Source organism: Phoenix dactylifera, chromosome 16 (genome assembly GCF_051530095.1).
Source record: "Phoenix dactylifera cultivar Ajwa chromosome 16, Ajwa_hap1_PhDact_Kaust_v1.1, whole genome shotgun sequence".
Classification (NCBI taxonomy): Eukaryota; Viridiplantae; Streptophyta; class Magnoliopsida; order Arecales; family Arecaceae; genus Phoenix; species Phoenix dactylifera.
This window is the reverse complement of record NC_143205.1, coordinates 16,683,985-16,755,051: the sequence shown is the minus strand read 5'-3', so window position 1 is coordinate 16,755,051 and position 71,067 is coordinate 16,683,985. Positions and strand designations below refer to the sequence as shown.

The 71,067-nt window shown below is 38.1% G+C and overlaps 5 protein-coding genes and 1 long non-coding RNA gene across 9 annotated transcripts; 2 read left to right on the top strand and 4 right to left on the bottom strand.

Annotated features, from left to right (window-relative positions):
• Positions 1–2,169: 2,169 nt before the first annotated feature.
• On the top strand, positions 2,170–3,417 carry LOC103720469 (MYB31 transcription factor31-like). Its single transcript, XM_008810183.5, has 2 exons — positions 2,170–2,681; positions 2,786–3,417. The coding sequence occupies exons 1-2, from the start codon at positions 2,419–2,421 to the stop codon at positions 3,243–3,245; spliced, it is 723 nt and encodes a 240-aa protein (XP_008808405.1). The 5' UTR covers positions 2,170–2,418; the 3' UTR covers positions 3,246–3,417.
• A 14,314-nt stretch (positions 3,418–17,731) lies between these two features.
• LOC103720468 (proteasome subunit alpha type-7) lies at positions 17,732–26,953 on the bottom strand. 2 transcript variants are annotated; one of them, XM_008810181.6, is made up of 3 exons: positions 26,582–26,950; positions 26,073–26,487; positions 17,732–18,118 (listed from the first exon to the last, which is right to left on the bottom strand). In XM_008810181.6, exons 1-3 carry the CDS (start codon positions 26,752–26,754, stop codon positions 17,957–17,959), a joined length of 750 nt encoding a protein of 249 aa, XP_008808403.1. In that variant the 5' UTR covers positions 26,755–26,950; the 3' UTR covers positions 17,732–17,956. The 2 variants fall into 2 exon arrangements, with proteins under 2 accessions (XP_008808403.1, XP_088568642.1); XM_088712516.2 differs by lacking the exon at positions 17,732–18,118 and adding an exon at positions 18,158–20,126 and having other exon boundaries at positions 26,582–26,953.
• Positions 26,954–28,461: 1,508 nt separating this feature from the next.
• On the bottom strand, positions 28,462–49,905 carry LOC103720467 (histidine kinase 1-like). 2 transcript variants are annotated; one of them, XM_017846017.5, is made up of 13 exons: positions 49,766–49,905; positions 48,529–48,768; positions 47,666–48,436; positions 45,344–45,591; positions 42,506–42,665; positions 40,424–40,550; positions 39,063–39,152; positions 36,934–37,125; positions 36,781–36,850; positions 36,557–36,599; positions 33,984–34,124; positions 30,413–31,891; positions 28,464–29,485 (listed from the first exon to the last, which is right to left on the bottom strand). In XM_017846017.5, the coding sequence occupies exons 2-13, from the start codon at positions 48,598–48,600 to the stop codon at positions 29,270–29,272; spliced, it is 3,609 nt and encodes a 1,202-aa protein (XP_017701506.3). In that variant the 5' UTR covers positions 48,601–48,768; positions 49,766–49,905; the 3' UTR covers positions 28,464–29,269. The 2 variants fall into 2 exon arrangements, with proteins under 2 accessions (XP_089783838.1, XP_017701506.3); XM_089927712.1 differs by lacking the exon at positions 30,413–31,891 and having other exon boundaries at positions 28,462–29,485.
• Positions 35,308–50,134, top strand: LOC108511763 (uncharacterized). 2 transcript variants are annotated; one of them, XR_015973860.2, is made up of 3 exons: positions 35,345–35,919; positions 37,419–39,224; positions 49,733–50,134. It is a non-coding gene; the product is annotated as an uncharacterized LOC108511763 (long non-coding RNA). The 2 variants fall into 2 exon arrangements; XR_015973858.2 differs by lacking the exon at positions 49,733–50,134 and having other exon boundaries at positions 35,308–35,919; positions 37,419–48,410.
• Positions 50,135–53,196: 3,062 nt separating this feature from the next.
• On the bottom strand, positions 53,197–59,215 carry LOC103720477 (protein EARLY-RESPONSIVE TO DEHYDRATION 7, chloroplastic-like). Its single transcript, XM_026809756.4, has 4 exons — positions 58,110–59,215; positions 57,802–57,968; positions 54,991–55,075; positions 53,197–53,777 (listed from the first exon to the last, which is right to left on the bottom strand). The coding sequence occupies exons 1-4, from the start codon at positions 59,036–59,038 to the stop codon at positions 53,591–53,593; spliced, it is 1,368 nt and encodes a 455-aa protein (XP_026665557.3). The 5' UTR covers positions 59,039–59,215; the 3' UTR covers positions 53,197–53,590.
• A 4,820-nt stretch (positions 59,216–64,035) lies between these two features.
• Positions 64,036–67,905, bottom strand: LOC103720466 (leucine-rich repeat receptor-like kinase protein FLORAL ORGAN NUMBER1). The gene is made up of 2 exons (XM_008810179.5): positions 65,092–67,905; positions 64,036–64,577 (listed from the first exon to the last, which is right to left on the bottom strand). Exons 1-2 carry the CDS (start codon positions 67,697–67,699, stop codon positions 64,216–64,218), a joined length of 2,970 nt encoding a protein of 989 aa, XP_008808401.3. The 5' UTR covers positions 67,700–67,905; the 3' UTR covers positions 64,036–64,215.
• Positions 67,906–71,067: the final 3,162 nt, after the last annotated feature.

Genomic DNA, 71,067 nt, shown 5'->3' with positions numbered 1-71,067 from the left:
TGACGCAATTGCAGCTAAATTTTCCATGGCTTAAAAACCAATTTTGTCAGTGAGTTAGGTTAAGTAAGATTTATGTGGAAAGCCCAAGACTCGGTCCAAGCCTCGATCTAAACGAGTCAATGAGACGCTGTTGATCAAGTAATATAGTCCTGATCTTCTCAAACGACACTCCAGAGACAGACGGATTCTTAGAGCTGGTGTAAGTCTTGTCATGATCGACGACTTCTACGTGGACTTGACTCAACTGAGGAGATCAACGCGTGGAGCTCGCGGCTGTCGAATTTTGAACGCTTTCATGCACTCCCAAGCTTTAAGAAAGCGATTTACCAATACTGGTTTGCCCCATATACCACATTGGCAAGACCTTGTTTGAACCGATCTCAAGGCAGTGTAGGAAAGTTGTGTTCCTTTCAGTATATTGATGCAGGTAGAGAGCTAAAGAATTACATGAGGTCTGGCTTCATTAATTTGCCTCTCTTGGCATGGGAGAACCATGCATGAGAAATTGAGATTATTTGGGATTACATGTGGCAAGGGGAGCAAAATTAAGGAAGGTAGGAGAGTGGTGGTGTGGTGGATAATTAGGTCATGTGAGGTGGGGATGTTGTGGAGACCAAAAGGAAGGATAACAAGAAAAAAAAGCCCAACCAACCTCCTCCTCCTCCCATGACCCCCACTCGCTTGCTAGCCAACACCAAAAGGAAGGATGTGGGGGAAGGTGGAAGGTGAACCAAAGCCCATACCTCAACCACACCATCCCCCTAACCTCCTCCTTTTTCCACCTTCCCTTGCACATTCTAGAACTACATCCTTTACCTACAGCAGTAGAGTAGCTCTCATGGGTGTCCAAACTACTCAAGTCCTCTTTGGCCCAGCCTGCAATGTGCAAGAGACTTTGAGAGTCATGCTGAATTATGATAACTTTCGGCGATATTATCGAACATGATTGGAATCTCATAATTCACCATGCATTGAAGGCAAAAATGAAAATTGAGAATTGTTGAGCACTTGCTCGGATGGTACTATCATCAAACTGACGAGGATAGCGTGAATATAGGGTAAAGAAAAGATAATATTTAGCCCTTGTAATCTTTTTTTTAAAAAGATTATACCATTGCTGCAAAGACTCGTATGGTGTGAGTATACTTTAGTTTGCGAGTTAAAATATGACCCAAGGACAAAGCAGGTATATGGGTAGAAAGGTGAGGATGAGCCTCTCCTAATCTCAAAGAAAAAAAAATAATCAGGGGTCTAGGTTCATACAACTACATCTGATGAAGTAGTAAATTTTGCATCGGCTAAGTTTAATGACATTAGCCTATCTTGACACAAACTTGAAAGTTGAAACATGCATTTAGGCTAGTGGGCCAAGCTCAACCTGGAGATTCAGATTTTGGTCTAGGTCAAGTTTCAATCAAGTTAGTTCTACCTAATCGGCTCAAAACTTTAGAGAAAAATGGACTAGATCTCAAGTAGACTCCACCCTCGCGAAAACTTTAGAGTCACGGGGTTGGAGATGCAATCAAAAGGCTACCATTCTAAGGGAGAGAAACGAGGCTCCATATATATATATATAACAAACATTACTAAATATCAGATGAGCATGCATAAATGATCAAAAATTCTTTAAGGGTACCAGTTGATTGAATTGGTAAACTCTGTTAGTGATGATATGGTAGCTTTGGATTCAAGTCCTCCTTTCATCATAATTCGTAATCCCAATAAACTATATAAATAGTCATTATTTATTTTTTTGATTTTAAAAAATAATTAATCGGAGAATCGCAGTCACTCCACTTAACTTGTTTCACCTGCACCAGTAGAAAATTCTAACTCTAGGATTAATTATTAACCTACCTGCAGCTCTCAAACCACCAATTACTAAGTTGATATAAGAATTATTTGCTTGAAATGCTTAGGACAGCATGTGCCACCCACTCAGGTCCTCCCCCCATTTGGAGGAGAGCCACCACTTGAACCATAATTTTTATTTTCTCGAACCAATAAAATATAAGAAGCATATGAAATTATGGTGAAGAATAGTCAAGTGCAGAGCAAAAAAAAAAAAGAAAAAGAAGAAGAAAGAAAGTAGAGTGGGAATCAAGGCTTGGCATCCCCACTGCTTGCGAGCTCGCTTTACACCTACCTAAGGGTGGAGGCAACACTGATGTGGTTGTGGCTTGTTTAACTGGTGGCAGGTGATGATGTCATGACTTGGGAGGAGGAGGCCTACCAGCCACTCCCCTACTAACCTTTTTTTCTCACCAACTCGCTTCTAGAAAAACTCCCTCCCAAACGCCTGCCCCTTCCGGCCCTTTCAGCCGGAGTCAAACGCCTATAAATCCCCATCCCCGTTCCGAGGGGGGAGCTTACGCTGCACGCATAGAAGGGGAGAAAGAAAGCACACAGAAGAGAGTCATGGGGAGGTCTCCATGCTGCGAGAAAGCCCACACCAACAAGGGGGCATGGACTAAGGAGGAGGATGAGCGCCTCATCGCCCACATCCGTGTCCATGGCGAGGGCTGCTGGCGCTCGCTCCCCAAGGCGGCTGGCCTCCTCCGGTGCGGCAAGAGCTGCCGCCTCCGATGGATCAACTACCTCCGTCCTGACCTCAAGCGGGGGAACTTCACCGAAGAGGAAGACGAGCTCATCATTAAGCTCCATAGCCTCCTTGGTAACAAGTAAGTTCCTATATATATATATATATATAACAATTCATATAAAATTTAAATTAGAAATTCTCTCTCTGAGACCATGTCGTGAATGGTTTTATGAATTGGTGCAGATGGTCCTTGATAGCTGGAAGGCTGCCGGGGAGGACAGACAACGAGATAAAGAACCACTGGAATACGCATATCAAAAGGAAGCTTTTGAATAGAGGAGTAGACCCCGCAACCCACCGGCCGATCAACGAGCATGCTTCCAACGTGACCATCTCCTTCGAGAGGAGAGAGGAGAAGGGTAGTGCTGCGGTTCGACATGAGGAGAGGAGTAGTAGTGAGGAGTCATCGGCATGGCCGCGGGGGCGGCTGCAGCAGCAGCAGCTGAAGTGTCCAGACCTTAATTTAGAGCTTTGTATAGGCCCTCCCCTGCAACAAGAGTCATTGGAGCCTGTGAAGAGGGAGGGGACGACCCTTTGTTTCAGCTGCAGCTTGGGGTCGCAGAAGAGCAACGAGTGCAAGTGTAATGGCTTCCTTTGCCTCAGCACTGGAGTGCTCGATTACAGAAGCCTTCAGATGAATTAATAGAGCAAGGAGCACTTCAGAATTCTAAACTTTAGAGGTTAGGGGCCGGTATGAAGAGCTTGCATCTTTGAGGGACTCTTTAATTTTCTCTTCTTTCTATTATGTATAATTATTACAACATATAATACTAGATGCCTCTGATTATTCATAACAATTGCATGGATTCCTCTCATTTGTGTTTCTTCTTCTTCTTCCTTTTTTCCTTGACTCCTATGGCATCTTCTGTTCCTGATTCTTTGGTTTCTTTTTACGTTCTGTTCTACAGCCACCTATATTTCTTTTTCTTATTCTATGTGATTGCTTTGAGTGGCAGGACGGTACTGGCAAGCATAACAAAAGTGTAAAAAATGGAAAAACCATAGACATACGTTCGCTCGGGCAATGATATTTTTTGGGGCCAAGTTGGGTATTCTTATCGTATCCAAGTGCTGTGTCCCTGGCCCATCTCATTCAATGCATGTGGTCTGCGGATAAGAGGTGGGAGGAGGAGAAGCCGGACGGTGGGAAGGGTAGGTAGCCATTCTCAATAAAGAATGGTGAGGGAGACACCCAGGAGAGACCCTTAATCCATGATCTTCTTTTGGATCATATTGCACTTAGGTTTCTTAAACCCTGCATAAAGATAATAATTGTATATATACTAATAACAAATTAAGAAAGGTTGTTCTAAAGAACCAATTTAAGAAAGGTGGGGAAGACATGCTAGAGATAAGCCTCTCTCCATGTCACTCTTCTTTGAAGACATATATATATAAAAAACCCTCATATAATATAACAAGCAAGATCCAATTCGCTGTTCTTTTTTTTAGGCCAGATTATTGTATTCTGCCTTCTCCTGATGGTGATCTCCAAATGAACCCTTTTGAGGGAGGTGTTACAGTTTGCCCAATTCTCGTCGCCCTCAGACATGTTTTCTTTTTCTTTTAACTCATATCAGGATGTTTCATTAACAGTCCTTAATTCCTACCATGGTAGTTGATTTGTTCCACCATCTAATTCATATTGAAGAATAAATCACGCGACCGATCGATTAAATTGTCCAACACGTTAGCGTCTTTTAATGTTTTTTCAATGCAAGTTGTCATGCTTGGATCCGATTAGATCCGCATTGGTGCATGATTGGATAGGGTTTATTTCTAATTACCAAAAATGGTGTTTAATCGTGATTAAGTTATCGTGTCCAACTTAAAACTGAAATTAGTGGAATGGCTAGGCCGGCATGTGATAATTGAAGCCATAGTATTAAAATTTTAATTTAAACCATTTTTCGAAGGAAACATTCTGTTCGTTTGAGCATTTGGGCTATCAAATCATGCAGGAATTAATCACAAAACAAAGGTAGGTAGGTATCTATAAAAGGAAAAAATGATGAGGAAAAATGAGATTATTGTTTCGTTAAGCAGAATCGTCTGAATGGCACCAGGAACTTTCATGAAATCCGGTAGTGAGTTTTCAGCGCTTTCTGTCCTTCATAATAAATTTCTTTCATCGTTTCTTTCTGCTATATATATTTTAGGTGTTCTCGAGTGTTTAGTGTGTTACTCTCATGTAACTTGACCTTGTCTTCCAACTGTTTTGGAGAAACATTATTTTATCAACATCATCTTAAACCATTAATGATTCATATAAATATTTTTTTTCCTTTTTTTCTGAGATCTCTAACTTAACTGATCACTGCACACATCTTGATACAAGAAAAGCATGCTTAAGATCGTCTCAAACAGTCACTTGATGATTTTCTTTTTGTGATGAAGCCTCCCTTGATATGTGATTGATGAACTGTGGATGACTGAAGGCTGGCTTTTGAGACAAGGGAGAACCAAATTCCAAAGAGAGACGTCCAAATGAAGGAGTCCTTTTCCAACCTTCACCTACTTTTCACTTTTTCAACAGGTTAGGTAGGCTGAAGAAGCTTCCAAGTTCTATCTTCAAATATGTGACTCAAAGAGGAGGGCATTGATTACCATCTCATTGGTCCATCCTTTAGCTATCCATATACTTCACTCATAGTTTAATTGTTTTTTCTCCACCCCTTGCTTATATAAAATCATTGCTATCCACATCGAGCCTAAAAATAACTCCAGCCCCCACCAACAATGCATGCATGACGCTAGTGGCGGACCCCCCCCCCCCCCCCTTTTCCCTATGTTTTGTGGCCATGCTTGCCTTTCAAGCTAGGGCTCCGGTTGTTGTCTTTCGCACGAAGAAATGATTGATCTTCTTTTAAAATATCAACCGTTAGATCGCGCTATGCACAGCTCTCAAAGCACTCTGAACCTTTCTACATGACGCTTGAAGCTACTATTGTGTGATTTGATCGTGGTTTCGCATGATGAAAAGTAAATCTTTCTTTTGCATGAAAGATGCAATCCTTGTCCTTTAATTTGCTTGGATTTGTAGAATTCCTGCCTCCTGCGCCCGTTGACTAGAACCAAGACCCATGGTTACACTATGGCTGCAAGTGGGTCAAGAAGGATGCATGATCTAAAACAATAATAGAGCCTTATCTTTGTTGGTTCTGTTCATAGGAGGATCCAATTTGGACTGCATCTAATCCCCTTGATACATCTGCATGATGGACCAAGTTCATCAACTTCATATTCATTCCATACCAAACTTGACCCTTTAGTACACAATTTTACCCTGTACATTCTTTTTGTTTTTTTAGCAAAGCAGAGTTGTATTATAATTACTCAGGTCTAATTTTTTTGGAATACACCTCTAGGGATTGAATAAAAAACCTCTAGAGCAAGCCTTGTTTCATTTTGATTTGAGTAGACCTTGAGCCATTCAACAACTTGTTTAAGAGATCTAGTGGAAATTTGAAATCGTCCGAAACCTTTAGTTATATAATTTGGAATAATTGTCTTGATTATATTTTAATCTTACAATTAAAATATTTATTAAAATAATATAACTATTTCATTATAATCAAGATTTCGAGCTAATTCATGCCAAGCTTGAGTGAGAGAATCCTAGCTCTAGCTTGGCTCATTTTTTAATCGCGCCAGCAACTTGAGCTATTTTGCGAATAGTTTGCTCGCCCTAACTAAATCCCACCTTCCATATTTAAATTATTCTATGTGAAGTACCGAAGACAACATTCATGCATATGGCCTTAATTTATGCAATTCTAGAATTATGTACCGACCTAACCACTACTCATGCTACATCAAAAAATAGTGAGATAATATCATTTTAGGTTAGATCAAGGTGTTTTTTGCCGTTATAAATTGTCATATAGGTCCATGGAAGGCAGGGAGCTACCAACTCCCAATCCCCTGTCAGGGTCGGTGATGGGCAGCCTACCCCGGTTAGTCTTCGCCAACAAGTCGGCGCGTGTGACATAGTTTTAACCTTTTGCGGGGCCCATGCACACGTGCCTGCTTCCTCTTCACACGCGCGAGAACACACTCTCCTGCACTACTAAGAGAGCTTCCCTTTCCAAAGCCCGTAGGTGGTCTTCTTTTCTTCTCTAGCCCTAAAAGAAGTCATGGGGTACGCATGGGCGCACGCGTTGACCTGACCTCCTCTCCTGCCTCTCAACCTACCACCCACCTCTAATTTATGTTTATGCTTCTAGAAGTTCGGAGACTACTTCTTGACGCGTTCATTATAAGCTGAAAAGGTTGAAGTCAGTCTCTCTCTCTCTCTCTCTCTCTCTCTCTCTCTCTCTCTATATATATATATATATATATATATATATATATATATATATATATATATATATATATATATATATATATATATATATGCGCGCGCATAATACTTATTACCTGGTTCTTTGATGTCTAACGTTTAACATTTAGTCCCAAACGGAACTAGTGTTTTCTCCTCTATTTCTGTACACAGTTATATATATATATATATATATATATATATATATATAGAGAGAGAGAGAGAGAGAGTGTGTGTGTTTTGTATTAATGTCTTTCTAAATATTGAATTTTATTTGAATATACTTCTAAAATTAATATTTGCATGTATATCTTTGTAAAATACTTATTTTGCATTTCTATGCTCTTTTTTTATTCTTGTTTTTGCAGATGTACCGACACTATTTAACATCATTACAAAATAAACAGTTTCAAATTAAAATGACTAAAATATCCTTAATGGGTAGATATGCAAAAAAATATTTATAAGGCGATCAAAATGGAGGATAAAAAAGTAATTTTAAATTTTTTTATTTTTAATTAAAATAAATATAGTTTTTATTAACGATGTTAAAAAAACTGTTGTAGTAGGCGTATTTGTGTAAAAACAATATTTTATGAGGGTACAAAAATAAATATAAATTTGAAGAGGGTATTCACGCAAATTTGATTTTTTTTTTAAGGATATTCATGCAAAAAAAACTCATAAATATATATTCTTGCAAATAGATTGGGAATTAAATTTAAAATAACCATCAAAATTATGATTAGATATTATACTTATAATTGTAGCCGATTCAAGAGGTGGTCTCACCCATCTTTCTAAGAAATAGTAAGGCTCCACTGGCTTCATTTCATAGGAGTATTTGAATTCATGATTGGAAATAGCTGCAACGTGAACATGTAGAGCAGTCTCCTTAAAATTAGACATAATATCCGGTTTACATACAAAAACACTTTTATTTAATTCGTAGAATCATAAAAATGAAAATAAAGAATTTTGACAATCTGATTAGTTTGGTAGAGCAGTATTGTGAGTGTCATAATTAAAACTGTGAAACAAGGCGACAAACAATATTCTATGAATTGCCATCTCATGAAAGATGATATAATTACATTCCTGAATAATTAGGTCAACATGCTTGGACACATTAAGTCATGCAAATATACATTTTTTTTCCTTTTTTGGTCAATTGGTAATTCATTGATTTGTTCCGAGGTGGTTGATCGAGTTCGACGATAACCGCCGAGAGAAATCTTGAAAACTATGAACGTAAAATCTAAAAAATGTTCTTGAAAAGGATGTAATTAAGAATAATTTATTAAAAAATGCAAATCATGACGAAGAACCCTCATGGACAACTTTGAAAAAAATCAAATCTTTTTACCATTTCAGAGGTTATGTGCCAAGCGCCTTTAATTTCAAGGTCATTATCAACATCACTCTTTCATAAGAGCAATTCAGCTAGAGATTGCGGTTCAAAACTCCAAAAGAAAATATTTAAAAAATCACAAAGTTTTGAAAACGATTCAGATTTGGATAAATAAAAAAGAATGTCAAACTATAAAATATTTATTAATTTATTTATGCAAAAAAATCAGCAGCAGAATGGTAGTCGAGAGATCTCGTGAGTCATAGGCGTTACCTTAACGGCACTCTGGGTTTTAAATCGACATGATTTTAGACATAGAGAGTGGGATCTCACCCTTTCAACTGAAAGGTTGATCATTATTTTGTGGACCATTAGGATGGTGGAATTGTCGGTCTTGCATGGCCTATCTCTCAAGTTGGAAGGTCCGAATTCTGTGACCCAACTAGTTGGAAAAGTTGGAGAAGAGACAACCCAAAGTCATATTCATCAAAACATGTGCTATGGAAAATCCAGCCCCAACCGCACACACCCTCGCCCCAATCCAAGCTTGTGATGGTTATGTTTTTAGCTTTTAATTGGTCAAGAGCCTGCTGTACGTGTCCCCCAAAACCAATTTTTTCTATGAATTCATGAGGACATGATCAAGATTTAGCCTCCTAAAAACCATAATACACCCATTCATGAACCGGATCTCAAATCCGATTTATAATTTCGGAAGATGCAATTTGGTTGCACGGCGTCACCGTGATCCTTGCTCAGCACTAGGATAGGGTTTGAAGTTACTGTGGATAAGTCCTGACCAGCGTTGGTTATACCTATAGAACGACATGCTATCTAGAATAAATCAAATGTACTAGTTTAAGATCCAGAACAAACACCAATTAAATCAAGTAGCAGTAGCTGAAGAAAAATTTGAAAAAAGAAAAATAATGAGTCGACGCCCTTCATAAGCGGGCCTCATAAGTCATACCTCTTCAAGATATCTTACATCACCCAAAAAAAAATACCTCCTACTCTTCACGTCACTCTCTTCCTCTCTTTATAAAATCATACTCTGTCTCCTATTACAAGACAAAAACGTGTCCATCTGTCGTTAAAAGACAAAAATATAAGTTGTACTAAAAGAAAAAAAAAATCACTATTCCACTTTAACCTAACTTAATATTAACCCAAATCCTTAACTTATTAGAATTAATAACCAACTAAAAAGAAATCCTATCAAAATTAGGATTTGGCAATGAACGTCAACAATATCACCAAGTCTAGAATCAATTCTCCAAAAAATCTAGTTGTAATGCATAAATCCTTACAATCGTGGCATAAACTTCCCAGAGCAAGGGAAGCGGTGAATTGAGGCTTGCCTCAATATGCATATATCTCTATTCAACAATTGGAGATTTTGGGTTTGATTCTTCCGCTCGGAGATTCTTTTATTAATATTTTCAGTGAACTCATGTTTGTAACATATATGGAAAAGCTTCAGAGATTTCTTCCACCCAGAATACTTCTACTTTCTAGAAAGAATTGTGTGCTTATGCGCCAATAGTGCTCCCTAACATTAGATGGACTTTTGGTAATCGCAGAACAATTAGATCCTAAGTGATGGATGGATGGTGGATATTCCAATTTATTATTGGCCCGCGATGGTGAATTGGGATGCATTGAAGAATTTGAAGATCCGTGATCTCTACATTATTGGTGAAAGTACTTGGAACTCTTCTCTTATTAAATATTTATTTAGGAATCAGTTGAGTAGGTGGATTTTGTCTATTCCCATTCCTTTATTTAATTCACCTGATATAATGGTTTGAGGCACTAGCTGTAGTTCCAAAGTAAAATCCAAGAATTTGTATAAAATATAAAGGGAAGCTCCAATTGATAAGAAAGATCGCACTTACATTTGGAAGATTGGTGTACATCCCAGAGCGGCTTTTTTCAGCTCATGCTATAACTAAAATGGTCTTCATCAGGAGCCCCTTCTGCCAAGCTTCCTTAAAGTTAACTTGAATGATAGTGTGGTTGATGGAGGAACCAGAGATGGTGATGGTGCTAGTTTTGTGATTAAAGGGTCGGGATAGAAGTTTATAGCTATGGGTGAAGCGCAATTGTTAGATATCTCTATACTAGGTGCGGAACAACGGGAAGCATTAGAGGGTCTAAGATTTGCAAAATTAATATTGGCTGCCATGCATATTCTTTTGGAAAGTAATTTCTCGACTATGATTGGTTGGATTTAAAGGCAATTTCGCAATGCCAATTGTCATCCTTTGCTGATGGATATATGGAGATTAGCAGTACAATGTACCTCATTTAGTGCTACACATATCTACCATAAAATGAATAGGATGGCGAACTGAATGGCATCCTTTATCACGGATCATCCTAGTGATATAATTTGGATGGTGATTTTTTTTTTGTCTTCTCATGCAGTTTCATAATATTTTACTTTTAAATTATGTTGGATGAATCCACAAACAATCGGTTTTATCAAAAATAAATAAATAAAATGTGTCAGTGTCAACATGATACCACCAATTACATAAATATGAAACTTAGCACAGCGATTCATTACTCATTAGGGAAAGAATGGGTTGCACAATGGCAAGTTGAAGATTCTAATGCACTTCTGGGCAATTCCGCTGGACATGGCGAATCATGGAACGTACTAACGATCGTGATTTCTTGTACGATTTGAAAATTTTTGATGAGGAAATTTTGCGACAACTTCGAGCAGAGCCCAGTCAAAGGGACTCGTGCACAGCTGTCGGTGAGTGGGTCAAGGTCAAGTCACATCCAAGATTTAATAATTGAGAGATTATGGACGGTGTGATGCCACGAGTTCACCAGTAGATTTGTTGCCACCACACAACTACGGAAACATGTAGCGTCGTGTTTCCGAATCCTAGTCATTATATTTAGTTAGTGATTTTTTTTAATAATTTTTTATTATTTAATTAGAAATATTAGAATTACAATAAGACCAGAAACCTCATATTGGATAAAAGAAGAATAGATTTCTATAGTACAGAATATGATATATCCCACATCAGGAGTTTAAGAAAAAAATTCCTCTCATGCTGCTTATAAATATTTTTTTAGGACTCCTATCGTGTATAGTCATTCTTAAATTTATTGAGCAGTAAAAATTTTATTTTAAAATTTATTCCTTTCTGATTTTTCTTTCTTTTTTTTTTGGATTTTTAGGATTTATGAGTGCACGTGCGAGAGCTGTATTCTTCGAGATCTCTCTTCTCCTCTTCCATCAACTGTGTCTATTCAGAGCCAACCGATTCTAGAATTCATATCTATCACTGTTAGGATCCACCATCCTAAGTCGTACAAACGTAATGGAGTTTCTAGCTCGTCACTATCAGTTCCATGGACACTCTCCGTTCCTCTATTTTCAATTCACATTCACCACCTTCCGGTGTCATAGTTCTACAATTCTAACCAATGAGGACTTGGACACGTCGGCTAACAAAATTATTCCTTCAAAAGAAAGAGTTGAATGACTCTACATTTCACATCCAAGTGGATTACTGTCCTATTGGTGGGACTCCTACTACCAATAGATTGGACCGATTAGTTCAGTCTCTTGCTCAAAGTGACATATACCACAAAGTTCGCGGAATACAGCACGGGTTGTTGATCATCTAGCCCCACCAATTGCATGACCAGGTATGCAACTAACTGCAGATCTTTCAATATAGATTCGAATCCAAGCAGTGATGCACCATACATCTCATGGTCCCAGACATTAAACCCACCCTAAATTGGATGAACACTTTAGGTACCTAATTCTGTCGACAGAGTTTCCCTACCACCTCGTCCATTAATGGAAGTGGGGGAGGAATGGAGGTTTCGTTTTCTCATCGGACCTCATCCTTCCCCACTCACAATGAGAATAGAGAGGATAAAGAGACATTAAGCTAATCCTCAAGGCACCACTACGCAATAATAGTGAGCTTCCTTTAAAAAAAAAAAAAAACACAGAACTAGTGGGGACTCTTTTTGTGCTTACGTGCATGGTTTATGAAGGGAGCTTTGACCAGTCAAATAGATGCGGTTTTTCTTCCCAATCTCACATTACACTGGGCTTTGGAAAAGTCGCGAACAACTCAAAGAAAGGAATAGTTATCTACCCCCAAAAGCAAACACTTATCCCACGAGGCTCTGTCTTTTGTGGGCCCGCAACCAACTAGTCTTCTCCCCTCCTTTTCTGGCGGTGCGTGTCTCAATCTTTCGAACTTGGGATTTGATATGTAGACATTAGTTACAAAATATATTGTGGAATGCCGGCTTTCATCCGGTGTGATCACCTTCAAGGCACTGTTATTTTGGAAATAACTTAGCCTGAATACTATCCTCTTATTTAGTTTTATTCAAATTTAATATCAAGTAATTTTTAGTCGTCACATAAAACAACAACAACAATAATAATAATAATAATAAAAGTCTTTTGAATTTTTTTATTCTTTTTGACATTTACTCCTTTCTAATTGGATTAGAAGTATTTGGGATGAAGGAATATTTTTTTCACTGTGGAGGAGGAATAGTAGTAATAAATGAATAAGTTTATTCAATTATCCTGATGGAAAGTTTTGCAAGTGTTTTGAATATGACTTATCACAGGACGGAAAAGTTCTTTGTTTTGTGAAACAACTATTTGCATGTCTGATACAACAATAACTTCCTTATATCCCATTTATATTATTTTGACTATAGGAGAGGAGGATAAAGAATCAGAAATAATTTTTAAGTAGAGTTTCTTCTTATCCATTCACATAACTAAAGAATCAGAAATAATTTTCTTTATCTTAATCTGATTTCTTCTTATCCAAACAACTTGGACAGCGAAATTGCTTCTTGGCATCTCTCTAGTATATTTGGATAAGTATTACGCATGAAGGGAAACACGTAAGGACAGATTGGAACTCCAGCTAAGCCACTGATCGTCTACACAGCGGGATTTTCTACCATCCAAATTAACGATATCTTTATGAACATTTTAATACTATTTAGGTCCTTTAGATGAGATCTACATGGGGGAATGTGATAGGTTGGTGGGTACGCATAACGCTAACTTGGGTTGGAAGGAGATGGATGAGAACAAATGAATTGGAGGCGCGGACTGGAGCTTGACAAAAGCCACCTCTAAACTCTTGGCCTTATCAGTAACCCAAGGCCTTTTACAAATTTAGCAGTTAGGTGATGCATGCATGCACTGGAGCTTGACAAAAGCCACCTCTAAACTCTTGGTCTTATCAGTAACCCGAGGCCTTTTGCAAATTTAGCAGTAAGGTGATGCATGCATGCATCACCCACTTTTGGTGTCTAAGTTCAGTTGCTTCCCCTATCCATTCTCCCCTCCCCTTTACTATCATTTTCTTACACTGCCCTGCTGTGACAGGCGGAAAAAAAAAAACGAAACGAGAAAGAACAAAAAGAAAAGAATTAGAGCACACAATATTTATGTGATTATTTATTAATCTACATCTACGACCAAAAATGATGCAAAAGCTTTACTAAAAAAAGAAACCGGAGATTACATAGTAGAAGATTTTCTCTCAAATCCTAGCTCCCATACACCCAATCTCTAGAATACTCAACTCAACTACTCTCTTTTCTTTGGATTACAAGATATATATATATATATATATATATATATATATATATATATATATATATATATATATATATATATATAATAGAGTCAGTCGATTTAGACTCAAATTGATTTTCCTAAGTCGATCTAGATTTGAATTAGTTTTTCTAAGTCAATTTGGACTTGAACTGATGTTATAAGTCGATTTGGACTCAATTACCTGATGAATTATAGCTAACCAACTATAAGAATTACCTACGACAGCTATTTTCGATGATTCAGACTTGCTTAATCTAAACCTAAATTGTGGATATATTGAGAAGTAAAGTCTAATTTCCATTAGCTAGATTTGTGATCTCTACATGTGTGTGGTGTAGCACGCATGAGAAGCCTAACAGATGGATACAATCTCGATCTAGCATTTATCATAACCCAGGACCTCACTCAAAATGGCTAGCCAGAAGTTATTTTTTGGGTTCCTTAGTCCTGTATAAGTATCCAAAATCTTTCTAATGAATAACCAATATGGAACTAAACACACGCCTGTACAAGTCCTTACAAACTCTCCCCGTTTAAGGCCTACGCCCTCGTGAGACTAAGGGTCCAAATTCATTCAAATTTAATCACAAGTATTATGATCGACTTGTGGTCAGCTTTAATGAGCCCGTGCTATAGTGTCCCCTAGTCCACATGGGCTATAGGCCAGATCCGCTTTGATACCATTTGTCACAACTTAGGAACCTCACTCAAAATGGCTAGCTGGAAAGTTTTGGGTTCCTTAGTCCTGTATAAGTACCCAAGATCTTTCAGGTAAATACCGATGTGGGACGAAATACACGCTTGCATGGGTTTTCATAGCATTACTTTCGTTTCTTTTTTTAAGAGAGGAAAAATTGCAACGATGATGGATGCATCATTGAAAGAAAAACTGCTTACTTGATGGCCCACAGGAGGGGACAAGCAGTTGGAAGGATAGTCTTGGAGTTTGCTTTGTAATATAGTAGAGATATGCTTAGGGTGTTTGAATATTATGTGAATAATTTCACACTTGATTGAGCCAACCCATCTTTTGCACACGTGTATCATAACTGTTGCAGACGGTGCATGTTATGATGAGAATGATCATAACAGTGGAAGGTCGATCATAACTGTTCTGATCTTTGAGCCAATCCCAAGCTCACCTCAACAAATACATTGCAGGAAAAACTTACGGCAGAAGATTGCAATTTCTGGAAAATGACTTTGAATGACATCTAAAAAAATGAATTCGGCCTTGAAAAAAATTGCAACATTGTTTTCATTGATCAACAAAATTTCTACTCTTACGCACTAGTTGAATCGAGAGATTTGGAGAGAAAAGAGGAGAGAAAGTGAAAATCCATTATTGAGATAATTAGTCAAGGAAAGATGTGGGAGAAGAGGAGAATAGAAAGAGACTTGGCATGTATTATTTTTGAAATTTCTCTTGCCTTAAAAGTTTTTTTTTTTTTTCGCTGCTTAGATTTTTTGTCTTGAAAGTTGAGCTCTCTTCTGCCTCCTAGACATTCAAACAGGGGAGGAGAGAGTCACTTTCTCTTCTCTCACTTCTCTGCTCCATTACATGGTTGAAGAAAGTGCTAAAATCCATCATGCCTAAATGAGACATTTTCTATTTTTCATCTCTGTCCCTATCCGGTTCACCTCACCTTTTCCTCGCAAGAGTGCAATCATCTTTTCATTTTGGTTTTCCAATCATTTTCTTATAAAACAACCACAATGACTAAGAGACTTTCTTTAGAAGTGTTCGTCTAAATGGGCCTTAGGGCGCGTTTGGTTCGCCACTAAAATCGGAATTAAAATGAATTGAAATGGAAATCGAAAGAACATCATTCCCTGATGTATTCGATCTGTGACCGGAATTGGAATGAAATTTGAGTATTATAAAAGAGTAGAGATTAGAATTTGGAGGATTAGAGCATATTTTCATTCTCCTGGAATCAAAATTAGAATGGAACTTTTCCTAACTCAATAGCTAAAATAGGACTCACGCATTCCTGTTCTCATTCCAAAGTCGAAATTCTCCTAACAAAATATACCCTTAGTTCTAAATTTTGGCACTAAATGACCAACTCACATAAATTGTACTTAAAAAAAAGAATGGGGCTATATAGCTGAAGAAGCTTATCTTTTATCACCACGAGCAGTATTAAAATCCAAGCTTAAGTCTTTTTATTGACGTTCTCCAGCCCTGACTATAATTCTTCGAGTGTCAGCTTAACGACCTTTCTTGATTATTCGACAAAAAATTAAAATAAAATCTCCTATCCAATTCGATCATTCTCGATCCAGCACAAGAAAACCCTTCAAATTCTATTCTTTGACCTTAAAGATTATTTTTTAAAAAAAGACTGCATGAGGGCTCCAACTTGCACGCAGTTGCTGTATTAACCATTGATCATATTATAGTCTAACATTCCCTTTGAAGGGACTATTCCACTTCCACTTACGAAAGCTTCGGTTGAAACCTAGAATGGATTCATGGAAATAGCCTCAGATCTCCACCCTTTACCATCACAGGGGGAAAATATTTTTCAGAAAACGTAGAAAAGCACCTGTAGCTGAAAATCCTTATTCAGTCAAATCTTCAACACCTACTCCATGTTGTTCCAAAAGGGCACCTACTCCACGTGTTTCTATTAATATTTGATACAACCATTGCACACGCTACTCTGACGTAGGTGCAACAAGTAGAGTCAAAAAAAAAAAAAAGACGATGATAACTCTCACATTCAAGATGATTATTTTTTAGCAATTGATAAACCTAAAAAGAAAATATAAGTTGCGCCAAATTCCGCCGTTTTTGCCACACCAAACATCAGGTTCTAATACTGTGTGATCGCAAAGAAACACCACACAATATTTTAACAGGACTAAAGCACTCAATATGTTCCATAAAGCTAATTGAAACAGATAAAAAAGGATTCTGCCGCTAATAAATGAGAACCAATGGTTTAATAGTAAGGAGGCCACAAAGCAGCCTGCTCAAGCCTACCATACAAGAACTCATCATCAAAAAGGTATACGGTTATCCCAATTATTTCAGCATTGAACCAAACAAGCGGTTCCTAAGATTCCTTTGGACAGAATATATATTAACTGAGGTGTCACATCGGTCAATGGTTGGTAGAAAATTGCCCTTCAACTTCACAACCTTTCAATTATTTTTCTGTTGAGAGTGATTATTCGGATAGCTTGTCTAACTTTTCCCTGTAGATGATACCGATGCAGGGGCCAATGCAATCCTGCCAAAGAAGATAATTCAAAAGCGTCTGTGAGTTGCCTGAAGCATTCATCCAGCTCCATATTCATGCAACCTAACTCAAATGACAGCGATGCCAAGTGCCCGTCCAACCATGAGTAGAACCACATCTTTTTGAATTCAAGTTCCGACATGTTTTGACAGCAACCTACTTTGCGATCATAACCCACTGCCCATGCAACCAGACACGAGAAAGGAAGATGGAATCCTGGATCATGCCAAACCACATCAGGAAAACACAAAATAGACCGACTACCACGTTCTTAGCTGCAAGAGCTGATGCCCTGTACTGAAGAATCTAGATGGAAGGAAATAATATGACGTTTTCAAATATATCTTTAATACTAAGGTCACCAAACATCAGATGGTATGAGGCCGTATGCTTGACATGTTTAGCAGCTTTTAATTACGTACAGCTGCCACAGAAAATATCATCCCAACATTGTGTTTGTACCGTCTGATTCCCCCATGCCTCTTTATTTGTGCTCATTGCATCTTTTATCATCTTGATGAAGTAGCTGGGGCTTTAACTCTTTTTCTCGCAAAAACCAATATGGTGGGAAGCAAACCTGGCTAGATAATTAAGGGATGACCACACAATTAACAACTGATCAAGATGTCTGGAGGAATTGGCAGCATATTTTGGTACGCCATCCAGCTATGAGTTCACTATCTTACCCCAGCATCCAGCTCACAAATAAAAATAAAAGGTTCTGAAATATGAAGAACAAGCAATGAAAAACAAAAAAGTTCCTGGATTTCACGAAAAAAATCCAACATCAAGTTTCCTTAGAAGGGGCCTTCTTAGCAGCCTCAGCTGCAGCTTTCTCCGCCTCAATCTCAGCAACAATCGCATCAATTTCAGCTTCATCAAGTTGACGAAGACCCGTCTCTCTTGTCATCACAGCAATTTCTATGTTCTTTCCTCCACTCTCAACAACCTTGAAAAAAAAACAAAAACAAAGAGGTTGTATATTTGTTACCAAACGTCGCTAAAGATGAGAAATATAAAGGCAACATATAACTGACATGGAAAGTTACTTTAAAATATATGCTGCATATAATATTTTACACAATACTCTCAAGGAAGGAGTCAAAATTAGAGAATATAAAAGGTGCAACATGGGCAACGGTCATGTTAGGGAGCCTTAGGAGAATGCCTCGCATGGTTTTAATAAAGATGATATAACTGAAGCAAGATAGATGGTTATTTTAATTAGTAACATGAGGATTTAAAGAACAAAGCGGAAAAACTTATAAGGGAAGACATAGTTGCATGCCTACCAGCGCTCATTTTGATTAGAAAAAATGCATTAAGACATAATGATAATTTTATCATCGCAGCTCAGTACATTTAGTTAGCTTCAATGAGATTTTGATTATAGAAAAGGTGATGCACAAAATTGCACGATCATGGACCTGAAATATTCGATTAAACTATGCAAGCTCTCAATCATGCCATTATCATGTTATCATCTCTGAAATACTAAGTGTGATCACAAAAACAGTAACTGTTATCTGGCCAGGCCAGTCTTTGGCTGGATTCTTTTTTTCTTTCATAACATATATTCATAAAAGATCTCCAAACCATTAACAGCAAATAGTTTAGATCATGTCAGAATGAGTACGTTGTTATGGGTGCAAGCCACGGGCCAAAGACAATAATATGAAGATTCTTAAAGATTGATATGCATTTATCATAACGAGGGAAAATGGCTACTTTGAGGTTATGAGTGATGCAAGGCATATCACTCTGTACTGGCTGCAAATAAATTGATAACTGAATTCATTAGGGGATTTACTGATGCATGTTATACATGAAGACACAATGTTATATATCAGAAGGGAATGTGGAATAAAAAAAAAAGGATTAGGTCTTGGAGGCAACGGGTCAAAATCCAGTTGAAGTTTTCTGTTTTTCCCAAAAAAAAATTGCAAGTAAAACAAGAGACAAATCATAATGATATTTTAGTTCACAATGGAGAGGCACGTGGAAAAAGAAAGAGCGGATGAAACTTTGGAAACGCTTTCTGGTGTTGTGTGATCATATGTGCATGAGACAAGGAAAAAATTTTGCAAAATAATGTTGTATTAGTCCTTGCTAGGCACTGATAAGGGCCCATGCATTCAGAACGACCATCATGAATTTGAATCTTAAGTTGCTGGGAGTTGAAACACAATAAAAATACCAGAGAAATAAGTACATCCAAGGGCCTCGTTGTAACAGTACCAAAGGATAAAATGCAGGACTACGTGGGGTTGGCCTGCAAAGATGCAGGTGGCCCTTAAGAGCAAGAAAGATCAGGACATTTGATGAAAAAAAAATATCTTGCTGTCCTCTTAAGGGGAAGAAAAGGACAAAACACATTTTTCGGTGATTAAAAAGGATAAGGATAAAATTTTCTTTTTGGTTCATGAGAGGAATGAGTCTTAAGTAAATGAATCCAGGGTTGATCAGGTGACCACTGAAGGAAGAATATCAAGTGATTTGAAAAAAAAAATCAAAAAAAAAGAAGAAAATCAGACCTGTGGGAAGAAACTACGCAGGGATATGCATACCATGCAGAAAATAAGAACAGTACGAACAAGAAAGAAAGAAAGAAAGACCAAAAAAGGGAGAGCAATAGGAAATCATCAAGCTGTATTTAGTTATTGGATAGGAAAAGGAGGATGGCTCCGTAATCCTTAGTAGCTCTCCACAGTGCAGCTATTCATGGGTTAGGTCTGAATGCTGTATTTAGTTTGGTTGGAACTTTTTGTTCCTGCAACCACTGCAAGACAGCTTTGATGTTGAATGGTTAAAATGAGGGACTAGATAAGGAACAAGTGTTTAAATAAAGAAAGGGAAAAGGATCGTTCACTTGCCAAAGGTTCATCCGCTTCTTCACGAAGTGTTCCAAACAGCTAGCAACTTTTGCCAACAAATTCAATCTCATCAACAATGCTAGCCTAGAGCAAATGACAAAGTGATTGTTTGCTTCCAAACTTGAAGAAAGTGATGAAGAAAATAACACCCACAAGAACGGTAAAGTACATCATTGCACCATTCTTTCTCCATTACCATTGGCATGCTGGAAAAAAAAGTTGAAGAATGGCTGCATAGTAGTATCACATAATAAAGCCCAATGCAGCAACCAAAACTGTACCAATTTGATTAACTCAGGGAGCTGCACCAATGCTGCATTGAACACTATCAACAAACTCAAGTTGAAGATTAAGCCACATCAGCTCTTCACCAAAGGTACTAGCTAGAATTCCTTACCTTCAGTCATGAAGGAATCCTTCCTTGGATGATAGGATCAAAGGTCAATAATATCACTTTAATAGCTGAAACCTACAATCCATATAGTGTCCAGGCGATTTGGTTTCTGCTAAAGCATGTTGGTAGAAATTTTGATGCAGTTACCAGCAATATATATGCCTTGTCATTTTACTCTCGTTGGATACATCTTTTAAGGCAAATGGTGGAAGAGCATCTTCATTTCCAATGATAGAAACTAGGGACTCCTTACCATGATCAGAGCAATGACGAGAGATGTCAAGAACTCTAGTTATTCTTCCTTAATTTCATAGTTGAACTCCAAATTCACCAAAAGACAATATGACATGACATCCCAGAAAAAAGATCTTTTGGAGCATCATCAAATTCCTCCCCACTTAGAAGATATGTCCAATCAAAACTGACTACAAATAGTAAAGCAGAATATGGCTAGAAGATTGATGCAGCAACAACCTCTACCATAATGAAATTTCATGAAGATGTAGCAGTGATCGGAACCTGTTGGTCCAAACCAACTTGTGTTGGTGGTCAGGTCACAAGGCTGCAATTCCACCACAGTTCACCTTTGGAACAACCAGGCTAACATATTTAACAAAAGATATTTCTCAAACCCTCATCGTTCAATTTTAACAAACAAACCACTGTTTAAATGGAGGATGTTACAATCCTAATACGGTTTCAAACTTGAATAAAACCTAGTTCCAAACATATGTTATTTTTATTTTAAATAAAAAAAACATCCACACAGATGATGCAGATGGCCTAGTAATATCAACAACATGAAATTTTAAGTCGCATCCTGGACATGCGAGTTTGACAATTCTTGAAAACCTGGACCTTGAAGACCACTTGTAGGGCAATATAAAATGTCTTAAAACCCACTAGATCATGATCAGAAGATACATCACCAGGCAAAAAGAGGATCTCATCAATAGCATTGCCTGCGCAAGCCGTAATAACATGACCAATAAAGGGCAGCGTGGTCATGTCATGTAGGAACACGATGTAGAAATGAGACAAAATAGTGGCAATCTTCAAGCTCCCCAAGCATATAACAAAAGCTCACATGGCCATTAATTTCAAGTACCAGAGAGAAGGAACATAGGCCTGAAATGACCAAACTGCCCCTATAGGACAAATTATGGAAGAATTATATATTCTTTATAACAAAAGTCATCCTACATGCACTAAGGCCATAGAGGACTTTCAATATCAAGCTTACTGGTATTTTGGCAGCAAAGTAGATTTTGCATGTCATAATTGATCAAATACTCTTGTAGTTTACATTGGGACAAAAATTACATTTCCCCATTGCGCCTACCAAAAGCTTGACATACAACTTATCAACATAATGGTAACTCCATCTTTTATTGATGTAAACATGATGACAAGTAGCCAACATAGTGCTAACTTCATCTAATCAACTAATTTCATCCTTGATACGTTGTTTATCACTTGATCATGGGACAAACTTTTGGACCATGAAATGAAACATAAAAAGGGAATCTTTGCTTGGTTTGAAGGATTTGTAGACCATCATCAAACATCAAAGTACTTTCTCAAGAAAGCCTTAGTATATCAAAGGATTATAATCAATGATTTGAAAATGAAGTCAGTGATACCTTACAAGTCTCTTGTGAAGCCTTGTGTATCATGACTTCAAAAGACAAAAGGGATGCAGCCTAAAGGGGAGGGAACATACTTTCAAGAATCTGCAGAAGAAATATGATAATTACATCTTTTCAAGGATAACTTGTTATTAAAGTGTCTTAGCTTATATTACATTAATATTGGATATGAAAGTACATAAATATACATAAAAAGATTACAGAATTATATGGATCTTGGTTCCCCAGACATAAAAAATAAAGTCTCACTTTGGATAGAGAAAACCTTGCAAGAGAAAATTTCAAACAAACTGTCGACATCTTTGTTGTCAACTTCTCAGATCAAGTGTACAAATGAGGAGTGTGGAAGTGAATGTAACTTGAGCCAACCCCTTGCAGACATGCAAATTAAGCCTAGCCCATGCAACCTATTTTGGGCAATGTACAGTTAGGCCAAGCTAAGAATTTTAAGCCTAACTAAATTTCAAATTGGGCATAGGCCGATGAAAAGCTAAACTGACATAACCAGTTCAACCAAAACATAAATAAATATATATTAAATATACATAAATACAATAAATATTAAACATTTATTTATTTAATATCATTATACTAGATATCATAATGTTATCTGGCTAATACATAAAATAATATAATCCCTCATAAACCATCCTAATCTTACAAATTAACCTCCCTTTCTGCGTCCTATCCCACCACCACCACCACACCCCATTTAGCCCCATCTTTCTATGGCCCACTTTCACTTGTCTCACTCTCTACCCCCCTCCCCCAACCTATGATTGTGTCATTGCTGCCCCTACCTTCTCCCCTATCTCCATTTTTGCTCCAACCTCAAACCTACATGATTGACTTCTAATGATAGATCAAGTATGTAGGGGCCCCCCTCCCTCTCTCTTATGTTGCAGCTAGTACTCATCACTGCCATCAGTTGTCAACATTAACACTCATACTCCTCATCTACCTCCTCCTTTATTTTAAACTGTCAACACTAACATTCATACTCCTCATCTACTCCGTTTTCTCCCCGTCTCTGTATCTCTCAATGGTGACCATGGAAAGGACCAGCCTATTTTCCAAGTTGATTGGATCACGCCAAGTCGGTCTCCATCCTAAATATTAAAAGCACGCTAGGTTCAGGCCAGAGAATCTAGGCCCAACCAAGTCAATCCAAGCTCAGACCAACCAACAAATCCATTATACTGAGGTAGGCCTAGCCCAAATATATCTCGACCCAATCAATACTCATGTCCATGGTTTGCCGTACCGATCGGTATGGGCCAGTACATACCGGTACCAGATCGAACAGGTACAGTACAGCTATATTTTTTGGTTCCGACAATTTGCAACCCGTACCGGCCGGTATCGGGTCGATACCGTATCGACCTGCTCGTACCGACCTCAAATTTTTTTTGGCTTTTGGCCCGAACCAGCCGAACAGCACAGTACTGATTCGGTTCGGTATGATACCGTACCAGTGCCCACTGGTACGTCGGTATGGTCAGTACAGTGGACCTTGCTCATGTCTAATTGAGACTTCAGGTAGTACAACAACTGCCTGATATAGGAAAGGTGGTGGTGTACCGTACATGCTTTGTGCAATTTCACTTCAGCATAAAGTGGGACAATAGACTATGAGATTGATTTAGCTATTTTAGTTCAAGAAAAGCATGGGGCACATAGTCACCTCTAGAATGTGTCATGCATCGTGTAGTGGAGAGAAAAAAGAAAGTAGTTGGAAGGAGCAAAAACCCTACTTATATTCAAATCTAGTCCAATGCATAGGGTAGAGGGGTGCCTTTTTGTTGTTCAAATTATCAAAGAGACATCATAATTGATATGATGTAATTAGGATACCTAACAACTGAGTTTCTGTACATTCATTAAATAAATAATCATTATCAACCCAAAGTTTTCAAAGGCAATAGCAAGGTTTGCTGTACCGGTACCTACCGGCCCATACCGAACGTATCATACCATTTCAATACCGAATCGAGACTCGGTATGGAGGGTGTATTGGGTCTCGGTATGCCGAATTGATCCTTGTACCAAGCATATACCGATACTATACCAACATGGTACTAGTATGGGATTCGGTATCAAGATTGTGAATCTTGAACACAAAGCACACTAAGACGGCAAGTCTTTGAGAGACTAGACTGCAAACACAAGGCGCAATGCATGGCATGCATTTTGACCAAACATAAAATTCATTAAAACATGATGTCTCCATTTGACAAGATTTTAAGGAACTAAAGCAAAAATTTAGAAGGCAAATATGATGCATGGCATACAACCTTAAAAAAAGGCACGGTAACCTTCAATAAGCTTAAGGCAAAATCCCATCCTCTAATTTGTGGATAAAAGGTGTATTTCTATGTTACGAGCACCTAGTACAGTTTGGGCATAAGGATAGCTCATAGTGAGGTTACTAATTTGCCATAGATAATACATAGTCTTATTATCAAGGACCCAAAGGAACTACTTTGAATAGCAACGTTTTCAATTCACACACACCTCTCATTTTCACAACCATAACAATCAAGCCTTATCCCAACTATTTGGGATCTAAGTTATGGATGATTATATGTCAAGAATTCCTAATTAGGGCCACATATGATGTTTTTTTAAACTTTTTCTATATTCTTTCTCACAACTTCCATTTATCTTAACCTTAGACCTTCCCCTCCTCCAACATCTTCAGCATGAATTAAAGTACCTCGTCTATCTTGAGCCCTGTAAATTTTCATTAGTCATGCCTATCCATCTCACTTTGACTCTCCATCACTTCATATTAATTCACAGAACTCAAATAAGCCCTCCAATGTACTCATTTCTTAAACTATCCAAGAACTCCTAAATGAAGGCCACATATGATGTTATTTTAATTTTTTTCCATATTCTTTCCAGCAGCTTCCATTTATGTTAACCTTAGACCTTCCCCTCCTCCAACATCTTAAGCAAAAGTACCTCTTCAAATTGAAGCCCCATAAATTTTCATTGGTCATGCCCGTCCATCTAACTTAAAAGACTCTAACAAGTCCTCTAATATACTCATTTCGCAGCTCATCTTTTCTAGTTAACAATACCCCCATCTTAAAATTCTTATTGCCACCATGGTCTCAAATCCAAGTGGGGCGTCCCACAAGACACCAGGATGGCGTACCGTCCAAAGTGGCAAGATAGGATTGTCTTGCCATTGTCTCCGAATCCTAATTGGCACGTCTTAAGACATCTTCTATCCCAAATATCGGAACAGGGCAGGACAGCAATGCATTCCGTTCCATGGGCAAACTAAGATAACCCCATCCCACAGCATTTAAAACCTTGAGTACTTTTACACTCAACTTGTTTATCCTAAACCCTATTTTCTATTGATTTTTAAGCCATTATTCTCCAAAGCTTTCTTCCATATATCTAGTTTAGCATTTAATATACTCTAAATCACCTTTTTATTTTCAATGTTCCAAATTATAATTGACAGAATATATACTTAAATGAGGAGAAATAAGGGGCCACAAATTCAAATGTAGGAAAGCATTGATGAACACCACTTGGGTACAAAATATTTAGCATTAAACGGCAACATACAGAAAAGCAATACCAGATCAATAATCCTAGATTTTGGATGCAAATGTCTAAAATGATAGATCTCTCCGTAGGTAGCAAATAGAATTCAGTATAACTTGATGCTTTCTCATTATCGATCAAATAATTCAAAGTCATCGGGTGCCCTTAATCACCTATCAGTAATTCCAGAATATGGCTTCTATTCTTGGAGGGACGCAAGCCTAGAGCAATTAGGAACTTGAAAAGAGGAAGAAGTAGACCAAGAGAAAATCTGTACGTACCTTCCGTCAGGATAACAAAAGGTTTGAATTTATGATCTAATATTACTATGCAGAAATGTTTAAGGAATCCCAAGAGTGAATATTTGACCATTCAAAGCAAAAGAAGATCCAATAAACACAGCAAATGCCAATTCTTTACCTCAAGCAGTGCTCGTATTGCCAGCTTCACTGTCTCCTTCCCAGAAGTCTCCTTGTAATTCTTCTCCAAGAACTCCCTCATGGAGTTGGAGTTCCTCCCGGTGGCATTGGCCTTCCAGGCTGAGAAGGTACCCGAGGGATCCGTCTGGTAGAGCGCGGGCACCCCAGTGTAGGGATCGAAGCCGATGATGAGGGTCGAGAGGCCGAAGGGCCTTACACCGCCGCTCTGGGTGTACTTCTGCTGGAGCCCGGCGATGTAGCGGGTGATGTACTCGACGGTGACCGGGTCTTCCACCGTGAGGCGATGGCTCTGGCACTCGATGCGGGCCCGGTTGATGAGGATCCGGGCGTCGGCCTTGAGCCCCGCGCAGGCCAACGCGATGTGGTTGTCCAGGCTCACGATCTTCCTCACCGTTCTACATGAAGAAGAAGAAAAGTAGATCAAAACCAAAACCCTAACCCTAACTCCAACCCTAAGAGAAGAATGGGGTAAGAGAAGGGGGGAGGGACCTGGAGTCTTGGAGCTTGGGTGTGGCCTTCTTCTCCACGCCGAGAACAATGGTGTCGGTGCCGCGGACGCCGACGGCTGCGTTGCCCTTGCGGACTGCCTCGAGAGCGTATTCCACCTGGAAGAGGTGGCCGTCGGGGGAGAAGACCGTGATGGCGCGGTCATATCGGGCCATGGCGATGGCGATGCGTTCTCTTCTTCTTCTCCTCGCCTAGCGTTTCTTCGGGTACTTTCAAGAGAATTCTTTGATTCGGTTTCTCCTCTGTTGTCTCTGAGCTCCGATTGTGGCGGCGGCTGACGATGGAACGAAAAAGAGGAGGTGATAGTAGAGCAGGCTTGGGGAGGAAGGCAAAAGGGGTTGACCGGCGACGCGCACTGCAAGACCCTGTTACCCATGATACATACCGGAATGCTAAACCCGATATCTCATATCTCCGTAACGGCCGATATCCCATGGAAGCAGACCTCTCAAGCCGTTATTTGGTATTCTAAAAACAGTAACCTAAATTAAAAAAAAAAGGAAAAGGCAAAAAAAAAAAAAGAAGAAACCTAGATCAATTTAGTGGAGCTTCATTTTCTTTTTCTCAAATCTCAACCCTTAAATCAATATCCTTAAGGCTCATCCCTTAATTTTTATCTTAATATGCGTATTAATGTCTATTTATATCATTTCCGCTGCCTGATAGTTATTCTTTCGATGGACTTATAAAAATATTTTTTGAAAATGTATGAAATATTATAAGGATGGTGCAATACCACCCCTTCTTCATTTATTTTAGTTGTTTTGATCTAGTAGGTATGTTTTTATTTCACTGTTTATTCAAATGTAATATCCTTAGCATCATTTTAATTAATCAAAGCTTTTCAAAGTTGAAGTTTTTATTAGAATTACATCTCACTTTTTTCTGGTTTACAACTTTTGCATTCTCAGTGGCCAAAATTTTCTACTTCATTTTCCAACTTCTGTGCAAGCCCATGTGCATTTCATGAAAAATCAAAAAACAAAAGAAAAATTCATCTGATAAACAAAACTAGTTGCCTGTAGATTTAGCACCCTAAGTATGAGCTTACATGATAGTTGGCTTGAGATTGGCGAATCTTCATGCAACTATACCTCATAAATGATGAGGGATGGCACCCAAGCCTTTTATTGAATCATCAAACTACTCGACTGTCAAATTGATGGCCTTCTTAATAACGTAAACATCAATGTCTCCTCTCACATAACCAGGATCATCTATCAGGATAACATTACTGTTAATGGGCCCCTTGGTCCATACTAAGCTGAGACCCAAACAATGCGATAAAGACTATATAGATGGCCCTGTTACAATGTATCATATATAAGGCCCAATGCATCGTATGCAAGGCTCCTTTCTCTCTTCTTTTTTCTTGTTTTTTTTTTTTATTTTTTTTGGTTGAAAATGGATGATTCATATATTTTTAGGACGGATACATATAATAAAGTCAGAAAATAACAAGTTCTAGAGCGCTCTAGGCAACTCTCCTTCTCCAACCCACAGGATGCCTTCGAAATGACCAGCCACATATGAAGCCACCTAGTTTGCGGCCCCGTTTACCTCTTTGAAACATGCTTGGCTTGAAAGGCCGCACCATCACTCAATATTGCCTAAATATCCTGAAGCAGGGGTAGCCCCCTCCACCGCTGTTGGAGCCACTCTGAATCCAACAATAGCCAAGTCGCCCTTAAGTATGGCAGAGCTAGCCTGCAACACTCGTTAAGCATGGCTCAAGCCAGCCCGTGCCACCCTCAGTCTGCTTCAGGAACTAAGGTATCGAAGATTTAGCAATCTCTAGAAGCCACCATCCTAGAGTCCGAGCCTCTGATGACGAAGTCAGCACCTTCCCTCTGGCTACAAAGCTCCTTTCTAGCTGCCACACCACCACCTTTGGTACCACTACTAATCCCATCTCCCACCGTGCTTAAGTTCTATTCTAAGGGAATCGGTAGAAATTGAAACGAGGGATCTTTATATGGCTATGAGTACCTGTTGGATTATGAATGTAGTTCAGGTTCCACATTATGATTTTTTTTTTATTTGGCACTATTAGGCTAGCTACGGATGACCTTCACACTTGTAAGCCAGTTCATATCATGTTCTCTTTTATCTCTAAATTAGATTTATCTTCTGTGATAACGAAACAGACAATTAAGCTGTAGGGAATCTAATTTTTCAGAAAATTTATTCTTCTAGTTTTTGGATTTCCTGTACCATGTCATTATCAACAATCTCAAAACTATTACTATTTATTTGGAAGTTCATATACATGGAGCTTTGCGTTCGAAGTGTTGATTGCTTTGTTAAAGAGACTGATCAAATCTGATGCAAGATTCAAAGAAGCATGAGAAGAAGAAATAAGGGAATTGGTTGGCAGTGTTTTCAGTAGCATTGCTAAGTGCAATCTTATGAATAATATCTGAATGTTTCAGCAAGAACCAACCACCAAGATGCCAATCTTTTACTGCAGTTCCTCAACTTTAGGCATCAAAATTAGAAATTTTAAGTCACAATAGTTCAGCATGCAAGTTCTGCAGTCATGCTTCCAATGTAATTGCTTGTAACTTAACAGGATGTTACTTGTTGCTGAAGGCATTTGTGATGCTCTGAAATATGTTGTCCTGAATAATTGAAAGCTTAAACATTTCTTTTATAATGACAAATTCACTGTCAAACATCTCTCTTAGTCAGGGAGAGAATGGTAGACACCATCAGCTTGCTGTCAATTGGTTTTGTCAGATATGCATCCATCCCTACTTCCAAGCATTTGGCTTCATCAGATGACATTGCATGTGCTGTCACTGCAACAATTGGGATATGCAAGCCAGTTCCTGCCTCAAGATTTCTAATTGCTTTTGTCGCTTCATAGCCATCCAGCTTGGGCATCTGCAATTCTTATTGACATAGCCAAAGTTTATAATCTGCACTCTGTTACCAGCAGAAGAAATTAATCTAAGTAACTACATTTTTTGTGCTCTCAGCACCTGGCCTTTTTTGTTTTAAACAATACTATATGATCATCTGAACACATCAGGGTGTATTTAGTAATACTGAAGTACAACCATCTCAAGTCTTGATGCATCCTCTATAGTAGGGAGATCATGGTTTGCTTTTCCATTTCTAGAAGTACAGAAGGAAAGTTGATTGGTTTGCATAACTAGAAGAGAAAATCATATTATTGGATCTTGTACTCTGTTTCCAAAAAAAAACACCAGCACACAAACCTCTTTTGTTCTCTTGAAGGATCTTAATTTTGATTCAGATGTATAATCTTTCCTGAGAATTCCAGAAAGACATACCTTTTACACCTACCAACAAAAATATGAATGAAAAACTGGCTGGCTGTCTTTTGAAAATATTATTGGGAAAATGCGATCCACCTTTTAGCTAGCTTCTTTAGGTGTTACGATTCCTAATGCATATTTGAAATTTTGACATGATAAATTTAGCCCTTCCAGTATTCTTTGTCCTAGATGGGGTTCTCTCTTCAAGAATGAAATGTAAAATTTATAATAAGAGTTATCGCGTCACACAAACAAAGACAATATACAGAATGATTTACAATCCCAAACCATTTAACTTATGGATTACTATGATTAGATCTCTGATCTTATTTGACTCTGATATTAGCTCACAAGCAATTTCAATTTCTAGAGCACTTATTTGTGAGAAGAGAAAAAGCTTGTAGAGAAAAGTAAATAGAAAAATAGAAAGGAAATCAAGCAATCACATATTATAAACTTGAAAAAATAGAAAGCTAATAGAAAGGAAGGTTTTGAATGTGTAACATAATGCTTATCATGAGAATGATACCTGGCAATCCATTAGAACCAGATCGAATGATGTATATTTTTGCAGTTCACTCAGTCCTTCTGCTACACCATCTTGAAGAGTTGAATTTTGTCTTTTACTCTCTTCTGCACATAACATGCATTTTGTAGCATCTACTGCCTGCATTCCATCACCTACAGCTATAACTTTGGCTCCTTTTTTCTCCAACATGGCTGTTGCAATTCTCTGTAGTATTGGGTTATCTTCGGCAAGCAGTATACATAAGCCTCCAAGAGAATCTTGGTCTGGAACTATTGTGCTTAAAGCTACACAGCCATTCTTATGCACACTATAATGCATATCTTGATTTTCAAGGAGCCTTGAACCTCTATAACCAAGTTCAATTGACCTTTCTGTGCTCAGTTGTTTTTCCATTCCTTCTGCATGGGTATTACCCGATGATGCCACGCTTGTTTCTGCCATCATTTTTTGTTTGATGTCTCCTTTGTCATACAAAGTAGGCTTGACATTCCATTGACATTCTTGCTCTATCGTACTTTCTCCTCCATCATGCAGCTGATTCAACTTAAGAAGGGCATCTTTGTTGCCAACCGCTGCTCGGGTTTTGTTGTCTTGCAAGTTATCTGTTATTGAACCAATCATGTTCTTTTTATGGTCTTGCTTATACTCATAGCAACATGAATATTCCATGCTTATGCTTCCATGCTTGTCAGTTTCGGTGAAGTCTTTCGATATATTTATTAAGTTCTCTGTTTCCAACAAAATGTTGGGCTTTTTTATAATTTTATCCAGGGAGACTCTTTGAGTAGATATTTTTCGTGAATTAGAATAAGAAGGTTGATGATATCCTGGAATTCTTTCTATTATTTCTTCTTCACTGTAAAACGTATTAATTTTTGAATCTCGGTTATCTGTATCAGATATGTCAGAAACATCTGAACTGATAGCATCAAAATGAATGGAATCCAAGTCATGGCTTTCATTCAAGTCTTCGTCCATGGTTGAGTTTAACTGATTGCTACCTTCTTGGTTTTCGAAGTTTCCCTCATTGACAGCGGCATGCATGATTTGGGTCATCTTTGTCTTGTATAATGGTTTGTTTATCATCAAAAAGTGCCTTCTCCGTCGCAGCTCCACCTTGATGGCGTTGGAGGTATCATGGCTCAACATCCATGCAAATTTTGCTTTTCCACTGTATTGATCTAAGAAGATCAACTGCTGATTCCATATGTTCGTACTTTGGTCGAGCAGCGATATGTCCACTACAATGAGAATATCTTGACCTCCCATTTTGTGAACATTGTTTTCCCCAGGAACAACTCTCATTCTGCTCAAGTTTATTGGTTCACTTGTTGAGCACTCCATATTTCCCTGGAAAACATGCTGAAGGATTTGTGTCAGTCCATTCCATTCAGATGCTTCCCATGTGAGAACCCCTTTTCCCCTCAACCACTGGGACATAATAGATCTGCTTTGCTTGCCATGTAATGCGAGCAAGACCTGCACAGTAACTTTAAAGTTACTCTCCAAATGCTGGTTTCTTTGGGGAGAACCAGGGATATATTGAATGTAGTTCCTGTAAGTACTGTGGAAATTTGCCCCTGTTATCTACTGTCCTTAAAACTTTTGGAGCACAAAGAAAATTGTTTCCTAAAAGCAACTTTTGACATGCACTCAAGTCATGATTTTTGGGGAGCTAGATATTACAATTCATTATTTTAGAGTTCTGCACATTTGGCCATACTTCTAGTGGAATTTTTCTAATTCATGATTTTCTCCCCCCCCAATCATCTTATAATTTTCTATTTTAGACTTTTCTCATTTGGAAAAAAAACAACTCCAAAAAAAATTGACTTTAATCTGAAAATTTTGAATAAAAAAGATAAAATCATCAGCTTAAAATTTAAAACCTCCAAATGCACCCTAAAATGATCATCTTAAAACAAAAGAAAAAGAAGATGGACTGTTGCAAATGCATCTTCATCATCTTATGTCTATGTTACTATCTATGTTATCTATACTTCCAACATTTACATATTTTCATCCAAAATCCAATCATTCTTCTCTACCTCTCTATGTTTAGAATTGGCTATTCTTTTTACTCTTTCCGTTTTTTCGATTCTGAAACTTAACCTATAGATAACGAAAGGACTCCTAGCTATTTTGCTCTTGTGCTGTTGACACTGACCTTTTGCTTGTGACTCCTACTTTTGACCATGCTTTGTGGTTATGGTTATGGATGCAGGATGGTCTTTTAACTGTTTTTGAATGCTGCCCAACGGAACTAAATGATGGAAAAAGCACCCTACAACTACAATCTACTATTACTTCTTTCTCCCATGTTTCTTCTTCACCTTCCAATCCTCTCTTAGTCGCCAGTGTCTTGAATTCTTTGTTGTATGCTTTTTCTTCTTTAAATATACCTTGATTTTCAGAGTACAGTTCTTCAACAGATTTACTGGACAGAAGGTACCGAGGTGTTTGTTGTTTGTATAATACATAGGATTGAAGTGCCTCATGTTGAAATTTGCAGCTATTGCTTCCTTGACAAGTATCAAAGTTAGGTCTTAAAGGTGAACCCCAGTCTAGGCTAGTGCAACTTGGGACTTCCCACTTCCCAGTCTCCTCATAAGTAGTTCTTGCACTGGACATTGAGCCCATATACATGCCTTCAATACTGTCGATATTTACATAAAGTTTGCCACTGTCTTCTTTATTAACTGACCTGTTAAAACTTAGTACTCATCAAAGATTTTTTACCAGTCCAATGAAAAATGGGTAGAATCATCCTATTTGCTCCATCATATCTTTTTTTCATTTTCTTTTTTTTTTTTAAATTTTGGATGCAGCTATTGTATCTGAATTAACAGGTTAGTTTTTTTCTAACAAATTGATGCTACATGTTTTTCCTTCATCTGTCGTTCTCCAAATCTTCAAATTTTCACTAGATAGATATGCTTGTTTGTAAGCTCAGCCACTCTTTTTTTTCCATGGGTCTTCAACATTTTCCTTTTCCTACCAAAAAAAAAAACATTTTACTTCCTGCAGCATGTTACATGACTTTTTGTAAGCTGCTTAGCCCAGTTTATATTGGTTCTTGGTCTTGCACTTCCACTGATAATCAAACTTGCCTGCTACTAAGATGTCATATCATGCTTGATGCAGAATTGAACAGTTGTCGATTTTCTAGTTGTTGATCCTACTCCACCTAAAAGGAGCAATACTTTCTATCTTGTTTTGTGACTAAAGAAACTCTCCTAATTACTTTCTGACAGTTTCTTTTTCTCTAACAATTTAGTCATGTATAGGTCATATGCATACAAAAAATGGACTTTATTAGGTTTATTTGCATGTAATGTCAGGCAGAAGGCAGCATATTAGCATGTATATAACTTGTTCTGGTTGATTTTTTCCCTTTTTATTTGAATGGACTCAGCCATCTTTATTCATTTGTTATATAGTTAGTACTTAGTAGTCAACAATCTTACTTTAAAAAAAAAATGGGATGTATTTTGTGGGAAAAGGTAGATTTTGATGAGTAAAATCAGCATACTAGGAAGATGAAGAAGAATTGATGTATTAGACTACTTACCTTCAAACTATATTTGCCAAACTCTGTCTGGAAGCTATTTATAGTGCAATCCTCAGACATTCCAAGGACCAAGTATAACTGTATCAAGGTCCCCTGACCATCCTTCTTCACAACCTTTATTTCTCCACCCATCTTGTTTACCTGGGAACCATCATAAGGTACAAACTTCAATTATCTTTGGTGAGAAGAAAAGTTGTTCTTCATGACAGAAGTAGAAATGAATGATTTCATATGCTATTTTTAAATTTAACTTGCAAAGAAGTAGATCTTCGATGGTATTAAGGCATGGAATACAATTCTCCATGCTTCAATAAACATGATCAGAACTTTAGAATTAGTGGTAAATGTTCATCTTGATTACAAGTGATGAAAAATTCTTTGTATTTCCAAGACTCCAACATTGTATTTCCATGATTGCAGTCTCCTATAGTTAGTGCTTACGTCAATTATTAATGATGAATTCCCTATCTGTTTTCGGTTTATGAGGTTTTAATGCAGAACCCCTTTTTTTTTTAGATTTTTTTTGTTTTTTTGTTGATGGCTCTGAATAATGTGAGCGAGGATTGAGGTGAATGATGACACTGTAGGTGTTACTTTGTTTTGCTCAGGCCATAAGGTGTCAGAACATTTTTTATCTTATTTGCATATGGAATTGTGGAGATTCATGTATAAAATAGTAACTTATAAAGTTATAATCAGGTTTCAACTACAATGTGTCTTCTAATAGTGCTTGACTTGATAACCAAAAAAAGTGCATGAGATGGAAATTTCATCATATTTGCGTTTCATATGTATTAACATGCATGCACACGTTTCTAATTGATTAAGGCCTGATGACTCCAATAAAATAATATTTTGATGCATCAAAATGACTTTTTTTTTTTTTTGTGTGTGTGTGTATTCATCGATGACTCACACACAATAGGTGCGGGTACAATCTACAAAATGCAAAAAAAAAAGGAGATAGTGCAAAGAAGAAGGGGCAGACATGTGGTTCTCCCAGATAAATCCTCCGGAATGATGAACCACATAGAAGACCACTCAATTCGTAGCACTATTCGCCTTCTGTAGACATGTATAGCTCGATGAAAGACACACTCATTCCAAAGTCTACGAATATCGTGGAGCAACCATATTCCATCGGCAGCGCACCTCCGACCCTAAACCCACTCAATCACCCATCAAAATGGCAACCTAACTAGCCTTTTTTTTTTTTTTTAGAAAAAGGCATTAAACCCTATGTGAGGCTAAAATAGGCCATGCCATGGGGTGTGCTGACCAGAATTTCTATCATGTGCTATACCAGCCACAGCCAGTAACTTGTATGGGTACCGGCACTGGCTTTAAAACTTTGACTGCAAGTACTCGCGAGTACCTAATGATGGTGCTATTTGAATATCCATCAATCTTCATACCATTTTGACAAGGAAAAAAAGAGTTGCAACAAGGTTGGCTATTTGCGATGCTTCGGGCCGTACCGAACCACAAACCAGCGAGAATCGAAATGATTCGGACGGTATGAATGGTTCGGCCTTAATAAAACCCGATCCCCCAGATGGTCCTGAGCCCTCGATTTCGTGATCTCTCTCGTAGAATTCCAATCTCCACCCCTCATCGATGCGCCACCCCTCGATCTCTCAATGAAGACCCTTTTGTTCCCTTCTAGTCGCCTTCTATCGCCGGAAAGCCCCCCCGCCACGAAGAACTGGAGCCCGTTCCCTTCCTCCCCCTCGCCCCCCCTCCCTCTCCTTGCCTCTCTCTCTCTCTCTATCCGAGGGTTCTGATCTCCACCGCTTGCTGGTATGCTGCATCTCGATCTCTCAATGAAGGTCATCTCACCCCCCCTTCCAGTTGCCTTCCATCACAGAAAAGCTCCTCGCCGCAAAGAATCGGAGCCCCCTCCTCCCGTGGCCGCCGCTCTCCTCGAACCACGATGGTACCGGCTGCTCTCCCTCCCTCTGTCTCTCTTTTCTTCTCACTGTCCTTCTTCTTCTCCCCCTCCATCTCCCTATTTGGGTACACCCCGAAGTGACACGGTACGGACCTGTAGCGTGCCGAACCGGTCGTTGGCCGTTACGACCCCCGGTACCAGTTCAATGAGCCTTCAGTTGTAGGCTACAACTTCTTATTACTTGGGAAGACTCTTTCAAATAATTCTTTTTAATGAAATACTACTGCTCGCAATAAATACTTTTTTGGTAAGGAAAGTATTGATATTGTTGGTTGCTGTGGAATTGTTTTCCCCATTGTGTAACAAGTGTTTTGTTAGTTCAGAGGTTAGATTTTGCTAACACATACAGAATCAACTTTAAATTATGTTTCAGCTTGGATATTGGTGATGCTGCCTGCATTTCAGCTGTATCCAGTTTCATTGGATAAAATGATGTGAAACTCATGATTATGCTTTAGAGTTTCTGAATGAAATAGCAAAATTTGACAGTACTTTGTTTGGGTTTCAAGGGATTATATGATTTGGAACTTCAATTTCTTTTCTCTTGAATCTGCAGAAATACTTTGGAATGTGCCAATAAAATTTTAATTCAAATCAAGCATGTTGGTAATGTTTAACTCACCAAGTTGCGCACGATGCACAGGCCAAGACCAGTTCCTCCATGCCTGCAAATGATAACAAACCACACACACACACACACACAAAAAAAAGAAGCATTCTTATAGTAGAGATACACTATTTCTTTAACCGGAGATCCCTGTACTTATTGAATACTGATGTTAGACACTATTAAACGTACAGTAGCTGTAACAAAGTATGCTGTAGGATATAGGTTAACCTGCTTACATTCGTGTAGTTGATGGATCAGCCTGCTCAAAACTTTCAAATACTGATTCCCATTTGCTTGGATCAATTCCTGCAAAGCATTAGATTACAAAACACTAGCTTTGTCTCAAAAATCACTAGGAGATGGCCGACATGAGGAGAATAATTGCTTACCGCAACCTGTGTCTTCAACTTCAAACCACAGAGTGATTTTCTCATTTTTCTGGTATTCCTTTTTCACAATATTCTCATGTTGCTTTGATTTGTTTCTGAGGGTGCACTGTGATATCTTTTGATCTTCAGGACACTCAGGCCTACTCGAATGATTTGAGTTGTCACACCATCCACGTAGAATAATATGGCCTTCTGAAACTCATTCAAATATGCTGTCTGTTAATGTTCTCATAAGTTTTTTACGTTGAAAAGTTTGTTAGACTTGTATGTGGCATTATAGACTAAAATAACAAAAACGGCTTTTTTTGTGATTTTTTGAGAGTTTCTATGTGAAGAGTGTCTTTAATCAAGTTGACCTATTTTGTGATTTTCTGAGAATTTCTTCCTGGAATGATGTTCATTTCATCTTCTTCTTGTGGCTTTACTAAATCTTCACGATCCTAAATTCTTAATTGTAATATGTCACCTTTCTTTTGTTCTTTCAGGCTTGGTTGCAGGATGACAGTGGCAAATGCATCTTTCAAATTGTTCATGAACAATAGGGTTATTGTGATCAATATTTACAAAAGAATCGAATGATCACTACAAAATTATTTGCTTCAACCAACCAAGTAGCACTTATGAAGTTTATATAAACTGTAAAACCTAGAACTCTCTTCTTCTTAAATATATGATTTCTTACTCTTTCATGGAACATTTTTCTTTTCCACATAAGTCTCGTTTACATAATGCTATCAGATCTCTAATGTTTCTTGACTGATAGTTGTACTTTAGACACTACTTAACTGAGCTCCAATTCACTGATGATGACTCACTTGATAATCTGACTACAAAAGCTTGTAAACATTGCCTCTGTTTAATAAATTACTTGCTGATGTTTCCTTCATGCATAATGCCTTTTTTTTCTGTGCCATCCTCCATGTATTGGGCCTATTGGCTGGATCAAAGTTTGCTAATGATTTTATAAATATTGTTGCTTGTCTTTTGCTTCTCTTATCTTCCTTGTATATTAATTATCGTGTGTAGGTGAATAGGGTCCAGATGTTGATGTTTTATTAGTAATCCATCACGAGCTTTATACTCTCAGTTCTTGAAGAGTTGCTGTCGATTCTGGTGCTGTGGGTCTTCAACAAAATTGCTTGCTTTCACATCAAGTTGGCCTTGCTCAAAGGTTGGCATTTATTCCTTGTTTTCTTGCTAAAATTCTTTATCCACTGGAAACTCGGAGAACAGTGATTTTGAACCAGGCAAGTGGAACTACATGAACCTTCTTACAGGCAGTTACAGCACATGGACTAATATGGATGTTTCAACAATTTTCTGTTGAACTCTACTCCCTGTTTTTTTTTTATTTTTTATTTGGCCTTCCTAGATTTTAAAAATATTGTGAACAAGATGCTTTTACAAAAAGATTGCTATGATCCTGACAAACAACATGAAAATTACACAAAGCTTTATACTAGGCAATCATGCGAAGTATGGTCAAATATCTACTTATCTGAATTGGTTTAGCACAAATGAACCCTTTACAGTATTATTCCTCGTTCACATAAAAAAGAAAAAGAAACTGGTGAAATCCAATTTTTATTGATACTATTAATATTGATTCGGATTATCTTTGGAGTCTTATCATTATATTTGGGGGTAAAGATACGGGTTTGGGTATTATTTTTATCTCGTTTGTTCTATATGGAGCTGTTCTTTTTTATGTTTCATTATTTTCTAGGATTCTTCTCAGATGAAGATGGAAGAGTCAGTAATTATCTTCTTTTATTTGGATAGAAGTTGGTAGAAGCTAGATAAAGTTAAACTTGTACGTAATTATCTTGGTAGGCCACAGGATTTGAATGTGGCCCCCTTGGTAAATAGATGGAAACAGAAAAGTTGCCATGCATGAAAAAAAGCAAATAAAATTTGGCATTTTGAAAAAAAAAAGGAACTAAAATCTTTCACTTCACCTTCCAACTTTGTTTCATTCCATTATTCCCATCCTCCAACTATCTTGCTTTGATAAAAAAGACAACATATACCTCTTTGAGATGATAAAACATCTTGATTTCTAACAAAATTCTTGTATAATTTGTCAACATCAAGAGTATATGACTCATGGTTGATGTTGAGATACTTACCTGATGTGAACTTTATGGAATTGCTTATGAGATTTGTAAATATTTGAACTATTCTTGCAGAGTCTCCTCGAACTACTTTTGGCATGTCATCTACAAAAGAAAGGGCACATAACAGAGTTATATGATAATGCAAATTGAGACAGTGCCCCTGAAAAATCAGAAGTTAATATATGCGCAACTAGTTATACTCTGTTCTTTTTATATATAATCTTTCAACTCCTTCAGTTAGATCTTTTGGTCAAGCAAATAAAATATAATATGCAATATTATATGTGATTTTCGAACTATCTTTTGCATCAAAAGCAATTTTCTTGTTATTTGAATCAGCACCAAGTAATGCAGTTCCCATTGGCAGGTAATTTCATCATCAGTCATTAAAAATCAGTTAATTGGAAGAGTTGTTTTGTAGATTCTAACTCATACATGGTAACGTTAAGGCATAAGAGAAGATCTTGATATCTCTTATCACTTGGTCAGGATAATTCTGCAACACTTTACTTGTAATTGGCAAGGTTTTAAATCCCGTGGGATGGGGTGTCCTAGTTTTTCCATAAAATGAGATGCCCCGCTGTCCCGTCCCGTCTTGGTGGTGGTGTAGATATCCTCATCGCTCTCCCCTTCTTCTTTTCTTTAATTTCTTTTATTTCTTTTTCTTCTTTCCTTCCTTCCCTCCTTTCTTTTTCTTCTACCTTCCATTCTTTCCTTTTCTTTTTCTTTTTTTTTTATCCCTTCCTTTATTTCTTTTTTCCTTTTTCTTCTTCTCTCTCTTTCCTTTTTCCTTCCTTTCTTTCCTTTTCTTCTCTCTTCATTTCTTTCTTTTTTCTTCTTCTTTCCTTTCATGTTTTCCTTTTCTTCATTTCTCCTTTCTTTTTTTTCTTTCATCTTTCATCTTCTCTCTCTGGATGAGTTTTGGAGTCCCGACCCCATCTCACTCTCGTTTTCTCATAGGAATAGGATGGGATGGCTGGGACGCCCCCCGTCCCACCGGAACTTAAAATCTTGGTAATTGGCTTAGCCTATGGTGATTTCACCTTTTTGAAGAAATTATAAGTTGTTCTAATTTTTTGGAGCATGTACCTTTATCTCAAAGTCGGAAAAGTTTATGGTGCAATTAATAGAGAAAGTACATGAGGCTGTTGAAACCCATAGATTTGGTAATCTGAAAATGGAATAACTGCATTATTACTTTTTAGAAACTTTTTATTGAATCTGGTCAGAAATATTTTCTAACAGTTGACATGTTCAACTTTCATACTTTCTGTATCCAATAAGAATATTTATTTTTAGATTATGATGTTTATATGTTATCAAACTTTTATATAATGTTTTCCGGAGATCTAATTAAAAGTTGGTAAGCACACCAGAGAGATCTAGTGTGGTCTCCACGTTATGGTTAATGCATTGTACTGAGAACATGTCAACAAGTCCTTCAAGTTCTCGCCCCAAGTCAAATTCTGCTTCTTCAAGTACTAACTTTCCAGATTCAACCTGCAATGACATTGTGGACTATTATGAAATGGCTTGTGTGACTCTGACTTCGTCTTAGATAATATGTGAGGACATCACCAGAAAGAATAATCAATAGTGAATGTGCATGTTATCAAAGTCTTGTCTGTTGGTAAGAACATAACTGGTAGCACTTCTTAACAAAAGGGTTGATGCATGTTCAATATTTGAAAACCGAGTTGTACTTGCCTTCATATATTGCATATACAATATGATACAAGGGCTCCTCTAAACAGCTCTAGTATCAATTTTTTGTCAAGTTTCTCTTCTATTAGTTTTTTTTTTTTTTTTTGTTGAGAATATGGGGGGCTTGCTGCCATCCGGGTTCAAAATTGGAACCTCCTCCCAGCACAGTCTTGAGGAGAGGGGTGCCAACAGCTGGACCCAAATCTGTCACCTATTAATTTTCCTACTAAATTTATTTACATTGGCTTCAAAAAGCTCCCGGAGTATGCCTTTTTATTTATTTGTGCTGTTATTAACTAGGGCTAGTTTAATAACTTCAATTTGTATATCTGTATATTTCTTGATAATGGTTAAAGCATGTGATTCATTAATTTAATAAGTTCAGGTGATGCTTGGTCATGTGCTTGCTTGTCCTAGGAATCTAAAAAATACACCCATTTCCTAAGTGTACCTGCTGTTGATTATGGGATCTATATGTATGTCTCTCTCTCTCTCTCTCTCTCTCTCTCTCTCTGTCTCGCTATGCATATTTATACATACACACACATATACTTGTCTCTGTCTGTGTGTGTGTGTGTGTATACGTATGTATATGTATATGAATTTTGCAATGAAGGCAATGAAGTGGGTCTTCATAGTTAAGAGAAAAAATAGGACATTATATGCAAAAGTTCTGGTTCCATAATTACAGGTTGAAGAAAATTGTGTTTAACACTGCAGTACATTTTTTTTTCAAAATAGAGCATGAATTATGCAAGAATCCAGATAATGGAGCAATCAGATTCATCAAAAATAAAAATCCCCATCAGGAAACAGCTTTATTTCAAGTTAGTAATCAAATGGATTCAATTAAAAACTCAACAAAGCTGTTACTCTCGCATTATTTGTTGATGTTCATGCTGATGGTTTTTTTTCCTGATCTTCTTTGACATGGATCTTTACTTGTTCAATTGGTAGGTAGCACCAAGGATTCTTTTTCCTCTATTTCTCTTTCTTGAACTGATTATACATTGAAAAATCATCTATTGTCTTGCCAGTAAGATGGTTTATACCAGTGTCTCTTTCATTAAAATGATTGTATGATTTAGGATGCCTTTTTCGTTATAAGAGGGAAAAATTATGCTGGAAATCATTTGTAGCCTTAAGTGCTTCTAGATTTAATCTATTATAATAAAGAAGGAACTTTTGGATGAAATAACAGTAGTTCTCCGGGTGTAACATTGAAGGAGGCCCAAAAGGTGCATAACTGTAGGCCTTCACTCATTTTTTTTTTCCTGAGAACAATTTTCTTGAGTTCTTTTTTTTGAACAATTGATTGCATAATTGGAGTCCGAAATAGAAACTTGGTTACATAGCAGGTATACTAAGTCCTTTACAGCCAGTCAGATCTCCAGAATTAATCATGTAAAAAGCTTATAAGATTGTGTGTTTTTCTGTGAAGCAAATTTGGTAAGTGGCTAGCAATGAAGTGGAATGAGAAAAAGGTAAATGTGAAATGATTATGAAGAATATATGAGATAAGCAGGTATACTTATATTCTTTTAATCAAGAATTTCAGAAACACAAGTTCTGATAATACTGTACTACCAAGTAATGGCTAGTAATGTGTACATCATGGAGCAGCAATAATAGAATGTACCAGGAAAAAATGCAGCTTCAAAATAGAATACTAAAGGAATTTATGATAAGCGCTCTCAGTTTTCCATCTTTCTCTCTCCGGGGAACAATTCTATAAATTGAATTACTTTTACCTTACTGAGATCCAAGATGTTATTCAGTAGCCGAAGTAAGGCAGTTGAGCATTTGCGAATCTGTGTAACTGTAGCAAATTGCTCATTTGTAAGACAGTTATCGTATATAAGAATGTCCAATAACCCAATTACTGCAGCCATTGGTGTTCGCAGTTCATGACTGTAGGATAAAAGAACAAAACTTTTAAGTAGATTTATTAAAGTGAAGAATTAACAGAATAAACTCTTACCTGTTTGAACAACTAAGAGAGCAAGAAGTTTACAAGCGAACAAACAGATTAAGCTTGATAATCTCTCAATGTCATGATATTACTGGAAGCTAAATCTGTTCCAGTATGACTAGAACTAGTGCAAAAGGGATGATCCATGTTCAAGTGAGATGGAAAGTAACAAATAATGCTAGAAGTGGTGATAAGGTGCAAGAAGGATACCACTCAAAAGGACAGGCTTAGAGTTGAAACCAGTACGCAAAATATCGGAAAGGAACACAGAAAAAAATAGAAAGAAATGTATGAAATGGAGAAAAATGTATCATCAGAAGTTTCTAGGTTATGTATCACGCATGAGAGAGAGAGAGAGGCTCAATAATTTGGTTCAGAAGTTACAAATTCAAGATTTGATTATTTTCTTAAACGACGTAAGTTCGCAATTCAGCAAAATTCAAAGAACGGAGATCGGAAATTCAAAAAATGGAGAAATGAATACAGAAAAAATACTGAAAAATTTAGTAAATTTTTGTAATGATTCACAAAATATTCACAAGAAAACATGGATGATCTGTAAAAATTATGAAAAAATAATTATGCACCTTTTTGAAAAATGAAATAAAATAAAATGATAGAAATATCCATGAATAATAAGAGACTTTTTTTTCAATAACTCAAAAAATTTTGTTACTACATTGGATAAAGCTCAATAGCAGTTAAGACAAGCAAGATACTGGTAAGAAAAGTGTCTAATATTATAAAATATTCTCCTTGAACTGCTAGGAGTGAACATACATACATACATTTTAGAGAACAGACAACATTCTAGAGAAAAAATTGCTAGTTTTAAAACACCTTTATTGAAGAGTGATATAATTGTGTCAGCATTTTTCCACACATCAAGAATTTTGACTGTTGAATTCTTTGGATTTTGAAACCATCTGTAAGATTTGATTGGGAATACGTTTCCAATTTAGAGAAAAATTGCTAGTTTTAAAATACCCTGATTGTAGAGTAATATAATTGTATCAGCACTTTCCACACATCATGAATTTTGACTGTTGAATTCTTTGGATTATGAAGGCATGTAGAAGATTTTATTTGGAATATATGCCCCTTTTGAGTAGATTATAAATTGCCTATGTCATTACTGTAATGCCATTGATGTTAGATTAGCAATTGTAGCAAATGATAGTTGGATTCCATTGATGACAGGTAATGTAAAATTGTATAGAGTTCGATAAGCAAGACTTTGAAATTTGAACCTTTGGTTTCAATTTTGTCTTGGTCAAACTTGTGGAGGTTTTGGAAGCATCTTTTGTGATTATGCTCAGACTCCAAGTTTTGGAGTTTCTGTCAAAGGAATCAGGAAATTTTCAAAAGAAATTGGTTAAAAAGAAGAAAATAACGAAATCAAGAAAAATGTCACGAAACATTTCAAGAAAAATTATTACACAAAATTTTGTTTCCTGTGCAGTTTTAGTAGTTTTAGGCTAAAGTTAATACTATATACAAGGTGAAAGTTTAAAAAATACCAATAATATTGTATTAGAAAATATATTTTATTTACTTAATAAAATTTAATTGTTTAAAATTCATAGTTTAGTAATTATCAAACTTTTAGTCCTTAGTGTATTGAAGTCTTTTCCTTCACTATTATAAAGTAGAACTCAACTGTTATTGTTTTGGTGATGGTGTTTTTCAGTTGTTGACATTAGTTAGCCTTTATAAAGTACTTTCTTGCTCAAAATCTCATCTGACCTTGACCCAACATTCAAAATGATATATTATAAATTAAATAGATGTTTTTATTAAAAAAGTTGGTCACACTGATATCATCAGAAATGGGCTGAAACCCAGAAAAGAGGGTCAATTTCAGATCGTCTCTTGCTGCATATGATCCATTTTGTCTAAAAAATGTTGGCCTTGCTGGTTTCAACTGAAACTGGCCAACCCAAGAAATAGGATAATTTTCAGATTGCCCCTAGCTAATACCAATTGGTTTCAATCGATGCTTCAGACCTTATTGGTGAGAATACCACATCCAGTAGTAGAAAGCAAATTAGATAACCATCTCTCACTATATAACTTGCAAGTTTTTATGACAAATTCTGAGTGTTGGATAGTAAAATATGTTACTTTTATGTGGTAAGTACAAGCAGAATAATAGATTCTTAATTACAAATTTAATGGGTACTCCCATATATGTAGATACAATGTGTATAAAGATGAAAAGCAACTAAACTATTCCTTTTATACAGCAATATGTCTAATAGTACAAAAACTTTCTGGTACAAATACATTATCCTATTAAAAACTGGAACATCAACATGTGTTCATTTGAAAAGGGGGTTACGATAATGGTGGTTTTACATGGTTCCATCTTAAATTGTATTTTATGTAAAAATTCATTCTTCCTCAGGACATTTAAGTGCTAATATTGCCGTTTCCCTATGTCGGGTGTAGAGAAGAGCCTATGTATTTGCATGACCACTGCATATTTTACCCTACCTGCAGCCGGAGCCAATCCTATAGCGGTGATGTGCAATGAATAATTCCCAGACCTTTTAACAGTAATAGGAAGATCATATTTGATATTATACTGCAAGATAATTATGAAATGTTTAATCACCTCATGTTTGCTAAAAACTGACTTTTGTAGTTGCTTGATGCCTCTGCTCGCCTTCTTGCATCTAAATGACTTATTAGTTCTGCTTTGAGTTTCATTGCCTTTGAGACACCACTTGTCAATATTAATATGCAAACACAGCCAATAGCAAGAAAGCAAATAGATGCAGATATCAGTATAACCAATGTTGTAAAGCCTATATGGTCAACCTTTCCCATTATGTATTTCCTTGGAATGATGATTACCCCCACCTGCAGAAAGTTCCAATTACAATAAAACTTTCATGGAAGGCTGGAAGCAAAAATTGCCAGTGATGTCATCTTAGGCAACAAACAAAAGAGACTGATGAAACTTGTCTTATAATATAAACCCTATTGAAGGTATGTTACACAATTTCTTTCTTCTAATTTGGAAGATTCCTTTAATCAGTCTTCTAAACACCTATATCATACCACCAAAAAATGTAGTAGGAAAAGTCAATTTGAATCATCCAGTTCCATCAGTTTGCGGTACTTTGTCCTAAACCTATCTGAGTTCTACATGTAAGTTGGTGCCAACAAACATACCTATAGGTAGCTTTGGCTGATGCTGAATTGAATAAACCCTTTCATTTTTTTCCAATCTTTTTGTTTTCCAATCAAGTGTACAAAAATAGCTATTGTTACTTCTCCATGTAAAACATTTAAATAATAATGTCTACTTACAAACTATAACAAGTCTTAACTGGATACTCATTCGTAATTATCTATTAGGATCTTTTGCAAAGTTCTTGCTCCCCATTCTCTTTCACAGGGATGCAAGAGGGTTAGGTTGGATGGTGTTTGGCACAACCCAAGTCCGATCCATGTCTGAATGGGACCAAAAATTTGAATCCGAGCCTCATCCACTCCATTTTTTATTCAGTTCGATCAGGTTTAAGATTTATTTTAATAGTCCATTAGGTTTTCTTGGATGAATCCAGTTGACAATAACCCAGAAACAAACCATGGAGAGCATGTGTAGATTAGGTTACTTGATTGCATCCTGAAAGTATCATGTAAGGAAAAAAACAAATATGCCAACATGTACGCAGTCTCAATAACCTATTCTGCGTAAGATTAATTGAGAATCATATTTAGGTTGCTTTGATAAAAGAAAAGTTAATGATTAGTTACATAAAGTTATAACTACAGCACATTATTTGCTTAAATTTTTTGGATGGTTGGTTCAATTGAGAAATGACATATTTTGTTAGCTTTTGGCTGTCTTGTGTCTTAAAAGGTTCATATGTTATCCAGTATCCTATCCAGATTTGAATTGGTCCAACTTTTCAATCTGAGCCTGACTAGATGACTTTAATTCGGACCAGAATGGGTTATTTTCAGGTCACCTCCAAATAAAAAGGAGTCAATTCAATGCTCTTGCACCTTCCATTTCCAACCTAAAATGCCCAATTTAGAGGCAAGTGGGCTTTCTCCTTCACAGGAAGTCTTTTAAAGCTGTGATCAGAGAGTTTTGTTTCAAAAATAACTTTCCTAGGCTTTTTTTTTAAAGAGAAGGTTTTATTGTTAGAAAGATAAGGTTCAAAAGAGTAAAAATGGATGATGGTCAGGAGAAAGAGCATGAACTTGGAAAATTCTGCTCAGAGTATAAAGCTCCAATTTTGTTTAAGAGCTTTTATGAAATTTCATGGGACAATGAAACACCTAATGTCATAAAATCATAATTTTTTTAATGAAAATTGTAGCTTTTTGTTTCAATTTACATGGAAAATTATGAAATATCATGATTTTGTAGTTCATCCAAGTGGACCCTCAGTTTTTTCGCCCTTTTCTGCTTGTTCCTCCTTTTCTGTTTCTTTCATTTATTACCTTGATAATTATTTTGTGCTGTTTCTTTGCATACATGTTGAAAATAAAAGTTGAATCACTTGATATGGGTATTCAAACAAGGATACTTGAAGAATATGAAGATATTCTGGTATAAAACTCCTCTTACTAACAATATAATGGCAGTATTAAGATTCTAGTAAAACAAAAAAGAAATACTTGAAAAATATGAAGATATTCTGGTATAAAACTCCTCTTACTAACAATATAGTGGCAGTATTAAGATTCTAGTAAAACAAAAAAGAAAATCGATAAGTAGCATCAATATTGTTGTCACTGATAAGTCTCGGTTATTGACATAGGCAATCTAAAGGTGAAGAATGTATAACAATCTCAAAGGAAAACCTTTTTGTCTTATTAGTGCATTAAGCCATATTATACCAGACTTTGCAGAAGAAGCCCAGCTGCATACCTTGAATTAACATACAGTTTTAATTTTCAGACTTGGAATTCTTACCAAGGGAAGCCTTTTCAGATTTAGGAAAAATGAATCTATGTAGTATCGCTGATTACCCAACAAGACATTTTCAGCATGAACTTCATGATTGATTGGAAACTTATTGCCATACGCTTTCTGTAACCACTCTGCTCCTGATCTTATAATATGATCTTCCAAATCAGTAGCCATCATAAGCTTCCGACCTGTTGTATTCCTCAATAGTGGAGCATCTGTAGATGTTGCAAGTACATAACCCTCCAAAGAAGTCAAATACATGTAGCCACTGTGGAAGTCTACAAGTTCCTTCATCAGCTGACCAACGCTTTTAAGTGCTGTTGTGACACCAACAGCTGCCACTATGCTTCCTCCAGAAGGATGCCTGACTGGTAATGCCGCTGAAAGCAGCGGTGAGTCTGTAAACTTGCCCACGTTTACACGCCACGAAGCAGCACCATCTCGTACTTCTTGGAGACCTGCAATTTTAATCAGATCATCTGGGGGTATTTGCTTCCGATCACCCTTTTTTTCCCCAGTGACAGGATCAAGTCTTTCTCTATACCAAATGGCAGAGGCATGTTTTTCTCTAGATTTGTGAATATGGCCACGATGTGCTTTTCCTTGATTGACTGATGAATTTACTAGTTCACAGTAGATGTAGAATGTAGTGTTGCTCCGGAGGTCTCTATGAAATGCCTGGACAAATCCATTTCTGTAACTTATGGTTACTGCATTAAGAGCTGTTCTGCTTGAAAAAAGTGCCCACGTTACATCCCTCATCATTTGGTATAGCTGTCAAGATCAATAATACCAATTACTTTGAGGTGTTTTCTATGGGAAAACAAATTTGGAACAAAATGATAAATAATGAGTGATATGTCGACCTCAACTTGTTCTTCGGGCAATGGTTTCTCATAACGACCGATGACATATTCAGAGAGCTTAACTTGGGCCATTGTTATTTCTACAGTGGAATTCAGGATGTTCCACACTCTTAAAATGGGTCACTGTAGAAGTTCATAGCGAAGGCCATAAGCTAAGCTATTTATAGAGTTTGTTGTATAAACCTTTGTAAAATGCCATGTCAGCATGGTTAACATCCCAATTAAAATGGCGAGCATGACCTGCAATTAGAAGAAAGAAGAATAGTAGCTATTTATGACATGTATGTTGATTTCTATAAAAGCATATTCATTTTGGTACAATATAAAAGATGTTTGAATACCAAATTTGAAAAAGTTGTTGCTTCTTCAAATTTCCTGAATTATTTGTTTACAGTTTGTAACACATTGGCAGCAATAATTGGATTGGTGTTCTGTGTTAAGCAACCACGCCTTCAATCAAATTAGTGATATGGCACAATCATGCAAGAAGTCATGTCCTCACCAACATCATGCAAAAAGAGAGGGAGAGGGGGGGAGGGGAGGAAGGGAAGAGAGAGAGCTCAGCTGGATTTTGCATAGGCTTCAATATATCCATGATAACTTAATCTTTAAGCTTTTGTATTGTAACAAGCAAATTAGGAAATCTTATCATTGGATGAATATATTGGTTCATTGGCAGCTTAGTGGCCAAATTCCTGGATAACATCTTTTGCACGCCATTCTAGGAACTAGTTATATAAAGATTATTTAGAAGTTAGACAACCCTCAAATGTACCAAGTCTGTCATTTTACTGACAATTATATGAAGCAACTTAGGAAAAGATGTAGGACCAAAATATTTGGCCAGTTGGGAACATCGAAAGATATGGAAAAGAAAATGGACCCTCAGCTTATGTGGTCACTATCTTAAATCTGTTGTTTTATGCTTCCAAAATCATGGAATTCTTTTTTTTTGAATGATTCTACTGCATTTCTGGATCCCAAACTGCAGTATGCTTGCATCTGTATGGATGAAGTTTATTTACTAACACTGGGTCACAGGCATATATGTCATGGAGTTTTTATCTACAATACTTATGCCTTCCCAAGGGAGTAGTATTTACTTTCAGAAATCAGAATCATTAATGATCTTCTTCATTATTCTTTTTACTAGTATTTAATCTCATGTATTCATTTGAGGTAAGATATCCAAATTGTTTTCCAGAAATCAAAACAAAGAGCCAGCAAAAGCACCTACCATGATGGCCAGGCGTGCAACAAAGATGCTGTAGTAGGAGGGGAGACAGCGCGTAGTTTGGTAGCTGAATTCCTCGTCTTCTGGCTGCCCAGGGACAGTTTCCCTCTGTAGAAGAATGGATGTTCTGTTCTCTCTGCACTTGACGAAGGTCTGGAGCCTCTTGAAAAGCTTTGCCAATGGCTTCATCACAGCTGAAGAAGTCTGATGTGCTCCTGCCATGCTTCATCTACCCAGAACACGAGATAAAATATTCTGCACTACTAAAGAGCCATTGTGGTGAAGCAATCGAGCTTTGTCGATTCCCACTTATTGAACATGGATTTTGCAGCGAATTTCAAAAAGCGGTTTTGTCATCTGATTTTTCTTCCATATTCTCTCGACCATTGTTATTCTTCAAAAGTTGGCTGGATGGCGGACGGAAATTTAAAATGATAGAGAGCGCTAAAATTACTCTGATGACCTCGACTAATCTTGGAAGTAACTCTCTTTTCTTATCTGACTTAAATTTAGTGTCAAGGGTGATTTTGGGTTTGAAGGAATTCTCTATCGGATGCTACATCAGGGAGTTCTGAGTTGTTGGTTCAAGTTACCTGTAAACAGAGACAGAGGAAGAGCAAAATAACTCATATTTGTTGTCCAAAACCAAACGAAGATCGCATTGTATCATTATCATGTTGCCATTTTGATGTCTCCAGTCTATAGCTGACCTTGACTCCACAAAAAGATGCATGTGCACAAGATGTTCAGCTGGAATACTTCATATAGTTTTGCTCCACTCGGTTATGAGTGGTAACATAGAAGATCAAACTAGATGTCTGAGAAGCCATGCCATACTACCATAGCATGCTAGCATCTGAGTATGTTTGGCTGCTTTAATGTTCTGAAATAGAGGTACGGGACCTTAATTTCTCATTTTAATTCCCTTTTAGCAGCTCCTAAGCCATGCAAACTATCCCTAAATACCTCTTGTAAATATGGCTATTTCATCTTATATCCCATATAGTCCATTCATTTATGAGATATTGCTTGTCTAATTGGATCCACTAAAACTTGATGTGAGCTTAACAGAACTGTGTCTGCATGGTGTGTGTAGATCTAGCCGGCCTCACAGAGTTTAGACCGTACGATTCTGAAGAAAGATTCTTGAAAAAAGATCTTAAACTTTGAACTAAATCTACTGAAAAGATTTTATGATTCTCAGATGTGGCATATGATTCTCAAATCGTGTTTTTTATGTTTGGCTACCGATCACAAACTTTAACAAGGGATTGCTTTTCGAGGGAAAGTTGGAGCTCAGATCTAGAAAAGAGATCTTATCTGGAGAAGATATCTTAGCTCACATCTTCTTTTTATTGGAATAAAGCAAGTGCAAGTTGTCAGTTTCTGAGCTGCCCATCTATAGCATGATCCACCATAAGATTGGTTATGATGTCCCTTCCCACTTCAACTTTAGTCGGTGCTAAACCACGCTGCTGAAATCCACTGCTTTGCCAAATTGCAAGTGCCCCAACCACCCGGGAAGCCAGCAAGTGGAGCCACTGTCTTTGGCATTAGTGATGGAGCTTTTAGGAGGAACACTCTCTGAAAATGAGTTCATACTCCCATTTCTCAAAGCTTAGGTAAAACTTTTCTTCTATTGATGTTCCACAATGGGCACCCAGGGATAAACTAAACTATTCTTAGGAGGATTGATCTTTGGGCAGCACCACCACCGAAGTCTCTTGGATCAACTTTTCAACACAGAATAAGGTTGCAACGGCTAGATTTTCTTGGCGAGACTCCTGTGGATTGTCTTTGTGAAACCAGTTTGCTAGTTCATGCCTTTTCTCATAGAGAACAAAAAATAAAAAGATAAAAACAAGTGATTTAGAATCTTCTAGCCAAGTTGGGAGGGGGGAAGAGAGCTTCTGAATCATTCTGTCATTTTGTAGATTATTGAATTCGATTGTAGATCTCTGGTGGAACAACAGTTAATATTAGTAGCTTCTGAATCGTTCTGTGACACGAGGAACCGAGATATGGATCAAGATTTTTGGCAGCTTCTTCCATGATCTGCACCTTTCGGCGATGCATGCATCGACACGCAATTATTATTGTAAAAATGAAATGCGCGCTTCTTCGCGGGGTGGGGTGGTGGTTGCCTGCATCAGCACGCAAATATTGTCGAAATTTCGGTCGGCGTGTCCCTTCTCGTGCGGGCCAAGTTGCACCCTGCACGCGGGCTTGGTCGGGTGTTTGTTACCGTCCGTAATCGCAGCCCTGATTCTGGAGCCCACGCCATCCTAATTATGCCGTAGCATTGCTTTTATCTACTCTACTTTTTAACTCAAACTTTGAAGACAAAAGATGTAAATATTTAAAATTAGAAATATAGGTATGTTATAGAAATTGTAAAACGGTAAATTAGATTGAGAGATTGCAGCCATCTATATTGCCTTCTTACGTAAATTATTTTTACATGCTGAGCCATAGTATAATTTGATGAGAAAGCTAGAGAGATGATTGAACAATTTAGGATTTTTTTTTTGCATGAATACTCTCCTAAAAATTTAAATTTGTATGAATACCCTCTTCAAATTTATATTTATTTTTGTACTCTTATAAAATACTATTTTTTAACAAATGTTTCTAATATAACAGTTTTCGAACAGTATTAATCAAAACCATATTTATTTTAATTAAAAATAAAATAAAATTTTTAAATTACTTTTTTGTCTCCTATCGCAATCTATCTTATAAATATTTCTTTTTGCATATCTAACTATTAAGACTATTTTAATCATTTTAATTTGAAACTCTTAATTTTTTAACAGCATTAAATGAGGTGGGTATATATACAAAAATAAAGATAAAAAAAGGTAGAGTGGTAAAACAAGTATTTTACGAGGATACATGCAAATATATATTTTAAGAAGATCTTCATACAAAATTCGATATTTATGAGAGTATTCATACAAAAAAAACTAGCAATTTAATCTTCCCTATGCTTCATCTCCCCTAAAACTTTCCCAAAATGTGTTCAACTCCCTCCCCTAAATTAGGGATTTTCAACGGGTCCGGCACTGACCCGTGTATGGTTTCTCCAACGAACTCCTTGGAATTGGCGTAAACCTGGTTTTCCACAATTGAGTGGACATATAGGCCTTTAATAAAGCTGAGGCACCTTAAAAAAAGAGAGTAGGAAATAAGCATTTGATTGATCATTGATCCACAATTGAGGGATTTCAGAATACCACAAATCATATCTTAAACAGATCGTGATATCTTATTTATGAATGGGCCATGGAGTGTAGATTTGCGGAATCCAACTCCGATACCCTCCAAATTTGTCAGAATAACAAGCTAAGTGTCCCTGCAAAATCTACTTGTACCGATTATTTATTCTCCAACAATTAACTCTCATAGTTCCTCCCAGCCAAACAACTCCTAGTTTCCCTTGAAAACAAGCACAAGCCAGTTGCATCTCACTTGAATAGGAATTTGGTAAAAGACCCATGGCTAACCACAGATTCCAATAACGAACGCTTGTTTATGTTTGATGTTATCCTTCTGACTATTCTTTGCACTAAGCCCAGCAGCTTAGTCCATTATGGCAGATACTATCCTTTCAAAAGATAAAGATTACTCCATGAATATTTATGTAACTAAGTGGTATAACAGAAGCTAACGTGTTGAAATCATCTACAATACAAGAGAGACAACAAAAACAAACATTTCGTAGACATGAATATTATTATAAAAAAAACTCGACCTATATTTAGCTGCAGAGTTCAGAGCTTAAAGCTTCAAGTAAAAGAGACGGAAACAAAAATGGCGCTTTTTATGCTATTTTCGCTTCGGCTTCAGCTCATTAGCCGATGCTTTTACAGCTGATTTTGCTAAGCTTGTGGATTTGATGGAGCTCTTAGGGTCAAGAGCTCTCCGGATCTTGAAGACGGCCCATGCTGTTCCAATAGCATGCCCAGCAGCATCAAGGCTTTCAGTTGTGAGCTCAGCTGCCTGTTCACCATACCTGCATTGACAAGCGCATACAATTTAATAGCTTAATTCTTTTAAAAGAAGTAACTCCTCCTATTTTAACAACGAAATAAGTCTTATAGATTCTGATTCTCATTCAAAGAATAGGACAGCATGACAACATTTGGAGAAACTGCTGTAGGTTTGAGATTGCATGACAGTCAAGCAGGAATATAAACATGGAGCAAACTGGTTTTTGAGATTTGAGAATGCACTAGCTTGAGGATGAATGATCATAGGGAAACTCATATCAGATGAAACGTGAACAAAATTTCATGTTGCCAAAGGACAAATGAGTTTTAAAACTTGGTTTCCATTTTGGTTCAGGACCCACCTCCTGAAGTTTTTGTTTCAAGTTTCAGCAGCCTTCCTCCGAACTCCCCTTATATGGGAGTAAGCCAAGAAAGAATTCCAGAATAAAACAATAAAGTAGAAGAAGACTAGTTACTTGACACCCTTTTAATGTATTTTGGATGGTCTAATATCATTATAAATGTAATTTTGGTAGTTTTAGGCTTAAACTTTTCAATATTTCACACCATTATCTTAAATTTTAAGTATTTTTCAATTTTTTCGTTAAAATTGTGAAAATAAAATGATGTAATAGTGTCTACAGAGGCTAGGCCCTTTATGAAGCCAAAAAACGATCAAAGTGCAATAATATCTGAAAATTCTGTTTTTTCCTGTTTCAACCTTAAAATGGACTGTGTTCACCAAAATATTGAACCTTGGAATTGGCACACAAGGCTGCATACTGATCATCCAGTCATATTGCAATCTCTTGAAATGAGCATGACCACCCTCACGATACTCAGCAGAAATATGAATTAACCCTCCATACATCAATTCTTCAACTTTAATGTGTGCGCATACGTTGTGTGGGCATAAATGCTGAGGCCACTACCGCCTGTTGCTCTACCCACTTGACTCTTTATGTAGTATAAAAATTGGACCATTCAACAAGCTCTGATATGTTAATCACTTTGTACACTGATTGATTAAAAGGTTGATGATCATCAAGGACAATGGTGAAGTAAGCTAGATGCTAAACTAATATATAACTTGTTTGGTAGCAATTCTAAACAAAGTCAAAGGTACAAAGATGACAATGCTTAGAACACTCAATTAAAAGGCAGAGCTAATTTTATCTAAATCATGTAGGTCCAGCAAGAAGCCAGAAGACCAGAAACTCCTCACTCAAATTATACCTGTGAGATACAAGACCAGTTGTCACAACTGATGATGTTGACAAGACATTCTTCCCAGCCACTTCAACAGCATCGCAAATCTTGCCTGTTAGGCAAGGAGAGGAACAGAGCAGAAATACTATGAGTCTATGAATCAAATAGTGATCAGCAGAGAGTTATAAAAGAGTAGCGTCGAAACAAGATAACAGTTGATGCCTCTCTGCTCACATCCTGGGAGAAAAAGAAAAAGAAAAGGCTATATATAAAACAAGTGACAGAATTACCCAAAAGAAAGATAAGCAGTAGCTATGGCACTCCTGGCTTCATTTTGTAAAAAGTGAAACGAAAATGAAAATCTGAGGTCTGAACTTGTTCTTTTCTTGAAACTGAATCAAGAAATTTAGACAGCAAAAAGAAACTAACTACAAGAAGCCGTCGATGGCCATAAACTTGATCAGATGCCTAGAACCCTCTAAAAGTTTATCATACACCCAAAAATAACAAGAAAATCCATGGCCTGACATCTGAAAAAACAAAAACAGGCAGACAAGTAGTAATATGTATAAGAAAATGACAGATGCCTGCAATCTGCTTTTGCTTATTGCTTGGTGATTAAGATTTGGCATTCCACCGCAAGATAATTAATTCTAAACCTCACAAGAAAGCACTACTAAAAGGTGAAAAACAAAAAGAATATTTGCTATTGCCAATCCAGTTCACATGGAAAGTTGGAGACCTCAAAAATTTCCTAGCTAGTCAACAAAAAACAGGCACTCAAAAAGATTCCTAGGCTTGTGGTAAGGCCTATGAAACAATTTAGACTTCAGTTAAAACAGGCATCCAGTAACACATTTGTAATTGACAGACTGTCTACTATTCATTTCAGTCGGCATATTTAACCATTTCTTCAGATCGAAGGCCATATATCAGTCAAAGCAAGATATGAAGAAACAGTGGTTGCATCTCCATGATCTCCACTTTTTTTTGTATCATAACAAGAAGCCCAAGCTGCATACTCTCATGTTTTGTTGGTTCCCCCCTATGTTCCCTTGTGTAACTTCTCCAATTATGTGACTCCTAAACTCTCTTCCAGTGCACTGATCACTAGCTCCATCCTAGTCAGCTAAATCCCCTAAACACTAACAAAACTTCCTCTTTTATTCAGACACTTAAGGCACTTTAGTGCCTCGAATTCAAACGATACAGCCATCTTTCTGGTTATGTTCGTGAAACAAATTTTGTCTCCCTGGATGTGTGACTAACATAATGGAAATACTGCATATCCCACTTCATCTAGTTCACTATATTTGACCTGAAAATGTTATATATCTCATCATCTTTTGCCTAATGAATTAAATTCAAATATTAATCACCTAGTGCCTCTTGGCAATGAGTATTGTCTAGCTGAACAAAGTAATCTGGCGCAGCAAGAAGCAGTACTAAAGAGTTAAAACTTCTATTAAGTAATTTATATGAGCAGTAATTAATGTTGTTATCTAATACAACTATCAATATCAATTTCCAAATTCAACTTTAGAAAAGATGAAAACTTGCATTTAACTAGTTAGCATTGATTTAAATGGAACATGGAGGTACCAAGGCAACCAAAAATCAACTAAAATCTTATATGTATAATAGACAGCCACATAAGTTGCAACGTGTACTCTGTTCTAATTCAACTATCACATTCTTTATAAACCAGTACTTAGATATCCGCATATAGAATACCCTAAGACCACCTAGACCATTAGGCCAAGTGTGAAAGGAGCTTTTACACAATTTTTTGTATAACGTCATTGCAAGCTTGCAGCTGAACACCCAGTGACATTTCCTAATGTAGTCACTGGATTAGTCTTTTCTTTTTCTGAATAAAGAAAAATGCTTTTAGTTTCATAATGACTTACATCCATTCCCATGCAGATTATGTTTTATAGTTCACATAGGGTACATGCTTTAAAACTGTACAAAAGAAAGGGTTCAGTGCACAAGGCTCCTGCCACTATAGGATTTGGGAGGGTTGATGTAGATAGCCTTAACCCCCATGTGCAGAAAGGATGTTTCGGTGTTTTAAACCCATGACACCCAGGACATAATAGAGCAATCTAGCAGTTGTGCCATGACCCACCCTCATACATAGTTTAAAATGCTATCTTTTTTTTAAAAAAAGAATAATCTTTTATGAATTGTTAGTTTAGGTAAGAGGGTGACCTTTACCAAGGCCATATTTAAGCCTTCACAAGTATAGGATTTACAGCAAACTAGGAAATCAAGGAAGAAAAAAGGACAGAATTTGGATCTTTATGTTCGTTACTTTTTTATTTGATTTTCCTATGGAGATTCTTTTCTTGCATTCTATTCTTCAATTTACAATGTTTGCTTTTAAAATTTGCCTCTCGAATCTTCATCAACATGAACTCACTTGCAGTAACTTACACTTTGATGGTTGAATATTAGACAACAAGCTTACCTCATTCCCTATTGGTATCAATGGAATTATCCTCAAAGTGGTAAGCTGTGGCAACTAAATTGAATTTATCACTAGGAAATAATATTTTCAGCTCATAGGATTACAATCAGAAGATATGATAAATAATAGTATCATCACAAGATCATTTCCACTACGTTTCCATGCTGGTATTTATGAAAACAAAGGCCAGATCAAAGTAAAATGATACTCACGGTATTGACAAGTTAAATAAAATGCTGGATTTAGATCCTTCGACAACTCAAAAGAAACGATCACACTATGCTTCGCAAATATTGATAACCAGATGTTAGCAAATGCATATTTCACCAACAATAACATCAGAATAAGATCAACAGGTAACATACCAAATCCATCTAGAGAAGCAAGGATGATTTCTCCTGGCAAGAGTCCAAAGAATTTCTTGCCTACTTTGGAATTTGCAACTGAACTTGTGAAATATCCAGATACCTTCACGACCCCAGATAGGATTCCAGTTGCCACTTTCTCGGACATTTTGGTAACTCGTTTGACCCTAATTAACAACATGTCGGTAATCATCAACGCCTATTTAATTCTACAAAAAAGAAAAAAAAAAGAAAGAATGAATGAATGAATGAAATCGAATCTCATATAACCTATCATAATTAGGACAAAAGAAGAAACAAATTGATACCTTCTAATCCTCCTCATGGTCTCCGGGGTGATCTCCTTTTTCTCGGTGTTCTCCATCCTCTTCCTCAAGAACTCATTCCCCCATTTGATCCGATCTACAGTCACATCCCCGCACCACAGAATCCCCTTCACCAGCTTCCCCGACCCGGCCACAATGGCCTTGGCCACGCATCCACTGTAATCCTCCACATTGGGCGCCAGCGTCGTCCAGTACGCCGCCGAACGCTCCTCCATCATCTCCTTCTTCGGTCCGGCCTCCATGACCTCCGCCGGCGTGATCTCCATCGCCACCGACCCGTCCAGCACCGCCGACGCCTCCTTTCCTCTCACCTTCTGAACCGAGAAGCCGCTGCAACTATCTAAGATCCCATCTAATTCCTTCAACAAGCTTTCCTGCCCCTTGGAGGCGAATGTGAGGCCGTAATTGAGGAGGTCGGCCGATCCGACCTCACCGTCATCGGCGGTCCCCTCGGGGACGCGGAGGGAGAAGAAGTAGTGGGAGTCGTCAAGCTTGACGGCGGCCTCGTCGCGGGCGAGGGGCCACTGGACGGCGTCGTCGCCGTTGCCGACGCGGGCGAGAACGGCAACGACGCTGTCGCCCTGGCGGAGGCGGAGGACGGCGAGGTCGCCGGAGGCGAGCTCGACGCTGTGGTGCTTGTCGATGAGGTGGAGGAGGGCGCCGGGGATCTCGAGGAGGGTTTCTTCGACGGGGGGTGGGAGGTTGGCGGGGTGGTCGGGGTTCTTGGGGTCGTCGTCGGCGTCGGGGAAGAGGTTGTCGACGAGGTCGGCCATGTCGACAGCCGGGTAGAGAGAGGAGGAAGAGGGTTCGGGGGGAGCGGAGGGGGCGGGGCTGGTGTTGGAGAGGAAGGGAGCGTGGGCTTCAGGGTTGGTTTGAACGAGATGGGGGTAGAGTGGCTGCTGGGAGGCCATGGCCGCTTGTTTTGGATGGGAAGAGACGGGAGAGAAAGGAAGAGAGAAAGAGAGAGAGAGAGAGAGAGAGAGAGAGGAAACTAATGGAAAGGAAGAGAGGATCTTGGGACGGTACCAGTTTTCCTTCTTTCAGGGCAAGGGTGGGAAAAATAACGGTCGCGAGAACAGGGGAGGTTCGTTCCTAGGTTGGTTTCCGGAACGACCCTGCTTCATGTGGCGGGATGTTTGAACTTCCGACTAAGCCCAGTTCCATCCGGACCTTGTTGGTTTTTTTTTTTTTTTTTTTTTTTGGCACCGACTCATACTAATCTCATGTGAGCACTGTCATAAAAGATAAGAAAAAGAATACACCCCAAAGATGGGGGAACATATCCATGGCAATTGGCAATTGGATGCAATGAAACTACAATTACGGGCTGGTTTTAGCACGCAACATATGCTACTTGCATCTAATCACGTGTGAAACTATATTTGTTTATTCGTGGTATGAAGATTGTTGCATAATGATCTTCTATTTTATTGTGTTAGCTTTTTAGATAACTCCATCTTCGTGTGTCACTTTTAAGTTTTAGGAAAATGAAAGGCTAAAAGTAAGATCTTATTTACCAAGGTATGTAGGAAAATAACAATATCTTCTACTACATGAATGACAACCTTTCATGCCCTCAACTGAAGGATCGGCTCCATATTTTTTTCAAATTGTAATTATTCTAAACTTCTCATATTTTGCTGTGGATTTCAAAACTTGACCTCTCTAGTTGTTTCAGGAGGAACACTCGGTTCAATATGGACCACTCTGGCCACTACATAAATACCTTAAAGGTTCGAAAGTGAGTCCGCTATGTCGGAAAGTCAAATAAAATACTAAACTTTTGAAGATTTTATATCGCTTTTGTACGACATCTAATTAAAATATATTTTTTTAAACAAAAAAAAGGGATAACTTTTTGAGCTTTATAATTAAGACCTTAAAGCGCGAGTTAAAGTTTAAAAAAAAAAAAGTAGAGATTTTGATTAGACATATTTTTTAATTTATAAAGAATTAGATGAAGCGGTTGAAGGAAAGATTTTGTAGAACTTAAGAACTACTTTCTATAGAATTTTACTTTTTTTATAACCAACTTTACTAATTGTATCTATTTTAGAAAAATGTAACCTCTTTTAAGTAGAGGAGGAATCTAATTAGAATCTCTTAACTCAGCTTTAAGATTATTACTGAAATAAAGGAGATTTACACCCTACTTTCATCAATTTTTTTTTATTTTCTTATATTCTCTGAGCAATTCAAGTTGAGCAGCTTGAGGAAATTTTTTCTTTCTTTTCAATCAGATCATTAGTTTTTTCTTTACCAAGTAAATAGTTAGCAGATGTTGTTCAGTTGCAAGCAGTCCTCTGCCTTGTTTCTCTAGTTCTGGGTATCTAATCATTTGCTGGAACCATCGTATCTCAGAGTTTTCATTTCATCCGATTTGGAGCTGTCCAGGAGCTCCTCATTTCAGAGCAACTCCCTTCTAATCCAACCGTATGAAATTCGCTTCTGGATTAACTTGTTTCATGCACCAGAATATGAAGTAAAATGTGATTGGGATCCAAACTATTTTTTGCTCTTCTTTCCACATTCATCTGAGAAAATATCAACCTTGTATCTAAACATGGCTGAATGAATGAAATATTTTGCCAGTAGTAGCAAACGAAAAGATCTCATACATAAAAAGACTTCTGCTGAGTTTGTACTAGTACAGACGGCAGCCTGTCGAGACTAATTCAGAGATAACTTTGACCCAGTATCCTGTGAGTTTATGTGTAATTTATAAATGTAAGGGGCCAAGACTTGCAGGCAGACCAGATAAAAGCTTGGGAAACCAAAACTCAATTAACCGAGGGTGGAAGTAAGGATCTTACCCTATTCGAAATTGAAGTCCTTTCAACATGATAAAAGATGGTACCATTTGAACAAACACTCAGGGGTTTTTTATTATTATTATTGATAGGACTCATTTAGTCTGTAGGAAAAAAAAATTCACTAGAATATTTTTTTAAAAAAAATTACGTCTTAATATATATACGATGTCTGAAAAAATAATTTTTATGTTAAACATCCACTTTTCTAAAAAAGGTATATAAAATACATATTATATCCTTAATAGCTATAAAATATTTTAAATCTAAAAATATTTATAAATAATTTTAAATATTTAAAAAAAATATTAAAAATATTTACTAGGTTGAGGTTTTAGAGTTGTGACAATTTTTAAGGATTAGACAACTTCATTATATTCTGATAATTTTAATATATTGATATAAAAATATGTTAATAACTTTTAAAAGTTATCATAATTTCTTTATATCGTGGTAGTTTTTAATAGTATATTTTCAATAGTTTAAGATTAATTATTAAAAATAGCTATTAAGAATATCAAAAAAAATATTTTTAGAAAAATAAAAATTATCACAATTTTCAGCTCATGAAAAAATAGTTTTTTCATATCCTATATAAATTTTTTTTTTACTCTTAGCCGTGAAAAAGTTATTTTTTTAAAAAAAATACATTTTTTTATCTCTCTTTTAAGGCCTCCAATCCAACATAAGCTATTTTCATAGTTTTGTGAGAAATAGATCCTGACTGAATTAACGGTACAGTTTCTCGATCATAGGCATCGAAGGGTGAACACCTAGAACAACAGCCTTCCTTTTTCCACAGCTCTCTTTGGAAACTAGAGATATTGGTGGGAACAACCAAAAAAGAAACCCTCAAATTCCCATTTTGGAATTGACTCTCCGTCTTTAGAATTATCTGTCAATTTAATTGCCACAGCAACCAAGGCTCCAAAAAAATCCCACACTCAACCTCAACAAGAACATCCAACGTAAAGCAAATTAATCTCAGGCCATATACAATAGAAATGTAGCAAATATATATGGAAGCTAGATTGAGAAATAATCTACACATAACAATGTATTATACATGAAACAAAATGCACATCCAACATCAGCAGCTTTGCAATTAAATTTATAGGAAAATCATGCAAGTGCATGGAATTAACATCTGAATATATTAGTCTACACAGAAAGATGTACTACGTAGGAAACAGAATGCACATCCAGCATCAGTTGCTATGCATTTAAAATCTGTGGGAATATCAGGCAAAAGCATGAAATTAACATTTGAATGGGAAAAACACAAGAGACAAGAACAGCCATAGCAAGCTTAGACAGGCTTTCAATCTATACCGCTAGTCTTGTATTCCACTGACTTTTGGTGAAAAAAAAAACTGCTAGATGCTGTGAAATTGCAACAGGGAGTGCAATTTGGTTGTGCACTGACTTCTTAATTGGATATAGTGAAATGAATGTGATATGATTTGGTCATGCTATGGACTTCTTAATTAGATGTAAGCAGGCAAGGAGACTGCAAGGCCAGGATTCTGTCACAAACATTAGCATGCACCTTATTGATAAATAAATAGTACAGATGGACAAGCAGAGGAAAAGACATTATAAAAATAGAAAAGATGGATCCAATGCAAAACTACATATAATTATAAAAACTGACCCTCCCTAGATGCCAAAACTACATATAATTATAATAGACATCAGAGCTAAGAAGAACCAGCAACTAAACCATTATATTGTCTCAGTCAATCATCAAAACTTTTCATCAAGGAGCAAAGTCACTTCAGAACCACAGGAAGACAAAAACTCTAAAACTTCAGAAAATCGGAACACAAATCCACGAATCATGCATGCCCAGACAAAACTCCAAATCTATATGGAACACCATCCAAACCATCTCGAATCAAACCATTGACAAGACTTCTCACAAAGTTGCTTTCGAGCCTTCTTCTTCTCCTTCCGAATCACCAGGTTAGCTGTACAACAATCTCAAATATAGTTTATTATGATAGGACAACAGAACGTTATAAAATCCTACTATATTAGTTTTAACTAATTTAGTTAAAACCTTAAATTTAAAAACTTAGGTTTTAATTTTTTTTATAAATTAGTTAAAATCTTAACTTTCCTGAAGCATATGTAGATGTTTCCAGAATGATCAACTACAACTAAGATGGTTGTTGTCACAAAAATTGTAATGTTCAATCATTCTAAATGCATTTGGCCCATCAGGCTGCATGTCACAGTAAGGTATGTCTAAGTTGCAAGAAGTTTGCTATAAGTTTCATGACCTGCATGTTAGCTTATCGGCCACAGCCCCCCTCTTCAGGTTTCAGAGAAGATCATAGATTCGAGTTTCAAACTAGCCCAAAGATTTGTATATGGCTGAGCCAGCCTCAAAAACGAGAAAATAAAAAATTGTTACAGGATTAGTTCTGCGGTACAGCTTATTGCTCGTGCAGAGTAGATCAGAATAAATCTCAATTCAAATTGAATTTAGATGATCGGGCCTACACTTTGAACTACCATATTTAAAAATTGTCTAACCAACCAAACACCAGTTTGATCAAACTTTAGCTTTGTCGACTAATTCTCAAATTCTAGTAAAATTAATGATAAGATAATCTACTTTCATTAAATGATTTATTAGATAATCGAAAACAGAGAATTTTGAGTATTATTCGAAATTTGGAAAAAATTACATAGAAGAAGATGAATCGAAATATAGCTGCTAAAAATGACTACCAAAATTGAATTGTACATCCAAAATAAACCCTAAAAATATATGATCCCAAGCAGATACAACTTGAACCTAACGAAAATAATAAAGAAAGATACAGAAAATTTTGCCCTCTTTTCGACGAGTAAATAGATCTAAACTTATTTGGTATTTTCCCAATTCAAAAATGAAATGCCACTCCTACCTTCTAATAAATTCGGATTGCGAGAAGTGAATGGCTCCCGGTCAATAGCAGGCACAAACTCTTCTGATTACTAAAATAAAACAGCAACCAACAAGCAGCTGATCAAAATCAATTTCCCAGACCCAATTCCCATCATTTGTAAAACAAGAAGTCCTCCAATCATGCCAAGATAGTATCAAATACCAAAACAGCATCCCATCATACAATTTCCATAACAATCAGGTAACAGCGTTTCTGCTAAGTCGAGCGGGCAGAGTCTTTGGAAGACCACTCCAGCATACAGGAACCAATCTACAAACGATTATATACAACCCAAAAAAAGCCTCTCAGCTTATTAGCAGTAATTAGATGATTGGTTTTCTAGACAGCAAGGAGATCAGTTCCTGTAGAGGCGGCTGGATTGGAGAGCATATGGACCACCTCCCTCATGGTCGGGCGCGCCACGCTTTGCTCCTCCGCGCACAGCATCGCCACCTTGAAGAGGTTGATGATCAAATCCAGAGGGCATGACGAGATCCTGCGATCCACCACAGAGAGTACTGCGGCGGCATCAGACGTGTCCGCGAGCTCCGATGTTGTCTTCCGGACCCACTGCACGATGTCCACGCCTTCACCGAAGGCAGCAGGGTTGACAGGCCGGCGCCCGGTTATCAGCTCCAGGAGAACAACGCCAAAGCTGTAGACATCGCTCTTCTCGTCCACCCGAAGAGTGTACGCATACTCTGATGCAAGGCAAGTTCAGGATGTTAAAATTAACTGCGTTCCTTCGGCCATCAGATTTATCCCCTTTATATGCTAATATGCTAAAATGAAATTCCATAACGGACGTCAGGCTCAGCGAACGGGACTCCATTTCCACCCGTTAAGGAGGCGTTTGCGTCCAATCTTGGACCCCCAGGAAAGAGCGGTCCCAGACATCCTTCCATACGGAAGGCGGGGCCCACTGTCCGAAACGATTTATTTTGACAGCACGATGCAAGCATTGCTTCGAGCTAAGCGACGATGGAGCCACCGGATCAATCCCATCGTAGATATCTACTCGGGATACCAACTCACTAGAAACTCGCACTCCCCACAATAAATCCAAAAACTTTTAGGACCCATCGGGACCCACAGTCAAAAGGCCCATTTGTCCTCAACTAAGTTGACTTCTGACTTCCACCTAAAAGCCAAACGCTACGCCCCAGACGAAAATTTGGAAAGAGCAGGCGGCAACAGTAGTTATAGCGGGAGTACCTGGTGCGATGTAGCCGTAGGACCCGGCAACGGAGGACATGCACTCGGACGCGCCGGAGTCGTGAAGAAACTTGGCGAGGCCGAAGTCGGCAACGTGCGCCTCAAAGTTGGAGTCGAGCAGTATATTGTTGGACTTCACATCCCGGTGGATTATCAGCGGCGAGCAGTCGTGGTGGAGGTAGCACAGGCCCCTCGCCGCCTCCACCGCGATCCGGCACCGCGCTTCCCACCCCAAATGCGCCCCTTTGCTTCCATGCAGCATCTCCCCCAAGCTCCCATTCGGCATGTACTCATAAAGCAGCAAATTGGTCTCCCTGTTCGACACGAACCCGAGAAGCCGGACGATGTTCCGGTGCCGGATTCGGCCTAAAGTCGTTATCTCCGCCGTGAACCCACGGTCGTGCTCTCCGCAGCCACGGCCAACCAGCCGCTTGATCGCCACCTCGGCGCCGCTCGCCATGATCCCCCGGTAAACGATCCCGGCGCTGCCTTTGCCGATGACGTTGTCTTCTTTCAGGCACTCCATCACGTCCTCCGCCGTGAAGTTCAGCCGCTGGAAAGTCGTCATCTTCCAGGCGTCGGAACGGCCTTTTCCTTTCCACGCCCTCCACCCCTTGGGCGCCGCCACGCCCACCAGAATTATACCCACTAATGGCACCACCACGCACAAGAAGAAACGCTTCCAAACCCACCCGCGGCCCCGGCCGGCCCCGGGCCCATCACGAGCCTGGCCCCGAGAGAAGCCGCACGGGACAGCCACGTGCAGCGGGCCGCCGCAGAGGTCGGGGTTGCCGATGAACGAGCTCTCGTTGAACACCAAGAACTGCCCCTCCACTGGGATCTCGCCGGAGAGGTTGTTGTAGGAGAGATCGAGGGTGGTCAAGCTCAGCATCCGTTGGATGTCCGCCGGAATCTCGCCGGAGAGTTGGTTCCTGGATAGATTGAGGGTGTTGAGGTTCTGGAGCTTGGTGATCGCTTCCGGGATCTCGCCGGTCAGGCGGTTGCGGCTGAGATCAACGGCCTCGAGCGTCCCGGCGCACCGGGCGAGATCCGAAGGGATTTCTCCCGTCAAGTTGTTGCCGCTCAGGTTAAGATTTGAGAGCTGCTTCAGATCGCCGATCTGGGGCGGGATCTCTCCAGAGATCCGGTTCGATTGAAGGGAAAGCGTCTGGAGCCCGCGGAAGTTCCCAATGGCCGGCGGGATAGGGCCGGAGATCCGGTTGTTGGCGAGGAGCAGCATGCCGAGCTTGTCTCCGGCGATCCTCGCCGGCAGCTCGCCGGAGAGGTAGTTGTCGCTGAGCTCGAGCATGTCGACAGAGGGGAGGTCGAAGAGCCCGGCAGGGATCGTCCCGTCGAGAAAGTTCTTGGCGAGTCGGACGTGGAGCAGCGACTTGCAATCCCCGAGCTTCTCCGGAATAGGCCCGAAGAAGGCGTTCTCCATCAAAACGAGTAGTTCGAGCCGTCCGCTAGCGCAGAGATCGGAAGGGATCGTCCCGGTAAGGCGATTCGTGGCCACGTCCAGCTTGATGAGCCGGCCGTTCCGGCCCAGCCCCTCCGGAAGCTCGAAAGTGAAGTTGTTCTCCCAGACCTGGAGCACCTCGAGATTCGGGAGATCGGCGATGAAAGGTGGGATGTGGCCCCGGAAATGGTTGCGGAAGAGATTGAGGAGCTTGAGCTGCTTCAACTCGGCAAAGCTCTCTGGCAACTCTCCGGTGAGCTCGTTTATGGAGAGATCGAGAGATTCGAGCAGGTCGAGCCCGCCGAGTTCCGGTGGAATTGAACCAGCGAGGTGATTCCATTGCAAGAAGAGCGAGTCGAGGAGCTTCAACTGGCCGAGGCTAGCCGGAATCGGGCCGGTGAGGTTGCAGTTGGCCATGTCGAGCCGGACCAGCGAGGTCAGCATCCCGAACTCCGGCGGGATGCCGCCTTCGTACATGCTGTAGTACCCGATGTACATCTCCCGGAGATTCGTGAGCCGGCTCAGGCTCACCGGGACCCGGCCAGAGAGACCGTTCCCGTTGAGGCCTAGGTACTCGAGGCTCCCGATCCCGCCATAGGACTCCGGGATCTCGCCGGAGAAGAAATTCCCGCCAAGGTGGATGTAGCGGAGGTGGGGAAGCTTGGCGAGGCCGAGGGGGAGAGGGCCGGAGAAGTTGTTGTTATAGGCGTCGAGGACCTCGAGCGCCAGGAACCCGCCGTCGACGTCAGGGAAGTGGCCGGTGAAGTTGTTGTTGGAGATGTTAAGGAAGCGGAGGGCGGGGAGGGCCGCGATCTCCGGCGGGAGGCGGCCGGCGAGGGAGTCGCAGGCCACGGTGAGGTTGACGAGCCGGTCGAGGCGGCTGATCTCCGGCGGCAGCGGGCGGTGGAATCGGATGTGAGAGACGTTGAGGGCGACGACCCGGGCGTCCGCGTCGCACGTGACGCCGGAGAAGGAGCAATGGGTCGGGGCTGAGGGGTCCCAGTCGTGGAGATCGTTGCCGGCGGAGCCTAACAGGCCCTCTTTGAGCTTCATCAGAGCATCGAAGTCGCCATCGTGGGAAGCGAGGAGGAGAGGGAGAGAAGAGAAGTGAAGGAGTAGGAATAGAGCAAGGTACGGCTTCATCTCCATTCCTTCGTTTATTTTCTTCTTGTTCTGGTACTATCTTTTCTTCTTCGAAGAGCGGGGAGGGGGAGCGCATAAAAGCGAACGGGATGGTGTGGTATTGGAGAATAAGCATCAGCCTAGTGTGTTGGTGGCTGGAGAATCAGAGGAAAAAGCGTAGCAGAGGAGAGAGAGAGAGAGAGAGAGCAGTGGCCAGTGGGGAAGAGACTGCATGCCTGCATCATATGATGCGTAATGCGACCGTGCCTGACAACACCGTCACGTTGCGTTACGGATCAAACGGCCGTTACACATAACGACGGAGGAGGTGCAAAATATAAATAACAGCATCGTTAGAAGTATTTTAACAGCATCGTTATTTTTATTTTAAAAATGAAATTACAAAAGTCGAGAGAGAAAATATGTTTGTACTGTTATTTTTATTGTCTATTTTTGAAACCCGCTTTCATTTTTTTGCAAAAATAAAAATAATATATATATATTGAAATAAAAAAAATATATTTTTTATTATTACCGCCAATATTATTTCTATCATTATCACTGTCATTGTCTTCACTAATACTGTAGTAAGTACCTTAGCAACTACTGCCGCTACCACTATCCACATAACTATTCACTATATCACTGATGCTTATGCTACTGCCATACCCAATTTTAGCTACATTATATTGTCTGTAGCTCCACCTGCAAACATCACAAGTATCTCTATTGCCTACTTTGCTACTATCATCTTTTTTAACATCATTACCATATTAATATTTTAGAAAATAATTAATCATAGCAAATATTATATTTTTATTTTTTGTTTTTGAAATATAAAAAGAGAAGTGATGCCCAACAACATTTAAGTTTAATCAAATTTCAGTAAATGAAGAAAAATAGTATGCTGATGACATTAATCAAGAAGGAGAAAAAGTAACACAAAATGAACAGAGGAAGAAAAATCCAATATTTAATTAAAAACAAACCAAAATCTGAAGTGAATCAGAAGTTCAATGATCGTTAATGGATTTTTTATTCGTTGAATCATTAGTAGACCTTTTTTTTCTGAAATCGAAAATATCATACCAAACATTTACGAATACAGCCAAGAAAATAAAAATGCAAAACATCGCAGAGAGCACTAGTCTACTCATTAGTAGACCTTCAATAGACAGTAAAGAAGAAGGAATTTTTTTTTGTGAATTGATATCCATTCTATATCAAGAAAGTATACGCTCTCCTCATGGGCTAAACAATTCAGTAAAAAAATTACCAATAAGAGTAGAGTAGCCAAATTGAAAATCTTTCATGAGAGGAGCATCTTTCTAGCTATTTAACAGATCATCTAATATATCTAGAAATAAATATTATACCTCTCTAGAGTACCTATAATACTTAAAATAAAAGGAATAAGAAAGCAATGCATAATTGATATTTTTTTCTTTTTAAGCATAAGGAACAAAGCAATTGGGGGATGGCCTACTCCTCTTTTAAGATTATTAGCCATAAAAAATCCCTTCCTCACGAGAGTATATAATGTTACAATCATAGGGAATAATGTTATCATGCTATAATTAAAAAAATAATATGTAATATAATGCTATTATTATAATAAAAATAATAGATAATAATAAAATAGTATATTATTGTTCAAATCATTATTTACTTAATTATGTTTTAAATAGTATAAATTTTAAAAAAATTGAAAGCATTGATTTTTTTAGAAGATATTATTTTATTAAAAGTGCAAATATCAAATAATGGCTGTTTAAATTATAACTTGATTATATATATAAGATCAGATTAATGTACTTGTGGGGACCCGAAGTCTGTAACGGCTGTTATAAGATTACGGTGGTTATTATTTTTTTATGTTTTGGGGCCGCGAGAAGGAGAAAATCACGGTGACGGATGCCGTTACTGATAGGGTCGTGAGGGTGTGGTCCCTTGGGTGTCAGCGGGTGAGGACGGTTTTGCGAGCGTACGGGGGGCAGGTCTGGCGCGTCCGGGGCTCTTGACGGCGTGAGGTGGGTAGGGGTTTGAGATGACAGGCGGCGTCTCGCGAGGGCGGCTTCCGGTCTCGCCTGGGGGAGGGAGATCCTGCCCGGCCGGGAAGTGTCCTCTCCTCCGCTCCATCTACCCGGGGAGAAGTTTTGCAAATCGAGGTGGATTTCGCCTTTTTATTTCGGGGTGTTGATTTGGCCTTTTTATTGGAAGGGACGCGTGTTGGAAAAGAAGGGCCCACCGGCCCAGAAGGTGACGGGTTCTCCCTTCCATCTTTTCCCTCCACTGTCCTTTCCCAAGGCAAAATCCCTCTCTCTCTCTCTCTCTCTCTCTCTCTCTCTCTCTGTTTTTTTTCCACCATCAATGAAGGGAGAAAATGCTACCTTTTTTATGTTACTTGCTGTCTTATATTTTCAATTTTTTTTTACTTTTAGGATAGATTTATTTAGAAATAAGCTGACATAAAAAAATAAATTTTATATCAAGTTATCATATTTGGTAAAAAAATCGATATAAAAAAGATAAAATGAATAATAAATTTCATATTTATTTTTTAAAGTAAATATAAAACAAATACCACTAAAAAGATGATATTTATTTTTTCATGTGTATACTATATTAATGTTGAATTATTTATAATGTAGATAATATTAATATAATATATTATATTAATATACTATGAATATATTGATATATTATTAATAAAATATTACTTGTTAGTAAATAATTGATGAATATTTATTAATTATCAATAAATTTAACATAGGATTTGTTAATAACTAATATATTTATTTATATTCCAAAGCATACTAAAATGTATTCACAATAAATAAATATTTTTAATATGTGTATTGTTGTGGTTCAAATTTGGCCAGAGGATGATCATGCCGGAGGAGTCGAGGGAGCTGCCGGAGCGTGAAAGATAAGGACGAGAGTCACCTTCCGCAATCGGCGGTGTACCTTCACAAAGCTTCAACGGTGGTTCCGGTGAAGACCCTTCGATGCTCAAGTTAGAATGGATCTCATTTGATTCAGCCAAAAAGTTCCTTAGGCGTTACTTGATAGGGTTATTTATAGTTCTGGTAGGGGCGCCCAGATGGCGGAGGTATGGCATGTTCCCATCATGAGTGGGGATGGCGCGCAGCCAAAGCTTACTTGTGGCATGCGGTGCAGTCCGTTCTGGGTGACGGTAAGACGTTGACAATCGTAGCAATGCTCATTTACGTTGTTTTCTTAAATAAAATGATGTCATTCAAAAATTAAATTTCAATATTAGTTTTTTCATCTAAAAGTTTGCAACTTGGAAAATAATATTCTTTTGTTCAATCAAACAGTGGGTTAAAAAATAACACATTATTTTCCAGTTACCATCATTGTTTGTATTAATC

What these genes read in the sequence shown, in the direction of transcription:
- LOC103720469 (XM_008810183.5), top strand. Translation starts at nt 2,419, where the DNA reads ATGGGGAGGTCTCCATGCTGCGAGAAAGCCCACACCAACAAGGGGGCA. An exon ending in CATAGCCTCCTTGGTAACAA is followed by an intron (nt 2,682 to 2,785) that starts GTAAGTTCCTAT and finishes GAATTGGTGCAG; the next exon opens with ATGGTCCTTGATAGCTGGAA.
- LOC103720468 (XM_008810181.6), bottom strand. Translation starts at nt 26,754, where the DNA reads ATGGCCCGATATGACCGCGCCATCACGGTCTTCTCCCCCGACGGCCAC. An exon ending in CCCAAGCTCCAAGACTCCAG is followed by an intron (nt 26,488 to 26,581) that starts GTCCCTCCCCCC and finishes TTCTTCATGTAG; the next exon opens with AACGGTGAGGAAGATCGTGA. An exon ending in CAATACGAGCACTGCTTGAG is followed by an intron (nt 18,119 to 26,072) that starts GTAAAGAATTGG and finishes TTTTTTTTCAAG; the next exon opens with GTTGTTGAGAGTGGAGGAAA.
- LOC103720467 (XM_017846017.5), bottom strand. Translation starts at nt 48,600, where the DNA reads ATGGCCCAAGTTAAGCTCTCTGAATATGTCATCGGTCGTTATGAGAAA. An exon ending in ATCTGAAAAGGCTTCCCTTG is followed by an intron (nt 45,592 to 47,665) that starts GTAAGAATTCCA and finishes AACTTTCTGCAG; the next exon opens with GTGGGGGTAATCATCATTCC. An exon ending in GACCACACTAGATCTCTCTG is followed by an intron (nt 39,153 to 40,423) that starts GTGTGCTTACCA and finishes TTTCTTTTGTAG; the next exon opens with ATGACATGCCAAAAGTAGTT.
- LOC103720477 (XM_026809756.4), bottom strand. Translation starts at nt 59,038, where the DNA reads ATGGCCTCCCAGCAGCCACTCTACCCCCATCTCGTTCAAACCAACCCT. An exon ending in TGCTTCTCTAGATGGATTTG is followed by an intron (nt 55,076 to 57,801) that starts GTATGTTACCTG and finishes CTTGCCTAACAG; the next exon opens with GCAAGATTTGCGATGCTGTT. An exon ending in ACTGGTCTTGTATCTCACAG is followed by an intron (nt 53,778 to 54,990) that starts GTATAATTTGAG and finishes TTGTCAATGCAG; the next exon opens with GTATGGTGAACAGGCAGCTG.
- LOC103720466 (XM_008810179.5), bottom strand. Translation starts at nt 67,699, where the DNA reads ATGGAGATGAAGCCGTACCTTGCTCTATTCCTACTCCTTCACTTCTCT. An exon ending in CTACGGCTACATCGCACCAG is followed by an intron (nt 64,578 to 65,091) that starts GTACTCCCGCTA and finishes GCCTTGCATCAG; the next exon opens with AGTATGCGTACACTCTTCGG.